Genomic DNA, 72089 nt, shown 5'->3' with positions numbered 1-72089 from the left:
ACTCATAGTGGGTGCCTCTCTTCTTTCCCTTTGTGTTGGTCATTTTGGCAAATTACTGGAAGTTGGAAGTTTCAGCCAAAAAAGAGAAAAATAGAACCCCTTAATAGCTTGAGCAAGCTTAGCTAAGTAGCAAACTGTGACATGAAGTCATAATAGGATAAGGAGTGAGAGGTTACATGGGCTAAGTGGCTCAAAAATCAGTGTCTATTGAGAAATTCCCTTTACAGGAAAACTGCATTTGCCTTCAGGGCAGGTGTAGAAGCTTGGAGGTGCCAAGCTGGGCTGTAGATGTGGCTGCCATGTCAAGTACTTGGAGGTGGGGACGACAACAATGTCCGAGGAGGAGGGGCGGTGTGCTGACCAGGGTATGGGTCAGCTGGAAGAGCGTCCTGATACTGCTCTGTCTCTGTTCTAGTGAAGCCTGTTTAGATGTAAGGAGCAGAAGCTCAATCCAGTTACTTTGAGAAAAGGGGGATTTAGGCAGAACGCCCCTGCAATCCGATAGTACAGCCTTAAGTGGGGTTGGAGGGTGTTACGGTCTCAAGGTGGCCTCGAGACCTAAGTTGTGTAATGGGGAAGACGGTATATCAGTTGTGTGCTGGTTAAAAAAAAAGCCCTGATTCATAGCATTTATCATTCTGTTGTGTAAATACTCCTGTCACGGCCAGTTTCAACCAATATGATGTCTTTGAGCTTGAAGCTGGGAAGAAATGCATGCAGTTCAATCTCTCGAATCAATATGAGTCTATTCCAGGGCACCAAATTTTAACTTTTTTTTTTTCTAAATTTTCCAAGTTTCCAACAAGGTGATTTATTTTTGTTTTATAGTCAGAAAAACACCTAAAAAAAGTTATTTTTAAGAAGGAAATAGAAATAAAGAAATGGGACTTAATTAAACTTAAAAGCTTTTGCACAGCAAATGAAACCATTGCCCAAACTAAAAGACAACCTACTGAGTGGGAGAAAGTATTTGCAAATGATATGACATATAAGAGGTTAATATCCAAAATATATAGGCAGCTCATAAAACTCAATGTCAGAAAAACAAAAAACCCAGTTAAAAAATGTGCAGAAGACCTAAATAGACATTTTTCCAAAGAAGATATACAGATGGCCAACAGACACATGCTCAACATCGCTAATCATCAGAAAAATGCAAATCAAAACCAAAATGAGATATTACCTCATACCTGTCAGAATGGCTGTCATCAAAAAGACCTCACCACCACGTTGGTGAGGACTTGGAGAAAAGGGAAACTTAGTACACTGTCGTGAGAATACAAATTGGTGCAGCCACTATGGAAAACAGTATTGAGGCTCCTCAAGAAACTAAGACGGGACCACTTTCACTTCCATCAAAGGAAAACACTACTATTTTCTCTCTTCCAACATTAATTGGGAAAATGTTATTGAATGCCTATAATAGGCAAGGTGTTTGGCATGCTGGAGGGGGAATAGAAATAGGATGACCAAATTGAGTTTTGGTTTTTTTGTTTGTTTTTTCGCTACGCGGGCCTCTCACTGTTGTGGCCTCTCCCGTTGCGGAGCACAGGCTCTGGACCTGCAGGCTCAGCAGCCATGGCTCACAGGCCCAGCCGCTCCGTGGCATGTGGGATCCTCCCAGACCGGGGCACGAACCCGCGTCCCCTGCATCGGCAGGCGGACTCTCAACCACTGCGCCACCAGGGAAGCCCTGTTTTGTTTTGTTTTTAATGTGGAGGCTTTGTTTTACTTTTTCTTTTTTTTGGTTGCATTGGGTCTTCGTTGCTGTGTGCAGGCTTTCTCTAGTTGTGGTGAGCAGAGGCTACTCTTCGTTGCGGTACGTGGGCTTCTCATTGTGGTGGCTTCTCTTGTTGCGGAGCACGGGCTCTAGGCACGTGGGCTTCAGTAGCTGTGGCACACGGACTCAGTAGCTGTGGCTCACGGGCTTAGTTGCTCTGCAGCATGTGGGATCTTGCCGGACCAGAGCTCGAACCCGTGTCCCCTGCATTGGCAAGAGATTCTTAACCACTGTGCCACCAGGGAAGTCCCCAAATTCAGTTTTCTCAGGACTGTCCCAGTTTTAGCCTAGAAAGTCCGGTATCCTGAGAAATCCCTCAGTCCAGGCAAACCAGGATAGTTGGTCACCCTACAAACAGAAGACACCTCCCAGCTCTCAAGGATTTTATAATCTAGAAAACGATCTCAGATCCACATCCTCAAGAAATATTTAATCATGTCTTAGGAGAAATAAAAATATAGGAAAATGAGAGAGAATATATAGCCGAACCTATCAGAGAAGGCTTCATGGAGATAGTTTCAATGAAGATGGCTATAATTTTTTTTTTTTTTAAAACCCAACATTGAGCTTCCCTGGTGGCGCAGTGGTTGGGGGTCCGCCTGCCGATGCAGGGGACATGGGTTCATGCCCTGGTCCGGGAAGATCCCACATGCCGTGGAGCGGCTGGGCCCGTGAGCCATGGCCACTGAGCCTGCGCGTCCGGAGCCTGTGCTCCGCAACTCGAGAGGCCGCAGCGGTGAGAGGCCCGCGTACCACAAACAAAAAAAAACCCAAAAAAAACCACCAAGGAGACTTCCGGGAAGATGGCGGAAGAGTAAGACGCGGAGATCACCTTCCTCCCCACAGATACACCAGAAATACATCTACACGTGGAACAACTCCTAGAGAACACCTACTGAACGCTGGCAGAAGACCTCAGACCTCCCAAAAGGCAAGAAACCCCTCACGTACCTGGGTAGAGAAAAAGAATAAAGAATAAACAGAGTCAAAAGGATAGGGACGGGACCTGCACCAGTGGGAGGGAGCTGTGAAGGAGGAAAGCCTTCCACACACTAGGAAGCCCCTTTGCGGGCAGAGACTGCGGGTGGCGGAGGGGGGGAGCTTCGAAGCCGCGGAGGAGAGCACAGCCACAGGGGTGCAGGGGGCAAAGCGGGGAGATTCCCACACAGAGGTTCGGTGCCGACCGGCACTCACCAGCCCGAGAGGCTTGTCTGCTTACCTGCCAGGGCGGGCGGGGCTGGGAGCTGAGGCTCGGGCTTCAGTAGGAGCGCAGGGAGCGGGGTTGGCGGGTGAACACAGCCTGCAGGGGGTTAGTGTGCCATAGCTGGCCCGGAGGGAGTCCGGGGAAAAGTCTGGACCTGCTGAAGAGGCAAGGGACTTTTTCTTCCCTCTTTGTTTCCTGGTGCGCAAGGAGAGGGGATTGAGAACGCTGCTTAAAGGAGCTCCAGAGACGGGCGCGAACCGCGGCTAAAAGCGCGGACCCCAGAGACAGGCATGAGACGCTAAGGCTGCTGCCGCCGCCACCAAGAAGCCTGTGTGCGAGCACAGGTCACTATCCACACACACACCCCTTCCGGGGAGCCTGTGCAGCCCGCCACTGCCAGGGTCCCGTGATCCAGGGACAACTCCCCCGGGAGAACGCACGGCGCGCCTCAGGCTGGTGCAACGTCACGCCGGCCTCTGCCGCCGCAGGCTCGCCCCGCAGTCCGTGCCCCTCCCTACCCCCGGCCTGAGAGAGCCAGAGCCCCCAAATCAGCGGCTCCTTTAACCCCGTCCTGTCTGAGCGAAGAACAGACGCCCTCAGGCGACCTACACGCAGAGGCGGGGCCAAATCCAAAACTGAGCCCCTGGGAGCTGTGAGAACAAAGAAGAGAAAGGGAAATCTCTCCCAGCAGCCTCAGAAGCAGCGGATTAAAGCTCCGCAATCAACTTGATGTACCCTGCATCTGTGGAATACATGAATAGACAATGAATCATCCCAAATTAAGGAGGTGGACTTTGAGAGCAAGGTTTATTATTTTTTCCCCTTTTCCTCTTTTTGTGAGTGTGTATGTGTATGCTTCTGTGCGAGATTTTGTATAGCTTTGCTTCCACCATTTGTCCCAGGGTTCTATCTGTCCGTTTTTTTCTCTTAATAATTATATTTTTATTTTAATAACTTTATTATATTTTATGTTAACTTTATTTTATTTTACTTTATCTTCTTTCTTTCTTGTTTTTCTTCCTTCTCTCCTTCCTTACTTCCTCCCACCCTTCTTTCTTTCTTTTCTTTCTTCTTCTACTAATTCTTTCTTTCTACTTTTTCTCCCTTTTCTTCTGAGCCGTGTGGATGAAAGGCTCTTGGTGCTCCAGCCAGGAGTTAGTGCTGTGCCTCTGAGGTGGGAGAGCCAACTTCAGGACACTGGTCCACAAGAGACCTCCCAGCTCCACATAATATCAAATGGCGAAAATCTCCCAGAGATCTCCATCTCAACACCAGCACCCAGCTTCACCCAATGACCAGCAAGCTACAGTGCTGGACATCCTATGCCAAACAACTAGCAAGACAGGAACACAACCCCACCCATTAGCAGAGAGGCTGCCCAAAATCATAATAAGTCCACAGACACCCCAAAACACACCACCAGACGTGGACCTTCCCACCAGAAAGACAAGATCCAGCCTCATCCACCAGAACACAGGAACTAGTCCCCTCCACCAAAAAGACTACACAACCCACTGAACCAACCTTAGCCACTGGGGACAGACACCAAAAACAATGGGAACGGGCTTCCCTGGTGGCGCAGCGGTTGAGAGTCTGCCTGCCAATGCAGGGGACACGGGTTCGAGCCCTGGTCTGGGAAGATCCCACGTGCCGCGGAGCAACTGGGCCCGTGAGCCACAAGTACTGAGCCTGCGCATCTGGAGCCTGTGCTCTGCAGAGAACAAGGGAGGCAGCGATAGTGAGAGGCCTGCGCACCGCGATTAAGAGTGGCCCCCACTTGCCACAACTAGAGAAAGCCCTCGCACAAAAGCAAAGACCCAACACAGCCATAAATAAATAAATAAATTTTTAAAAAAACAACGGGAACTACGAACCCGCAGCCTGCAAAAAGGAGACCCTAAACACAGTAAGATAAGCAAAATGAGAAGACAGAAAAACACACAGCAGATGAAGGAGCAAGATAAAAACCCACCAGACCTAACAAATGAAGAGGAAATAGGCAGTCTACCTGAAAAAGAATTCAGAATAATGATAGTAAAGATGATCCAAAATCATGGAAATAGAATAGACAAAATGCAAGAAACATTTAACAAGGACCTAGAAGAACTAAAGATGAAACAAACAATGATGAACAACACAATAAATGAAATTAAAAATACTCTAGATGGGATCAATAGCAGAATAACTGAGGCAGAAGAACGGATAAGTGACCTGGAAGATAAAATAGTGGAAATAACTACTGCAGAGCAGAATAAAGAAAAAAGAATGAAAAGAACTGAGGACAGTCTCAGAGACCTCTGGGACAACATTAAACACACCAACATTCGAATTATAGGGGTTCCAGAAGAAGAAGAGAAAAGGAAAGGGACTGAGAAAATATTTGAAGAGATTATAGTTGAAAACTTCCCTAATATGGGAAAGGAAATAGTTAATCAAGTCCAGGAAGCACAGAGAGTTCCATACAGGATAAATCCAAGGAGAAATAAGCCAAGACACATATTAATCAAACTGTCAAAAATTAAATACAAAGAAAACATATTAAAAGCAGCAAGGGAAAAACAACAAATAACACACAAGGGAATCCCCATAAGGTTAACAGCTGATCTTTGAGCAGAAACTCTGCAAGCCAGAAGGGACTGGCAGGACATATTTAAAGTGATGAAGGAGAAAAACCTGCAACCAAGATTACTCTACCCAGCAAGGATCTCATTCAGATTTGATGGAGAAATTAAAACCTTTACAGACAAGCAAAAGCTGAGAGAGTTCAGCACCACCAAACCAGCTCTACAACAACTGCTAAAGGAACTTCTCTAGGCAAGAAACACAAGAGAAGGAAAAGACCTACAATAACAAACCGAAAACAATTAAGAAAATGGGAATAGGAACATACATATCGATAATTACCTTAAATGTAAATGGACTAAATGCTCCCACCAAAAGACACAGATTGGCTGAATGGATACAAAAACAAAACCCATATATTTGCTGTCTACAAGAGACCCACTTCAGACCTAGAGACACATACAGACTGAAAGTAAGGGGATGGAAAAAGATATTTCATGCAAATGAAAACCGAAAGAAAGTTGGAGTAGCACTTCTCATATCAGACAAAATAGACTTTAAAATAAAGACTATTACAAGAGACAAAGAAGGACACTACATAATGATCAAGGGATCAATCCAAGAAGAAGATATAACAATTGTAAATATTTATGCACCCAACATAGGAGCACCTCAATACATAAGGCAAATACTAACAAACAGCCATAAAAGGGGAAATCGACAGTAACACATTCATAGTAGGGGACTTTAACACCCCACTTTCACCAATGGACAGATCATCCAAAATGAAAATAAATAAGGAAACACAAGCTTTAAATGATACGTTAAACAAAATGGACTTAATTGATATTTATAGGACATTCCATCCAAAAACAACAGAATACACATTTTTCTCTAGTGCTCATGGAACGTTCTCCAGGATAGATCATATCTTGCATCACAAATCAAGCCTTGGTAAATTTAAGAAAATTGAAATTGTATCAAGTATCTTTTCCGACCACAACGCTATGAGACTAGATATCAATTACAGGAAAAGATCTGTAAAAAATACAAACACATGGAGGCTAAACAATATAGTACTTAATAACTAAGTGATCACTGAAGAAATCAAACAGGAAATAAAAAAATACCTAGAAACAAATGACAATGGAGACACGACGACCCAAAATCTATGGAATGCAGCAAAAGCACTTCTAAGAGGGAAGTTTATAGCAATACAATCCTACCTTAAGAAACAAGAAAAATCTCGAATAAAGAACCTAACGTTGCACCTAAAGCAGTTAGAGAAAGAACAAAAAAAACCCCAAAGTTAGCAGAAGGAAAGAAATCATAAAAATCAGATCAGAAATAAATGAAAAAGAAATGAAGGAAACGATAGCAAAGATCAATAAAACTAAAAGCTGGTTCTTTGAGAAGATAAACAAAATTGATAAACCATTAGCCAGACTCATCAAGAAAAAAAGGGAGAAGACTCAAATCAATAGAATTAGAAATGAAAAAGGAGAAGTAACAACTGACACTGCAGAAATATCTCATGAGATATCTCATGAGAGATTACTACAAGCAACTCTATGCCAATAAAATGGACAACCTGGAAGAAATGGACAAATTCTTAGAAAGGCACAACCTGCCAAGACTGAATCAGGAAGAAATAGAAAATATGAACAGACCAATCACAAGCACTGAAATTGAAACTGTGATTAAAAATCTTCCAATAAACAAAAGCGCAGGACCAGATGGCTTCACAGGCGAATTCTATTAAACATTTAGAGAAGAGCTAACACCTATCCTTCTCAAACTCTTCCAAAACATAGCAGAGGGAGGAACACTCCCAAACTCATTCTATGAGGCCACCATCACCCTGATATCAAAACCAGACAAGGATGTCACAAAGAAAGAAAACTACAGGCCAATATCACTGAGGAACAAAGATGCAAAAATACTCAACAAAATACTACCAAACAGAATCCAACAACACATTAAAAGGATCATACACCATGATCAAGTGGGGTTTATTCCAGGAATGCAAGGATTCTTCAATATATGCAAATCAATCAACGTGATACACCATATTAACAAATTGAAGGAGAAAAACCATATGATCATCTCAATAGATGCAGAGAAAGCTTTCGACAATATTCAACACCCATTTATGATAAAAACCCTGCAGAACGTAGGCATAGAGGGAACTTTCCTCAACATAATAAAGGCCATATATGACAAACCCACAGCCAACATCGTCCTCAATGGTGAAAAACTGAAAGCATTTCCACTAAGATCAGGAACAAGACAAGGTTGCCCACTCTCACCACTCTTATTCAACATAGTTTTGGAAGTTTTAGCCACAGCAATCAGAGAAGAAAAGGAAATAAAAGGAATCCAAATTGGAAAAGAAGTAAAGCTGTCACTATTTGCAGATGACATGATACTATACATAGAGAATCCTAAAGATGCTACCAGAAAGATGCTACTAGAGCTAATCAATGAATTTGGTAAAGTAGCAGGATACAAAATTAATGCACAGAAATCTCTTGCGTTCCTATACACTAATGATGAAAAATCTGAAAGTGAAATCAAGAAAACACTCCCATTTACCATTGCAACAAAAAGAATAAAATATCTAGGAATAAACCTACCTAAGGAGACAAAAGACCTGTATGCAGAAAATTATAAGACACTGATGAAAGAAATTAAAGATGATACAAATAGATGGAGAGATATACCATGTTCTTGGATTGGAAGAATCAACATTGTGAAAATGACTCTACTACCCAAAGCAATCTACAGATTCAATGCAATCCCTATCAAACTACCACTGGCATTTTTCACAGAAGTAGAACAAAAAATTTCACAATTTGTATGGAGACACAAAAGACCCCGAATAGCCAAAGCAATCTTGAGAATGAAAAACGGAGCTGGAGGAATCAGGCTCGCTGACTTCAGACTATACTTCAAAGCTGCAGTAATCAAGACAGTATGGTACTGGTACAAAAACAGAAAGATAGATCAATGGAACAGGATAGAAAGCCCAGAGATAAACCCACGCACATATGGTCACCTTATCTTTGATAAAGGAGGCAGGAATGTACAGTGGAGAAAGGACAGCCTCTTCAATAAGTGGTGCTGGGAAAACTGGACAGGTACATGTAAAAGTATGAGCTTAGATCACTCCCTAACACCATATACAAAAATAAGCTCAAAATGGATTAAAGACCTAAATGTAAGGCCAGAAACTATCAAACTCTTAGAGGAAAACATAGGCAGAACACTCTATGACATAAATCACAGCAAGATCCTTTTTGACCCACCTCCTAGAGAAATGGAAATAAAAACAAAAATAAACAAATGGGACCTAATGAAACTTCAAAGCTTTTGCACAGCAAAGGGAACCATAAACAAGACCGAAAAACAACCCTCAGAATGGGAGAAAATATTTGCAAATGAAGCAACTGACAAAGGATTAATCTCCAAAATTTATAAGCAGCTCATGCAGCTTAATAACAAAAAAAAAACAACCCAATCCAAAAATGGGAAGAAAACCTAAATAGACGTTTCTCCAAACAAGATATACAGACTGCCAACAAACACATGAAAGAATGCTCGACATCACTAATCATTAGAGAAATGCAAATCAAAACTACAATGAGATATCATCTTACACCAGTCAGAATGGCCATCATCAAAAAATCTAGAAACAATAAATGCTGGAGAGGGTGTGAAGAAAAGGGAATCCTCTTGCACTTTTGGTGGGAATGTAAATTGATACAGCCACTGTGAAGAACAGTATGGAGGTTCCTTAAAAAACTGCAAATAGAACTACCATATGACCCAGCAATCCCACTACTGAGCATATACCCTGAGAAAACTATAATTCGAAAAGAGTCATGTACCAAAATGTTCGTTGCAACTCTATTTACAATAACCCGGAGATGGAAACAACCTAAGTGTCCATCATCGGATGAATGGATAAATAAGATGTGGCACATATATACAATGGAATATTACTCAGCCATAAAGAGAAACGAAATTGAGCTATTTGTAATGAGGTGGATAGACCTAGAGTCTGTCATACAGAGTGAAGTAAGTCAGAAAGAGAGAGACAAATACCGTATGCTAACACATATATATGGAATTTAAGAAAAAAGAAAATGTCATGAAGAACCTAGGGGCAAGACGGGAGTAAAGGCACAGACCTACTAGAGAATGGACTTGAGGATATGGGGAGGGGGAAGGGTAAGCTGTGACAAAGCGAGAGAGAGGCATGGACATATATACAGTACCAAACGTGAAATAGATAGCTAGTGGGAAGCAGCCACATAGCACAGGGAGATCAGCTCGGTGCTTTGTGACCACCTGGAGGGGTGGGATAGGGAGGGTGGGAGGGAGGGAGACGCAAGAGGGAAGAGATATGGGAACATATGTATAGATATAGCTGATTCATTTTGTTGTAAAGCAGAAACTAACACACCATTGTAAAGCAATTATACCCCAATAAAGATGTTAAAAAAAAAAACAAAAAACATTGTAGGTATTTCTGGGAAATGATATTCTGGACTCTTTGTAGCTCCTAAATCTTCGGTGAACCTCCTTACTTCTGTAATGAGAAAAAAAGAAAGTAACACTATCCCCCTCAACCAGAAACAATTTAAGTAGATTTCAAATATACACATAAAGCAAAAAGGATATAAGAAGCATTACCAATCTTACCACCAAGATATAACCTCATTTAAAATTCTTGATAGGTATATATCTAGGACAGTGGGTCTCAGCCAGGGTGATTTTGCCACTTGGGGGGACACTTGGCAGTGTATACAGACATTTTTTGACTTTCACCACTGAGGAAGGATGCTACTTGCATCGAGTGGATAGTGGCTAGGGATGCTGCTAAACATTCTACAAAGTACAGGACAGCTCCCTCTTCCCCAACAAAGAATTATCCAGTCCAAAATGTTAGTAGTGCCATGACTGGGGAACTCTGTCCTATGATGTACATATGGTTTTGGTTTGAATTTACAAAAGTGATGCTAAATCTATGTATAGTTTTCTAATCTGAATGTGTTGTATTTCCTCAGGCAGAGAAGGGGAAAGACAGTCTAGGCAAAGGGAATAAATACAATTAAAAGACAAGAAAACTCTAAGCATATTTAGAGACAAAATATGTAGTTATAAAATCATAGTGACAGAATACATCATAATGGTTAAGAACCCAGGCTTCGAAGTGAGCAAATGCAATTGGAGTCTTAACTTCATCTCTTTGGGTCAAGGGGCTGAGTGAGTGGGAAGGAAAGATGAGATAGGAGCTGTATGCTCTTTTTTTTTTTAAATAACTTTTTTAAACTTTATTAATTTATTTTTATTTTTGGCTGCCTTGGGTCTTTGTTTCTGTGTGTGGGCTTTTCTATAGTTGCGGCAAGCGGGGGCTACTCTTCGTTGCGGTTCACGGGCTTCTTATTGGGTGGCTTCTCTTGTTACAGAGCACAGGCTCTAGGTGCGCAGACTTCAGTAATTGTGGCACTCAGGCTCAGTAGTTGTGGCTCGTGGGCTCTAGAGCACAGGCTCAGTAGTTGTGGCACATGGGCTTAATTGCTCTGCGGCATATGGGATCTTCCCGGACCAGGGTTCGAACCCGTGTCCCCCGCACTGGCAGGCGGATTCTTAACCACTGCGCCACGAGGGAAGTCCCTGGAGCTGTATCCTCTTAACAAGCCATTAATCCTCTATTAGCCTCAGTTTTCACATGCTTAAGATGAGGAACAACAATACCTACTTCAGAGGACTACTGTAAGCATTAAAAGAGATAATGGTTGGCAAAGCCCTTGCTTCTGGTAGGTGTTCTATAAATGGTGACTATGTTACTATTATTATTGTTAACTTTTTTATTGTCAAACAAAGCATAGATATAGAAAGTGACACATAGGGCTTCCCTGGTTGCGCAGTGGTTAAGAATCTGCCTGCCGATGCGGGAGACATGGGTTTGAGCCCTTGGCCGGGAAGCTCTCACATGCCGCAGAGCAACTAAGCCCATGTGCCACAACTACTGTGTTCTAGAGCCGGCGATCCACAACTACTGAAGCCCATGTGCCACAACTACTGAAGCTTGCACACCTAGAGCCTGTGCTCCGCAACGAGAAGCCACTGTAATGAGAAGCCCGCGCACCACGAGGAAGAGTAGCCCTCGCTCGCCACAACTAGAGAAAGCCTGCATGCAACAAAGACCCAAAGCGGCCAAAAATAAAATTAATTAAATAAAAAAGTATTCTTCAAGACTTGTTTCTATCAGTATAATTTGTGTTAGGGAAGATTGTTGACTGGGGTCAGAAGGGGCAATCCCTGGCCTTAGGAATAGAGATCTTCCTTGAGTACAGCTACCCATTTGTATGGGGACAGAATCTGTTCCTTACAAACATCATAAAGCCAACTAGCTTAGTAAGATATAATTAGATAGTTTTCTCAGTAGTAAAGCTTTTGCCAGTGCTTTGTATATTTTTCTGCCTGGTAGGAAAATAAAGCTTCCACAGAACAGATTTATTTTGCTTGTATCTGTAGAGAATATTTACAAGTTCATGCTGAATCTCAGAACATACCCAGGTTGACATAGATGCACTGATTGTGTTTTTTAACGTTTCTGCTAAAATCTAATCATAGATCTTATCACACTCATGGTACAGTTCTGTGTGTGCTTGCTTACTAGGAAAATGGAGGGTTTGGGGGGAAGACAGCAGTTATCGGCTTATGTCAGGGGATGGGGTGGGTGGGCTTGCAAGGTAAATATATGGAGCACTATGAGGGAACTTGGTGAATAGGATCTACCATGAATGAAGAATTGAGTTATATTCTTAATTTTGGTGTTTTGGGGGTGGTTGGATGGAATTGGATTATGGCCAATGTTGTTTATAATCTGAGAGGTTCTAGAGGACAAAATGCCATGAGAGGCATCGGGTCATGTGTTGTCCTCAGCTGTACTAGAGAGCATAGTTAGAGTCACGGAGGTGCAGTTCTGAGCTCTTCCCTGCCCAGGCCTGCAGGAGGAGTTTGGGTTGTGCGTGTCCTTGTGGCAAGCACAGGGGGATAACTGTACACCAGCCCACCACCCTCTTCTGTGTTAACAGGTCCTGATTGTGTTCAGCTATCAGATGGCTATTCCTTGATCTTGGGGGAGGTGGACTAGTCCCAGTGCATGAATCGTGTTTGGTGCAAGGCAATTGTGGTACTCAATTTATATTTCCTGGTGTTTGGTCTGAGGTGGCCAAGTGACCTAGGAAAAGTGTGATGGGGATTTTAGGAAATAATTTTCTCTCTGATAAAAAGAGAGAGATGGAGGAGAAGAGGCCTGCCCCTTTTCATCCTGATTTTGGACCAGGGTTCTGTAAAGACATGATGTTTGGTACTATGCCAGCTATTATGTGACCATGAGGGTACATCTTTATCACACCAAGGGTGACAGAGTGAAAGATGGGAAAATCTTCTGTCCTTGATGACATCACTGAGCTTCTGGATCAACCTGGGACTCCACACCGCTAGCTTCTTATAATATGAGACTCTTATTGTTTAAACCACTTTTGATGGGATATTCTGTCATTGAAGCCAAACGCATCTTTGTTTTGGATGCACGCGCAGCTTGTGAGATCTTAGTTCCCCAACCAAGGATTGAACTTGTGCCCCCAGCAGTGGAAGTGCAGAGTCCTAAGCACTGGACCACCAGGGAATTCCCAGAAGCCAAAAGCATCTTGATTGACAGAGCTCTGAATGAAGAACAAGTGTTGGGAGAATATCAAAGGCCCCAATTTTAGGAGTAAGTATCCATGCGTAGAAGAGAAGAAGAGCTGAGGCAGAACTGGGACTCTGGGAGAGGCTTCGGTCACCACTGGCAAGGACAGACAGTTGGGCTCCTGCTGATCAGTTTCCTTAGCTATAAAATGAGGAAAGTTATGTTAGTGCCACTGGGTTGTTATAAGCTTAAAAATACCTTAACTCCTATACATTTCCTAGGATATAGCAGGAGTTTAATAAAAGACAGTTATTTCTATTTAATGGAGACCTACAGAGGCAATGAAAATACTTCATGATCCACGACTAGATGCATGACCAATAGATGCTGGGTGAGGTCAGGCCAATTTGAGGCTTCCTAGGGCCATCTGGTGTCGACCTACCCTGATTGGTCTTCTAAGAGAGAAGACCCTGGGGGTGGAGTTTCTGGAGACCATTTCTTCTCTGCCCCCAGAGGCATATCTAAAACAATAGACATTTTGGGGGGAAGGGGAACATTAATATTTGCCATGACATTGTTTTCCCCTGAGCAGGGAGGAAGACAAAGACAGATGACATGCAGAGCTGATAGAAATGAGAATGCCAAAGGTAAGTGGGTTTTCCAAGGTTCCCAAGGGACTGGTCTGGGGCACATCATGGGGTCTCAGACTCCTAGGAGGAAGGAGGAGGAGGGTTTGGAATGTCCCCTGCCCATCCCATCATTGACACCTTGGGACACAGAAGCACCAGAAGTATGAATGTAATAACCAGAACCAGAGGCTTCCTGCTCACGGATGTGAGGGGGGTGGGGGAGGTGGACTGAAATAGCCACACAGCACTAATAGCAGACTCTGAGAAGCCACTCCTTTTCACTGGAGTGGCTTCCTACACAGCCTTCTAAGTAATTTCTAAGCTTGTGATGATTACAGAAAGAAGAAGAATAGAAGTTACTGGCATTTGTAGTAACAGGATGAGAAAGTGCAAGACTTCCTGTTATGTGTGTGTGACAGCTGGTGATAAGTGGAGGGCCCTGCACAGGAAATCCGCTCAGCTTCTGCAATGTGACCTGCCTGAAACTTGGGCACTTCTTCAGTCTGGATGTTGATGGCAGGACAAAGGGGCACCTGGACCATGGACAACGTGGTAGAGAAGAGTTTGGAAGGGCACCTGGCACCTTCTACAGATGAGCCCTCCCAGAAAAGGGGAGACCTGGTAGAAATCTTAAATGGGGATAAGGTAAAATTTGACGACACTGGACTCTCCTTAATTCTGCAGAATGGCCTGGAGACCCTCCGAGTGGAAAACGCTCTGACAGACGTCATCTTGTGTGTGGACATTCAGGAATTCTCCTGCCACCGCGTGGTGCTTGCCGCGGCCAGCAACTATTTCAGGTCAGCACGCCTAGACCAGAGTCAGATTGGGTGCAGGTCATCAGGGAAATGTGTATTGATGTGAGAGACCAGTGTAACTAGTTGGCTGTTGCATTTACGGTTTGTATATTTATTTCTGTTTGTGTGTCTATTCAAGATTCCAAAAAGGAAGCTATTAAACTTTAAAGTTTAGAATTTAAGTCATATTAAGAGAGCTTGCATCATTTAAGGGTAATGTTTATACATTATGGTGAACATTAATGTGTATATGTCTTTGTTCCAGAGGGTGGAAAATTACCAAAGTTATGGGGATTTTCCCCCCACCATCTGACTAGTGTGTTGGAAACATAATGCTGTCTTTGTTCACCAATAGATGTAGAGAAAACAACGTGACCACTCAAAGTTATCCAATGATCTGCTGAAAATTAGGGGCTTCTGTTTAAGTGCAGTGAATGGGTAGGAAGGGAAAGCAGTTACAAAGGTGCTTTCGAAGTGAGAGGCCACTAGTTACAACAAATTCAAGGGATCTGGGTTCCATCCCACTCTGCCCCTTCCTGAGCCTGTGACTTGAGGCAAATCACTTAATGCTCTGAGTTTCTGTTTTGTCATCTGTAAGATGGGGACAATAATGCTTACCTCTCAGGATTATTGTGATAATTAAATATGAGAGGGAAGAGGGTCTCACATAGTGCCTAGCATCTCGTAGATGCTCAATATATCTCTGTTGAAATTCTTCGCCTCATTCTTCTTAGTTCAGCTAAGAGCTGTGTATTGGGCAAAAGCTTGGGGGTAGGAATGTGGGAGAATCAGGAACCCAGTGAATTCCGCTGGATCCAGAGTTCTCCAGATCGATGTAGACATGGTGGGAACCAGTCCCCAAGGCAAATGTGGAAGCAAAAGGTACTTGGAAAACTTGAAAAAGAAATACTCTTGTAATTCTTCTTAATAAGATTCTTCTTAATTCTTTGTTCTGGCTGAGGAAATTAAAAACTATTTACCTATGTAAATATCATGGAAGGCATTTTATTTTTTCATTTTTTGATATGCTTAGGAGAAAATCTTTGGAATTCAAAAAGCAAGGTTGACAGATTGTTGTGGGACTGATTAGGTACCGTATGTACACGAGGCAAGAGGATATACGGGTTTGTAGGAAGCAGGGCCTGCTATATGCCAGACAGACAGTTATCTGATTTTATTTTTGCAGTAGCATAATGAAGGTGGCTGATATGCCCTTTTACAGATGAGGAAATGTAAACCCAACATTACATATCTAGTCATTGCTGGAGCAAGGATTGGGCACATTCTAGAAATTTTTGTTTTTATTGCAATACAAACTGCCCCTAGATTGGAGGCTTTATTCCACAAGAAGTATATAAAAGGTAAAGTGTAGGCACGGCCATAACACTGGGTTCACACAGATAAACACATTATTCACTCTACCAATATTGATCATATGATTTCACATTGATCACAACCCCTTTCAGAAATGAATGAGAGTCAACTTAGCTGATGTGTTGAGCACTCACTTTCAGGTTTAATCTTTTTGTTTTGGGTCACTAGAAAACTGCTATTATAAAATATATACCCGATTAGTGATTTCATTAGCTGCTTGACCTGGCTATGAAACAGGACCGCTGGCTCTGTGCTCTTAAGTACATCAGTGCTGTCTCCAGTCCTGGGGTTTCTCAGTCTAAACAGAAGGTGTTTGGGCCCAGGTCCTTCCAACCCTGCTGATGTAGGGTGCTTAGGGAAAGTGTGTGCCAGCCCCAGAGGCAGCAACGGGCAACGAGAAGTTGGAGGCGGCCATGCAGTGCACGTGTCTGCCTGTGGATGAAGAGTCTCTTCCCAAATTGCGTGGTTATGAAGGGAAATTCCTTCCATTCTCTTTTGATTCTCATTTTGGTATTTCCAAGGTGACTGTCCTCTTATAATGACCACAGTCCTGGAGACAGGATTCATTTTTCCGGTACTACTATTAAAAATAACTTCTGTTGCTGAACACTTATTGTGGGCCAGTCGCTGTGCCGCCTGTGTCACATACACTGTCCCACTTAATCCTCATGACAACCCCCCTGAGGTGGGGAGTTGTCTCCCCATTTCCAGATGAGGAACCAAAACTTGGAGTGTCTCAGTTAACGCAGTGCCCAAGTGGGATTTGGACCTAGGACTGACATTAAGTCTGACATTGCCTCACCGCCTGTCTTGCTTTGTTTCTAAGGTTTTGAAAAGGGTTGGTAGCCAAGTTCCTCTTATGCTCAGACTTTGAAAGGGCAGAGAGTCTGCTCTGTCTGAGAAGCTTCTGACATAGCCCTCTGTGCTCTGGAGGGCCTGAAGCTGTTTGTAAAATTATGTAGGTTTTTTTTTCTTTATTCATTGAGAACATAAATATTTTCCACTAAGTGAACCATAGTTTATTTAACCAATCCTCTATTGATAGACATTTGGATTGTTTTGAATTTTTTGCTATTATAAACAATGTTATAATAAATAATCTTATACATCATTTCATATGCATTCAGGAGTGTCTGGGGGTGCGTTTCTAGAAGAGGGTTTGCTGTGTCAAAGAGAAATGTATCTGCTGTTTTAATGGATATTGCCAGATTCTTCTTAATAGGGGTTAAATAATTTTGCAATCCCCATGGCTTTGCCAAAAGAGGATGGCATCTAATTTTGGGGTTTTTCCCAATCTGATAGATGAGAAACAGTATCTCAGGTTAGTTTTAATTTGTATTTCTCTTATTTTTTATAAGGTCAAACATCTTTTCATATGTTTAAGGGTCATCTGCAGTTCTATTTCTATGAACTCTCATTTCATAGCCTTTCAAACTTTTATTTATATCTTTTTTTTTTTTGCGGTACGCGGGCCTCTCACTGTTGTGGCCTCTCCCGTTGCGGAGCACAGGCTCCGGACGCGCAGGCTCAGCAGCCATGGCTCACGGGCCCAGCTGCTCCGCGGCGCGTGGGATCTTCCCGGACCGGGGCACGAACCCGCGTCCCCTGCATCGGCAGGCGGACTCTCAACCACTGCGCCCTAGGGAAGCCCCCTCATTTATATCTTTTTAAATCAAAATTAATTTTTATCAAAGTACTATGTACAAGTAGTTAACAAAGAGTCAAATAGTATTTAAAGGCTTATAATGAAAACCAAAAATTCCTCTTCACTTCCTCCACCCTTCAGTCTTGGTCACTAGAGCCCACCATTTTCAAAATTTAGCTGTTTCTGTTTCTGTTTCTTCTGGTATTATATTTATATTTCTACAAAATACTCTTATACTGCTCTTTCTTCATTTCTCAGGGTTAGACATCATTTATTAATTTTCTAGCAGGTCTGATAAGGATTTAGCACTTATACCTAACTCCCTTCCCTTCCCTATCCTCTCTCAATGTAATGTTATCACATTTTTCATACATTTGGATTAAGAGTTTACATTATATCTATGAAAACATTGTTTCCTGTTGAGCCAAACTGTGTTTTATGATTACATTTTCTTTCTTGTAAACCTTCTTGTCTTTCCTGAAGTTAATAACTCACTCTTTTTTCCATTTGCTTAGTTTTCGAGGTATCTTTTGTTCACAGCCTCTCCACAGTGATCTTTCATGTAGTCCAAATGCATCAGAGGATCTACCACTTCTTTATCTTATCACTTCCATTACCCTATACAGCTTCTCTGAACCTGCTGCCCAGCTGTTGTCTAGCTGCATGTGTAACCACGGTGGCTGTAAATAGGAACTATATTAGTAACTCAGACAATGTAGTTCCCTTTGGGGGCCTATTTAAAAGCCTGCAATGGAATGAGGAATCTGGGAAAACACGTAGAGTTGAGGCTGAGAAAAGGGTGAGGGGGAATAAAGCTTAGAAAAATCGAGGGAAGCACAGATTTAACACTTATAATAATATTTTTTTTAAGTGTATAAGATTACTAGTGTCTTTTATAAGATTGCTCCAAAGCTGCCATTTGTGTTTTGTCTCTGGACAGGTCCCCAGATCAAAGTCATTAGAAGGGCTTGTGCATCCTGCATACAGGGCCCCACTTCCCAAATGATCTCCATTTAAGCCAGTGGTTCTGTCCATTTGCAGGGGAGCAACTCACTGCAGAATATGGCAAATTCTGATGTTGACCCATGAGGGCAACCATGCTGTGATTCCCAGGGTTGGCAGAGGGAGGAGGGTAGTGCTGATGTAGGGAGGGGTCACTGGGCTACTCAGTCCTGCGTGATGACTGGCTCTTCCTCCATGAATATATAAGCTTCCAGGCTGAGGCTGTCAACAGCAAGCTCCTTTGTTGCTGCTCCTTGGCCCCTGCCTTGCACCTCAGTACCTCAGTCTCTGGGTCTGGTTCCCTGAAGCTATGATAAGGGGACTTTAACCACTAGCTACAAAAATCAAGCACAAGGCCAGGAATGGGAAGGGTATTGTGGGCACAACCTATGAATAATTATTCTGTATTAATCAATTACTGGATGACAGAAAGGGGGGCAAGAGGCTACTCATAATTTCTGTTTATATGTAATCCTTTGCATTTTCTCCATAACGACGTAAGATATCTAGAAAGGAGCCAGTAAGTGCAGGTGATAGAATAAACAAGGATGAGTTACAGCCATCTGGGTCTGGATTGAAAATCTGGCTAATGGCAAAAACATTGAGGATTGCTACTGCCACAGTGGGTACTGCTGATGAACTCAAATGGACTGATGATCGTACTTGGCATTGATTGGCACTGGGTTCTGTATTTTACACTTCGATATTGTCCTTTTGGCAGAACCAATATGGTGGTTAATATTTAAGTACTATATATAGGTCTATAATCTCTTATCTGCAGTTTCAAAATCCCCAAAGTGCTGAAAACGGAAAAGTTTTTCGTAATTTATTAGATGGCCAAATCCAACTGGAACCCCACTCATCTCCTCTTCTGAACCGAGAGGAGGCTACTTCGAGTCTTTATTATTTCACTTAGGACAACTATTCATATATTCACTGCTGAGTTGCTAATGTGTTCGATTGAGGAGTGCTGGAGGTACTATGTGGTATTCATGATATGGTAATAGCCAAACAATTCTGAATGCCAGAGCACATCCAGCTGCAAGATTTTAGGGTAAGGGATTATGGAACTTTCTGATAGAGTTAATTTTCATTTTGGTGTTGTTCTACCTTTTTTCATCTGCATATTTTAATATACTTGTAAACATAGTTTATGTATAATTTACATCTTGCTTTGCACCCTTTTTTCTTATAACCTTTCCCCCATAGTGCTTCATAGTTTTCATAACTACTATTTATTTATTTATATAGCTACCATTTTTAATAGAAGCATAATAAGAAAATCTTTCATCGTGAATATAGGTTGCTTCCAAAATTTTGTTTTTATGAAGTATGTAGTAACAAACACCTTGTATTAAGTACTTTTCACAGCTTGGAAAGTGGAAAGGCTAACATTTTTTTTTAGCATTCATTGCATGCCAGGAACTTTGTTGGATTCTTTTTCACTTCATTTAATCTTCACAATGTTGGCAATTAATAACGACAAGTAGGTAGCATTGTCTCCATTTCACCCTTCAGAGAATTCACTTTGCTAGGAAGAACGGTTTCCCCACTGGGATCCAAACTGAAAACAGACCTCTCCACTGGGCAGAAATATGGCTGTTAGGACATTTCCTGTGCAAGACCATTAACTCCCCTTCCCTGCCGTGCACTAGTGTGGTCTACATAAGCTGAAAATGAGGACAAGATGTAAAAATTATTGCCTCTGTGTGCCTGCACACACATGCACAGGCAGGATATAGTAGGAACACTCACCCAGTTTGTGTCTGGGGGCTGAGCTGACAGATGCTGGTAGCAAAGACCCAGCATGCCTTAGGGTACTGGCCTGGGTCAAAGGGCTAAGTGAGAAATCAGGAGGCAGGTCAGAGTGTGAGGTGAAGAGACAGTATGCTTTCAAAGTATAGGATCTCAAAAACCTGTGGGACATCATTGGGGCTGGAACCAATAGCTGTTGATATAGTGGAAAGAACACTATCTTAAAGTTCTGTCACTGGAATTTGAGTCCAGACCCTGCCCTTTCTTGGCTGTGCAAATGTTGGAGGAATTGTTTGGCTCCTCTGAGGCTCAGCACCATTATCAACAATACAGTGAGGCTGGGCTTCCTTGGTGGTGCAGTGGTTAAGAATCCACCTGCCAAGGCAGGGGACACGGGTTCGAGCCCTGGTCTGGGAAGATCCCACATGCTGCATTGCAGCTAAGCCCATGCGCCACAACTACTGAGCCCGCACACCTAGAACCCGAGCTCCGTAACAACCGCAACAAAGAGTAGCCCCCGCTTGCTGCAACTAGAGAGAGCCTGCGTGCACCAATGAAGACCCAACAGAGGCAAAAATAAGTAAATAAATAAAGAAATTTATATAAAAAACAAACAAACAAACAGAAAAACAATACAGTGAGGCTAATGATTTGTGTCTACCTATCCTGGTGAGTTATTGTGAAATACACATAATAAAACAGATTCACTCATAAATTTATTCACCTAAACATTTTATGCATGGTAATAAGTCATATTTCTTAGTTCCAAGGAATAGAAATCAATTGGCTGTTTTGAGAAGGGGATGTAGGTAGGTAACTCACAGAATCCTCCAGAAGGCTGGAGTACCAAACTCAGAAAACAGACAGGAGCAAGGGAGGCCAGGCAGTGGCCAAGACCACAACCTAAAGCCACCTAGAACCCTTGTGGGGAGGATTCCCTTGCTGCTGCAGGACCTTGGAGGCCAATGCTAGCACGGCTGTGGCTCCTGGCACTGCTGCCACTGCAGTCTCGGGCAACTGGAGGCTGCTGCTGCTTCTGTTGCCTCTACCAGAACAGGTTTTCCTCTGCTCCTGCCTTTGCACCACCAGCTCCCAGTTCATAGCCTGGTGTTGGTTTAGCTGATTGGTCAAGTCTGAGTTACACATGTTAGGGTATTAACTGTGACAAGCTGGAAAGTGAGCATCGGACTTTGCAGCTTCTAGATAGGGAAGTGGCTTCTGCCACAAACTACATCTCATTCAGAGGGAGATTTGCCACACCTCAGGAGGGTTTCAGATGCTGGGCAACCAAAAATTGCCAAGGGTCCATTATATGCAGCGACTATGTGACAGGCCTGCATCAGAGGCAGAATAGGGCTTAAAGTAATATGAGATAAACAAGTATTAGGGAATTCCACTGCTCTTGTCACGTATGCATCAGAGATAAGGATTCTGAGATCCTAGAAGACAAGAGGACAATTACTTGCACTTTCCTTCCTCCTCTCCCTCCAAATTGTGGGTAGCCCTGGGCATACCTGTGAGAGTATATGGCATCATCCATCATATATGGACTAGAATCAGGCTGAAAGTGTGAGCTACCACTGCAGTAGCTGGCATTCAGCACACCCTGTAAATGTTTGACATGAATAAAAACTTGATCTTCCTCCTGCAGGTTCTGTCACTAAGTGGCATCCTGGTCAGAGCAGGAAGTCCTCAAAGAGTTGGGAGGCCATTGCACAACTTTAGAAAAGGGAAGGATGATAAAGTGTGGTCACCATAGGAAAAATTAGAAGGAGCAGTGAGAACATCCAAATGCTTCAGAATGTTGCGGATTCAATAGGTCACTCATGTGACCATCTGGACACAGATGTGCTATGCCTACAAAGTGACTCCTGCAGACCTTTCTTAGGATTGGAAGATGCGGGGCAGAGGGTGCTGCCTTAGGGCAGAAGTACAATCAGGTCCTTTGAATTTGCAATAAAATGTAAGCTCTGTCATCTCCACCCTGGTGTCTAGAGCATATGGATCTTCTTTCAATCAAGAACAGAAAAAAATATTCTTCTCCAGTTTTTTTTTTTTACATCTTTATTGGAGTATAATTGCTTTACAATGGTGTGTTAGTTTCTGCTTTATAACAAAGTGAATCAGTTATACATATACATATGTTCCCATATCTCTCTTCTCCAGTTTTGAATAATGTTCCGTGTAGCATTCAACTAAAACACAACAGAGAAATACTTTCCTCATTTACATCTTAAGTTCTGAGCTTTATCCCTGCATCAAGTACATGGATATGTAACAGTCTCTTTATGAAAATGCCTTTACAGAACTCAATTCTACTATAGTAAATGCCAAACAGTCCCTGAGAAGAGATGGCCAGATGCAGAACATCTGTGTTTTTGGTAAAACCTCCTTGGACCTCACCATCCATCTCATTGCTCAATGTTCCCGTATTAGTCAGCATTCTCTTGGTGGCAAGGGATAGGAACTCAAAGTCAAACCAGCTTAGGCAAAAGAGGAAGGTATTTGGCCACATAACCAAAGCATAGGAAGGGCCGGAATGTAGCAGAGCCCAGGAGGAAGAGGAACAAAGTCCCTGAATGCAGTCAGGGAGATTTCTTCCCATCCATTTGGCTTCTCTCTCAGGTAGGATTACTCAGGTGCACTTCTGCCTCATGATGGGGAACTTGCCTGTTGGCAGCTCTGAGACTCAATTCTCCCAGCTTTTGTTCTAGGGATAAACTGAGAGGCTAGCTTCAGTTTGAAAGTCCCCAGGAAAGACTGATTGGCTCAGCTCCATTCAATTACCCAGTCCTAGACCAATCACTGTCAGGAACATGGGACACAATGGTCAGCCCAACTTAGCTCAGGAGTCTACTGTTGGACAAAGAGGTGAGTGTGTGTGTGTGTGTGTGTGTGTGTGTGTGTGTGTGTGTGTGTGTGTGAGACACAGAGAGAAAGAGAGATGTCTATAAAAAGGTGAGAGCTCCTACTTGAACCACATAGTTTGAGTGGGACCTGGGTGGGGAGAAGAGCATTTTCCAGAAAGAGGAGGAGGGGTACTGGACAAAAGGAAAAATAAATTTCCATTAAAGACGGATAACAGATCCTGGCTTACTTTTTAATTAGCCAACTTGTTATACTTCTGTATTCGCTTTGGCTGTCAGGAAGCTCAGTGCATCAGCTTTCCTTAGCCTAGGTTTCCGTGATATATTCTCCTCCTACTTTAATTCCTTAGTTCTTATCTTCTTTCTGTTGTTACTGTTTTATTTTATAATACCTCTGCTGCTTTAGTATAAGCTGTCTCAAGTTCTTTTGGAGAAGCCATTTCTGTATAAAGATAAATCCCCATTGCTATGAAAGAATATCATCTAGCCAACCTATATGTCCTCTGCCAGCTGTAAGGATTCTTTTATTCTTTTAGTACGTGTAACTTTTATGGAAAGCTTCAAGGCCACAATAATTGCAGGAGCGCTGACACTGTTATGACTTTAAAACACAGTCAGGGACTTCCCTGGCGGTCCAGTGGTTAAGACTCCTTGCTTCCACTGCAGGGGTACGGGTTCCATCCTTGTTGGGGAGCTAAGATCCCGCATGCCATGCGGCCAAAAAAAAAAAAAAAAACCACACAGTCAAACCAAAAGTTGCATCATAGCTTTTTCTGAGGAGACACTCAGGGATCTATAAAAATTAATGATCAGCAGCTTTGCATATAATGGTCCAGGTCTTGGGTCAAGTAAGAACTGACTGGCATTCAAGAGATCACATCATGAAGAGCGAGCTCAGGCTTGCAGGGGGCTGGTGTTGGGGGAATTAGGGGAGGAGCAGATGCCTGGTGAATAATTCCAGGAAGGTGAGGTTGGTGGACACAGCACACAAAAGAAACAGGACAAAGAGAATGGAGGGGCTTCCCTGGTGGCGCAGTGGATGAGAGTCCGCCTGCCGATGGAGGGGACGCGGGTTCGTGCCCCGGTCCGGGAAGATCCCACGTGCCGCGGAGCGGCTGGGCCCATGAGCCATGGCCGCTGAGCCTGCGCATCCGGAGCCTGTGCTCCGCAAGGGGAGAGGCCACAACAGTGAGAGGCCCGCGTACCGCAAAAAAAAAAAAAAAAAGAATGGAGATCAGGAAATTTAGGAAAGTTCTCAAATGACTGGCAGTATCCTTAAAGCTTAGGATAGCAGGTTGGCTTGGCAGACGATGTCTGTTTTACAGATGACCCCGAAGAAGGAGCGAGGGCGAATTCTTAGTAATTGCTGTGAAAAGCTGCACTCCTCCTGCACTTCTTCGTGTACCACTAGTGATCTGTAGGCCTTTAACTGAGGAACACCGGATCATATAACCTCTCTTAAGGTGCAAATATCTGGGGGTTGGGGGCACAAAATATTAAGCTTTCAGTACTATGGTGTTGAGTGGGTTTAGTGAAATTCCACCCACTTACCCATTCATGTATTCATTCAACTGGCACAAATTTATCAAGGCCGGGCACTGAGTGTACAAAGATGAATGAGTTATGGTTCTTGCTTGACTTCAAAATCACAATAAGTTGGAAGAGAGAGACAGGTAAATCAGTGTTTCAGTACTGGGAAATAAGGGATATGATAGAGCTCTGCTTATGGAAGGGGCATGAAATTGTTACGGACCCTTTAGAGTCGTGCCCCAACAAGGGTCCTCCTGCCTGATGTCGCTCGTGCCCATAGAACGAGACCGAGTTTGGTTCTGAAGCAAAGGAAAGGTTTATTCTTTGATCAGAGAATGGAGAAGTGCCAGCTGGCACTCTAGAGCACACACTCTCCCGAGAGGCCGTGGGTGGGGCTGCTTTTATAAGGCTCTCCTCGGAGGGGAAGGTACCGAGTTCTCACTGGGCTGGCGCAGGTGCGCTGCCCACACTCCGAACTGCAGTGCAGGGCACAGCATCTCTGCACACGGCCCACCGCCCTCTTGAATGGCGGTGTTGAGCGCAGCGCTTCTGCTCACAGTCTGGGAGCTGAGGTGTCCAGCGCGGTACTTCTGCCCAGGGAACTCTAATCCGATGAGTTAGGTGCAAGGCCTCTGCACACGACCCCCTACAGGCAAACTAAGCACAAAAGAAGACGTTAGACCTTATCTTATCAGCTAGATTCCATCTTATTTTTCCCTGGGGACCCCAGTGGGCTTTGCCAGTGACAGAGTCAGACTGGAGAAAAAGCAGTCAGCGAAGACTTCCTGGAGGAGGTGATATCTGAGCAGAGTTTTAAATGATGAGTAGGCATTGGGCCAAGGGGACCAAGAAAAGGGGAGAAAAGGAGCAGTGTTCCAGGCCAAAAAAAGCCACATCTGGGAAAGTATCATGCAGCGTAAGGACAGGGACCACAGGTAGAAGATTAAAGTTGGAGTAAAGAATATGTGTGGACCAAGAAGGCCAAGAGAGATGGGCAGGGTAGGATAGCATGAAAAATTTGTTGGGTTAGAATGGAGAGTGTGAAATGTACCTTATAGGAAGTGGGAAGACGGGGAAGAGTTTTTAATGAGGAGAGGGATCCAACCTCTCTGTTAACCCTTTGGGCGGTGATGTGGAGGCCCTGATAATCTAGGGAGACCCTCAGGTGGTTGCAGAAATTACAGGTAGAGGAAATGAGGTCGGAATTAAGGCTGAGGCCGTGGGGATGGGGAGACAGTCTCAAGTGACATTCTGAGTCCTCTCTAAGGGCCCTCAAGGCAGCCAGACAACAGAGAGCCAGACAGAAAGGAGCGGGGCAGCACTGGCTGGTGAGAAGGGGAGGAAGAAAGCAGGGCTGGGGGACTGGAAGACAAACTAAACTGGAAGACAAACCATACTTCTCTGAGCTTCAAGACTGGAAAGAGAGAGAGAAGGTAGTGTAATTTTATCAGTCCTCCACCCACCCGTGCCACCCCACTGTAGAGCCAAACCTGGAAACAGAACAAGTAATTTCTTTCTTTCTTTTTTAAAGACTTGTTTATTATTTATTTATTTATTTGCTTTATTTTTTTGGCTGCAGCGGGTCTTAGTTGCGGCACGCGGGATCTTCGTTGAGGCATGCTGATCTTTCGTTGTGGCACATGGGCTCTTTGTTGTGGTGCATGGGCTTCTCTCTAGTTGCAGTGTGCGGGTTTTCTCTCTCTAGTTGTGGTGCGCGGGCTCCAGAGCATGTGGGCTCTGTAGTTTGCGGCACTTGGGCTCTAGTTGAGGCACGCGAGTTCAGTAGTTGTGGTGTGCGGGCTTCTCTCTAGTTGTGGCGTGCGGGTTTCTTCTCTCTCTAGTTGTGGCGTGGGCTCCAGAGCACGTGGGCTCTCTAGTTGAGGAGCATGGGCTCAGCAGTTGTGGCACACAGGCTTAGTTGCCCCGAGGCATGTGGGACCTTAGTTCCCCCGAGGCATGTGGGACCTTAGTTCCCCAACCAGGGATCAAACCCACGTCCCCTGCATTATAAGGCAGATTCTTTACCACTGGACCACCAGGGAAGTCCCAGAACAAGTAATTTCAAAGTAACTCAAGCTCTGAACTTTTGTGTGTGTGTTTTTAACACTTTGAGGGAGAACACACCACAGCTATTAAAATCTGTTCCCCTCTCTTATCCACATCTCTGATCGCTGCTGGCTTTTAGGATATCTTTGTATGAATTTTAAAAAGTTCTGTCTGGGTGGACCAGTTAGAAATATGTGCTTCTTTCCCTGGGGACTGTTGCTGTCCACATCAGGGCTCAGGACTTGGTGAGTGCAGACTGGATGTCAGCCCCAACTCTGGCCCCATCTGGGCAGCTCTGAGGGTAGCCCAGCCTGAGGTAACTCCTCCTTTGCCTCTTGCTTCAAAACTCCTCTCCATCCCCAGCTAGAAGATCTCCTTTCGCCCTCCCACTTTCCTCTGGATTCTGTATCATAAAAGCCCAAAGAACAGGCCTGGCAGTCCGGATTCCTCTGTGGCAGCTGGTGGTGGGAGAAGTCTGGAACACATTTATGATCATCTTTGCCCTGTCACAGTAGGGATAACTTTTAGGACTGGGGAAGCCTCAACATTTGAATACCTTGGAGTGAGGATTGGGACCAGTTCGCATGTTTTTAAGTGGTCAGAGCCAGGGAACGCTCAGAAAAATCTCTAAGCAGAGGCTGATCCTTGATTTCTGGATAATGACATGGAGGCCATAAGGAAACCAACGTGGGGTACTTGATGGGGGGGGGGGTGTTGAGATGGAAAATGTTTGGAAAAAGAGAGTGACAAGGAACCTCCGGGGCAACAGCCTAGTCAGGGTGTGACAGTGGATTGTAGGCACAAATGTTGACTCCCAGACTAAGGGAAGTGAGAATCAGAGCAGACCTCATTGAAGGGGGTTGTGAGGGAAGCGGTGTTTCGTTAGCAGAAGCCAGGTTTCACCTTTGGGCAAGGAAGTGGAAGATGTGCAAAAGCAAATTAAAGTGAAGAACAACCACCATGTTTTGTAATGTAAAATCTCAGGTAGGAAGGCTTAGGATAAACACCGTGGGCTTGGGGTTCTGATTTAGAAAATCACTGGAGAATATAGTTCTTCACACACATACTTTGCTCCAGTCAATTGGTCTTGGAGGTCCTTGTTATTTATTCTCATGGCAGTTAGAGGAGAAATGTGGGTTTGGAGACAAGGGGAGTCCACTTGGCCTACAGGAGCAAGTATAGGACTGAGCTGCACGTGTAGCTTCCTTTTCATCCATCCATCCATCCAACAAATATTGAGTGCCTACTGTGGGCCAGTAAATAAGAAGTGAGAGAGAAATAAAATCCAACCCTTGCCATTAAGATCCTCATGAATCTAATAGAGGGAAAAGACACATTAAAAATAGGCCCTATAGAGTGTACATAGAGAGTCCTGTCTGCAGCCCAAAGGTGTTGATGTAAACAGAGGCACATGTTGGAAACTGCTAGCTATTGATACATCATGGGATGGGGAAGTGGGTGCACAGATCAGACTGTGAAGAGCCTTGTATAGCAATGTTGAGAGTACTTTAACGTTTCTTTTTCTGGGCACTTTTTATTTAGTCTTCTTTAGCATTTGGTCCCAGTTTTTATTCAGGATTTCTCTTGTCCAGTTGTGTCGGTCAGGACTGTGCATTGCAAATGGCAGATATTCAGTTCCAATTGGTTCAAGCATATAAAAAAAGAATTTATTTGCTCACATGATTTAAAAGTCCAGTGGTATTGGTTTCAGGGTTAGTTGGACCATTGTGCTCATATAATGTCATCAGGGCTCAGTTTCACAGTCTGTCTCTTGTCTCTCCTTTGTGTTGGTCTCTCTCTCAGGGGGCTCTTTACACATGGAAGCAAGAAGGTCTCTAGCAGCTCTGAACTTTTATTTCTCTCAGCTCAGCAACTGCAGTAGGAAGAGAGCTTCTCTTTCCCAATAATTCCAGAGAAAGTTCTGGAATTGGCTTCAATTTGACTGGCTTCTTCCTGGGCCCATCTGTGACCCAATCACTGTGGCTTGGGAGACATCCTACCAGACTGGTATTGCAGGAGGGGTCGTTCCCCAAAGAAAAATCTGGTTCCTCCTCCTAAAGTGATTAGGAATGATGTTGGGCAGCCAAAGCAAGAACTTTCCGTTATGTCTTTGTGGCTGAATCATTGCTGAATTCTGGCCACAAGCATTTGCTGTGACTGATGTTGAGCCTGTCTGACCCTGCAGGTCAGTACAAGCCCTTCTTTCTGTCACAAATTTGGATGGGCTGAGGCCATCCACGGCATGCAGAGACCTCAGCAATGGTCCAGTAGGGCTGAGAGGGACTCTGATTCTATAGAAACATGGCTGGCATTCTGGTTCCCTAGGGGTACATGTTCAGCATCCTTGAGGAACGGTGAACTTGGGCAAGGAGCTTAGTAGAGGCAGTTCTTTTGAGGTCTGATGATGTTTAGAGTCAGGCGGGGGCAGCTCTGGGGTTCCAGCTCGTCTGTCAGCTTGGAGCAAATACTGAGCCAGCAGCTGTGAATTCAGGGAGCTGACTCCAGGCCCCAGAGAGAGACAACAAAGTGCTGTTACTCATGTCTCTGGAGTGGAAAGAGAGGTGCCCATGAACCTCCCAATCCTCTGAAGGCATCCCTCCAGGTGTGTGAGATTCGCATGTGCACAGCAGATTAAGAACAGGGAATTGTGCACTGTTTGTGACTATAGGGTTTTGCCACCACATCCTGTTTCAGAACTACTAGATCTAATGAAATGGGTTACTTGAATATAAGCTGCAGGGGCTCTGTATAAACAGCTAAGTTAGAGAAAGACTTAAGAGGCCAGGACAAGACCTGCTTCCATCTAAAACCTCACCAGGTTGGGAAGTGGAAGAGGAGTACTACCCCCATCCCCACTTCCAATTTGGGGGCCAGCCCTAGGCCTCATGGAATTCTAGGAGGGCTGGATCTCAGAAGATGAGCATCTACAGGGAGGGAAGACTTTCAAGGACATGTCTGTCCCAGAACCACAGCCAGTTTCCTCGACCTGGACCTTTGTCCAATCTCCTCATTCTCAGGGTGAGCCAAGGGGAGCTGGGTTGGAAAGTGAGGTGACCTCCCTCTAGGGCATTGGTTCTTAAACTTTGGTTTGCAAAACAATTATGGGCGGGGGCCGGGTGAGCCAGATAACGTTCATATTCCCACTGCCAGAGATTTTGATTCAGTAGGTCTAGGGTGGGTGAGGTTCAGAATTCTGCATTCTTAGCAAACACCCCAGGAATTCTTATGCAAGCTACCCATGGAATATACTTTGAGACCCACTGTCCTTGAGGTTGGAGTGTCTGCAGGCCAAGGATGTGGGCAGGACTCATGTGTTGGGACAGGGTCTACATGGTAGGGCTTAGGGAACAGCTTGAGGTCAGAAACTTGGCTGAGCCAAATGCCTACATACATCCTTTGTTTAGGAAATGGCAGGTGGAAGGTTTGGTGTCTTCAGCTTAGAGGTGCTGGGGGACTATAGTGATGTCATCCCTTGCTAGGTCACCCTTGCATCTGCTGACTCCCTGCTTCCTTTGGAGTGGAAACCCCTTTGATTGGCCATATTGGGTTTATATCCAATAATCCTTTCTTAACAGTATAATGTTCATTGAGCAGCACATGATTACTAATTTAAAAATATTTTTAGCCAATGTATACATATAGACATATAACCTTAAGTAGAATTTAACTCAGTTTGCAACCAGTGTTAGAGCTATTTCCAACCCTGAATACCTCACTGATGCAGAAGAGTTAGCTCCTGGTATGAACGGGATGGCGAAGGGATTAGAAGATGAACAGAGCAGGGGTCAGCATGGGTGGAGCTGGTCTAAGAATGAGAGAGTGGGGGTGGTGGAGGTGAATATTTGTTTATAGGACTGTGATTGGGGTTAGAGGTTCAGGAAGCAGGAAGTTCAGTGGCAGGTGTGCAGGCCTGGGGAGGGGGTGGGCCATAGCGAAGCTGGGCTGTTGAAAAATCCTGAGTGGACGACATTTAGAAACTGTTGCAGCATCAAGAACTCATTGAATTTGTGAGTGGAAAGTTCTCGTGTGGGTGTGTCCTCTTTAAGCTCCAGGCCCTAGACTCGATTCTCTATGGGCAGCCTCTTCAGCCTCATCCTTCAGAGAGTGTTTGATAATTCTTGGAGGTGCAGATTCCTGTCAAAAGCAAACATACGAGGGCTAGAAGCACAAGCTCATTCATTCATTTATTCTCTCTCCAGATATTTACTGAGTCTCTACTAGGTTCCAGGCACTATTCTAGCCTCAGGGATATAGCATTGAACATGGCACAACCCCTGCCCTCACTCAGCTCACGTTCTAGCAGGGAGACAATTATTAAACTTGCTAACAATAGATGTGTAATATAATTTCAGGTTGTTACAGGGTTATGAAGAAAAATAAAAGAGACGATGTTAGAGAGTGACTGTCTTAGACTGAGCGTCAGGGATGGTCACCCTGAGGAGAGGACATCTGAGTAGAGACCTGAATGAAGTCGGGAGTGAGGTTGGCAGAGCTTGGTGGGGAGCGAAGCCCAGGCAGAGTGATGGGGCCATGGCCTGACTTCATTCCAGGAGACTATTGGGCCCATGGCTGTCTTCATGGCTGTTGTGGAAGATGAGCTCTATTTCGGGACTGGCACTGACTCACTGCTGAAGTATTGGGCAACTGACTCCCTACTCTGAGATTATTTCTAACTGTAAAAAGAGGATCTTCATAGCCACCTCTGTTTTACAAGAATCTCATGAGACTTGGTCAGTGTCTGTCTAGAAAATATTGTTATTACACAAAAATTTTATTTACCTCCTGTAAAAGCTAAGGGGGAAATGGTTAGTAACTAACCCACCTGTGCTCTTGGGGAGCAAAATGTGGTCTGGTTCACTCAGTGCTGACACTTAGTTTGACTCCCTAAAAATGGCTTTGAATTACTGCTGATTTTCTTGATTTTAGTGCACTGGTGAGCTCCAGATTAAGAGCCCAAAGTCCTAGGTTCTTGTCCCCATTCTATTGCCGACAACCTGTAGGGTCCTAGGCAATTCACTTAACTTTTACCTCAGTCTATCACCTATAAAATGGGTATAATAATCAAAAGAGATGATGCTGTTTGCCCTACAAAGGCTATACCCATAAATGTGAGAGATTACTGTTATTAAAGTGGAAACCTAGGGATGGCCCATTTTGCCCAGGGGCTCCCAACTTTGCTAAAGTGTATCCATGGATCTCCTAGAGAGCAGCAGGAGGCCTAGGAGTTTGGTCTATGAGAAATATGTAGTTTTCTCCTTAGTTTCATGCTATCTGTGTTCAGCATGGTGTCTGGGGCCCAGGAGAGTTTATTTAGGTGGCAGAAAATCAGTGAAAAAGTCTCAGAGGAAAGCAGAGAAATGCTGGGACTTTGGGACCCAAACCAAGCCAGAAAAGCCCCAGAGGAAGGACAGTCTTTGGAGCACTTCCTTTCCTCTCTCTCCCATGAACATTTATTGAGCTCCTACTGTGTGCCCACACCATGCTAATGTCTCTAAGTCAGTTTGTGAGCGGCCCTAGCCCTAACTCTATGCTGGATGGGTGGTGCACAGCCGTGCAGGGACCTGACTGGACCAAGCCCAATGCTGGCAGGTCCCGGCTTGTGAGTCAGAGTGCGGTCGGCTGCCTGCTCCGAGTTTATCTCCCACAGCCTGCCGAGATTCCTCTGACCTGGTCTGAGACGCCTTCCCTTAGTGAGTGCTGGGTATTGTTCCAGCCACTTGGTGAGTGGTAATTATCTTATTCTTCCCAGCAGCTCACTGGGGTCAGGACCATTGTTATATCATTCCACAGAAGAGGAAACTGAGGTTTGCTCCCTTGTACAAAGTCACGTGGTGAGTTAGCGTCAGAGCCTAGACAGCCCAGCCCCTCCACCTTCCAAAAGCCAGCACTGCAGCGCTTCTTCCCACCCTCCTCTAGGCTCCTGGAATCACGCTGCTTGTGCACATGCACACCCACACACATCAAAACCCAGAAGGTGGGCTTCCCTGGTGGCGCAGTGGTTGGGAGTCCGACTGCCGTTGCAGGGGATGCGGGTTCGTGCCCCAGTCTGGGAGGATCCTGCATGCCGCGGAGCGGCTGGGCCCGTGAGCCATGGCCACTGAACCTGCGCGTCTGGAGCCTGTGCTCCACAACGGGAGAGGCCACAACAGTGAGAGGCCCGCGTATCGCCAAAAAAAAAAAGAAAAACCAGAAGGGCGTGAGAATTTACCTACTTCTGGGGTGGCCTGTAACTAAGACTGTCACAAGGTGCTGGAGTATCACAGCCCAGCTTCTTTGCCTCTTTTGGGGACAATTCTGGAATGTATTCTCCAGAGGTCCCTTGCAGGACTAGGCCAAAGTGACTTTCTGTATGACTTCTGTTTTGCTTGGCCTCCTCCCCTCCCTCATCTTGCTCCCCCATTCCCCTATAACACATCACTAGCTATTGAGGGTTGGCTTCAGGGGATTCCAGACACCCAGTTAAGTATTGGCTGAGCTGGGCCAGGATGTTATTCAGTGATTGATTCCAAGAGAATTCAGAAGCTGTGTCTAGCAGTGACAGCCTGATCAAGAGTCCAGATGATCCCAGAGATCCCAATAATCATGTCACATGGGACCCCCAAAATACATAGGCTTCAGAAGAGCCCCTTGAAGTGCAAGGCATTGAATGAGACAATTTATATACCTATCTCATTTAATATTAAAACATCTCTACTGTAGACTTTTTCAGTTTTCATTAGAATGTTTGAGATCATGCAGATCCAACAAAATTCAGCTTTTACTAATTTTAAAATCACATTTTAGGTGAAGGGGTACTTCTAAATTTCACTTTGGTAGGATTCCACTGATATGTTGCCTCAGGTACATGAAGCTTCATTTCACCCCATCATCACTGCCCACCCTCTCCTGCTAAATGTCCTGTTACTCATATAGTCATGTACACGACATTCATGTGGGTAACATCCACTTTACCCCCTGAGATGATTGCAGATCTGGGTGACCAAACAGCAGAGTTGATGTTCTGGAGCATGCCGCGGAGCGGCTGGGCCCGTGAGCCATGGCCGCTGAGCCTGCGCGTCCGGAGCCTGTGCTCCGCAACGGGAGAGGCCACAGCAGTGAGAGGCCCGCGTACCGCAAAAAAACAAAAAAGACAGGAAGAAGGGCAGAGGGAGACCCAGGGGAGAAGACCTCATGGACTAAAACAACAGGTTCAAACATCAGCTTGTCGGGGCTTCCCTGGTGGCGCAGTGGTTAAGAATCCGCCTGCCAATGCAGGGGACACAGGTTTGAGCCCTGGTCTGGGAAGATCCCACATGCCGCAGAGCAACGAAGCCCATGCACCACAACTACTGAGCCCACGAGCCACAGCTACTGAAGCCCGCACGCCTAGAGCCCGTGCTCTGCAACAAGAGAAGCCACCGCAATGAGAAGCCTGCGCACCGCAACAAAGAGTAGCCCCCGCTCGCCGCAACTAGAGAAAGCCTGCGCACAGCAACAGACCCAACAGAGACAAAAATAATAAATTAAACAAACAAAAAAATCAGCTTGTCAAGTGATTTCTTCCTCTCTCTTTTTTCTCAGTGATTTCTTCTTCTCTTTCTCTCTCTCTTTTCTTAATGTCTTTCTTCCTGCCTGGGACTGCCTTGGGGACGACACTTGGGCCCAGCAGAGCAGGACACATTAGTTCAGTAAGCACTCATGGAATGTCTGGTGGGTCCTGGGTGCTGAGGGATGGAGAGCAATCACCCCAGGTTCCAACCTTGGGAACCTCACTGTCCCATGGGGGCAGACAGGTCTGAAGGGGGTCTGTTTAGATGTGGAACCAACGGTCACGGTTGGACTCACATTCACATCTCTCTCTCCCAGGGCCATGTTCTGCAATGATTTAAAGGAAAAGTATGAGGAGAGGATCATCATCAAAGGGGTCGACGCGGAGACCATGCACACTCTTCTGAACTACACGTACACCAGCAAGGCGCTGATCACCAAGCAGAACGTCCAGCGGGTCCTGGAAGCTGCTAACCTTTTCCAGGTGTGTGAACAAACAGGCCCAGTGCTCTCCTCTGGAGAGAAAAAAGCAGCAGTTCTCTGGAGACCTGCCTGGCCTGGCTCCCAGGCCTGTACCTGGGACACACATACACACTTAGCTGGGCTTGTGCTTACTTGAAATTTCCCGGGGAGTGGAGAGCTGAGTCATTGACCCCTTAATGCGATGAAGCCAGGGGAGCTTGGTGCCTAGAACCTACACTTGGTTCCTGACTCCAGGAACAATGACTACAATGTATAGAAGGCTAATTGGAGTGGGGACTGCAGTCACCAATTCATATATGTACCTTCTACTCCTTAGCACAACCCAGGGAGATAGTCACTTTCCCCTACTTTGTGGGTGGGGAAAGCAAGGCACATAGAGAATAAGACACAAGGCTGTGATTTGAACCCTGGGCTTTCTGAGCCCAGGGGCCACATGGATGCCACTATACTGGGCAGCCTCTCAGGGAGCAGTGTCTAGATTCCAGGGGAAGCAGGAACTTTGCTGCTCAGCAATTTGTGGTGGGTGTGAAAGAAGAGCACTTTTCATGAGGGGTGTCATGGAAGATGAATAGAGAACCCTCAGAATTAAGTTTTATTGTTTGCATTTAACTGTGTTTCAGTCTGATTATAATAATTATAGTTAGCTTCATAAAATAATTAGACCCACAGATTACATCAATTGCATCCACAATTATCACAGGAGATCCAGCTTGAGTTACCATCTTTGCCTAGGTCTAAGATTGCACCTTGAGCTCGGTTCCATTGGGTTATGACAGAGATTATCCCACTGAGGATGTCGAGATTTATGATAAACAGAGTCCAAGGACAGGCCAGGTCATTCCCAGGGACTGAAGACAAGCATCAAGTCTTGTCCATGGTTTGGGAGTTTGGGAGTTGGCATCCTCTTGGATCATCAGTAGGTCAGCAGTTGAAAAGAACAGAAAACAAAGTCTGGGAAGGTGGGGAAAGAGGAGTCTAGGGTCAAGATCATGGACAATTGGATTATCTTTGTGAGGCTGGAGTCTAGGCAGGATTTAGGAAGCCCAGCAAGGAAGGGAAAGTGTAAAGAGGGAGAAAAATCAACCATGGAAGAGCACTGATGATTCTGAGTAATGGGTTTCTGCAGTGTTAGCCAATTTTGTCTCAGTTTCCTCAGGGCATTTTAAAGATACAGAACAAGTTACTTCCCAAAGGACTGGTCACGCCTTACCTGGCAATGTGGCCAAGTCAGTTACCACCTGTTCACCCAGCCCCTTGTCCTTTCTCTCTCCTTATCTGCTTAAACCCTCAGCCTTATTCACTGGCAGGGAAACTTCCTTTGTTATGTAGAGGGAGGGGCTCAGCAACCTCAGGCTCAACATCCCCAACTCATCCCCTCTACCCACTATTCCACCAGTCTAACTTCAGGGAAATCCTTCTTGTGTTATGGAAGGGACTCTCTCTAGTTCAGCTTTTATGCTTTTTGGGAAATTTCTCTTACAAGGCAAGTATCGCTTCTTCACTGCTTCCCCCCAAAGGACCAATAAGCTTGAGCAGAATCACCCCATTCACCATAATTCAATCAAACCACAGTTGTCATTGTTACCTTCATGCTAATATCCTTTCCTGGGGTCCAGAAAGTGTTGTTGACTTGTCTAAAGATGGACAGGTAACACTGACAATAATAATAGCAATAGCATTTATTAAGCTTCAAGTACAGTGTCTGACACCAGAGTAGATGCTTAATGAATACAAATTGTATTGAGCACTTACTGTGTGCCTTGAGTGACAGTGTTGGATCTAGTAACAAGGTCTCCTGTTTTTCCCACTAACTGAAAGTAGGTCTTATATGATAGGCTGAGGAGATAATGTTGTTTTTAAAATGCAGGTTTTAATATTTATAAATTGTAATAACATTACAAACTCATTTCAGAAAATTAGAAATCCATACAAGCAAAAAGAACATAAAAATTACCTACAACCTCTTTCTATTCAGAGGCAATATGGCAGCTTCCTTAGTATATACACTTCCGGGTCCTTTTCTGTGCATTGATTATACAGAGGCAGCTAGCAGGGTGGTAATAGCACAGCTTGGAGCCAGACTGCTGGATTTAAATGCCAGCTCCACCACTTATTGGCTGTGTGACTTTGGGTGTATTTCATAATTTTGCTGTGCTCCAGTTTCCTTGTCAGTAAAACAACCAAACCAGGGAATACCAAGGAGAGAGAAGATAGGAGACAGACATGGAAAGGAATCTCCTTCAGAGCCTGCAGAGAGAGCCAACTCTACTGACAACTTGATTTCAGACCTCTGACTACCAAAACTGTGAGAGAATAAATTTCTGGTTGGTTAAATTGCCAAGTTTGTGGTAATTTGTTGTGACGGCTGTACGAAACTAATACAAGCTTAAAAAGTAAACTATAGCTAAAAGTCTTAAAATGAAGAAGTAATCTCCTATTCCCACCCCCTCCTTCAGCTCACTCTTCTGGAACAATTACTTTCACATGTTTTTAAATGTTTCTTCTTTTATCTACTTCCAGATTTCTAAATGATTTGTGTGCACTGTTATCTCTTGAGGCATCAATTTTAGATAACTTCTTTTCCCTCTCTCCTCCTGCTCTAATTTTAACTGGTCACTCTCTAGGCCTGTTGCACAGTTGTTATCCTGGGAGTTCCCTTTGCTGTCATACTGGGAGTTCCTTTTACCTCATTTCTAAGTTGGATTTTCTCTTCCTGGATCCCATATCTTCTTTCTTGTATACTCCCACATTTTTATGGATCACAATCTTTAATATCTTACAATGAAAGAGTATTTAAGAGAGAAATTTTATGAGACTTAAATGTCTAAAAATATTTTTGTTTTCCCTTCATATTTGATTGATATTTTGCCTGGGTATAAAATTCAAGGTTGAAAATAATTTTCTTTGACATTTTGAAGGCAGTGCTCTATATTGTTATCTATTATGTACATATTTTGTAAGAATAGGTTACCACTGGACACGTGTTTTTTCATCTATTTCATCCATATTGTATATCATCTTTTTTTTTTATGTCAATAGATTCATGTCTGCAACAGCACTTACAATTGCTGTGGGTCTTTTTTCACTTATTATATTCGTTTCTTCTATTGGGAGATTCATGTCTTACAATTCTGGGAACTTTTCTTGTATTTTCTCTTTGATACTTTTCTTCCAACTCTTTTATCTATTCTGTGCTCTGGAGCTATTATTAGTTAAGTGTCGCACCTTCTGAATTTAATTTTTTTCTTATCTTTTCTTTCCTAATGACCTTTCTGTTCTACTTTCTAGGAGATTTCCTCAACTGTATATTTCAACTCTTCTGTGAGTTTTTAATTTCTGCCACCATAGCCTTGCTATTTATTTTAATAGATTCCTATTCTTATTTCTTGGAGACTATTATAATATGTTTGACGTTTTCTTCTGCCTTCTCTTTCTTTTGAGTTCCTTTACTCTGTGTGTTTGCTTAGGTCTCCAACTTTCATCTTAGAGGGCGTATCAGTTTCCTAGGACTGCTACCATAACAAATTACCACAAACTGGGTGGCTTAAAGCAACAGAAATTTATTCTGTCACAGTTCTGGAGGACGGAAGTCCAAAATCAAAGTATCAGCAGGGCCATATTCCCTGTGGAGACTCTAACGGAGAACCTGTTCTTTGCCCTCTTCCAGTTTCTGGTGGCTTTTTGACATCTCTTCACTCCACTCCAATCTCTGCAGTCATGTCACCTTGTCTCCTCCTCTTCTGTGTGTCTGTGTTTTATAAAGATATATGTGATTGCATGTAGGGCCCACCAGGTAAGCTTCTCCTCTCATGCTACTTGACCTAGTCATGCCTCGTGCCATGTAAAGTAACATTCACTCTTTTGCCATATAAGGTAACGGTCACAGATTCTTGGGATTAAGACGTTGACATATATTTTGGGGAGCCACCATTCAACTACTACAGAGGGTTTCTTCAAATACCCTTGCTATCCAGTCATATTTTATATTGAGGCCGTAATATACTAGGTTCAACTCAGTGCACATGGAGTAGAATGGGAAGCGAGCAGACTAGAGAGTTTTACTAGGGTTATCAGGTGACCTGCCAGTTTTTTTATTTGGGCTCCTTAAATGTCAGTAGTTGCTGAACTTTTCCTAGGGCCGTTCAGTTTCTCCAGATAAAGATCATTCAGTCTTTTGCCGGGGATTATAAGTCAACTGCATGTATTCTGGACCGGTTACGTAGGTGTAGGTGTGTGTGCAAATCTTTGCTTAACCCCTGTATTTTAAGTAAGATGTCCTCATGTGTCTTCTTCAGTTTCTGGTGTCCCTGAGTCCAGAACCTTTCTGGTCTGGTTTCTCCACAGGATAAATCGTCTTTTCCAGTGGAAGTGGGAGTTGTTAGACTGCAAGAAGTAAGGAGGAGAACCAAGAGGCTTAACTTCTTAAACCAACTCCCTGCTGTCAGCTCCCACCTACCCTGGTCTTCCTGGTTTGGGGGGACTTTAATATTCCTACTTTTTTGGATTCTGAGGGAAAAACTTAGTGTGACCTCTGTCCTCTCAGCAAAGTTACTTACCAGTCTTTATATTGTGTGGTTTGGGGTTACTGATGTCTCTTGGTTTCATTGTGGATGGAGTTTGTGTTTCTGTTTCTTGTTCTCCTTTCAGTTTTGGGTGATTTTTCAAGAGACCTATAAAAACCGTTTAGATAGTAAAGACTCTAATCTTTTGTAATACTGTTGCAAATATTTTCCATTGGTAATATGACTCATAATTGTTAGTTACAGTTTTTTAATGTACAAAGCTTAAAACTAGTATTTAGTCAGGTTTATTGATCATTTCCTTGATGGTTTTTGCCTTTGGTTTGTCTTTTTAGAAAGACCTTCCCCATTGCTTGATTATGTACTTACTCACTTATAAGTTCATTTAATCTTTTTACATCTACAGATTTGATACCTAAATCTTTAATATACCTGGAGATTATTTTGGCATAAAGTTTTGTCTTCTCCGTCTTCTTCTTTTCATTTTCTCCAAGTGGTGAACTTCAGTGGAGAGTTTAATGAGCTTTAATGAGAGGGATTGAAGAGGAAGATGGAGACAGGATAGAACTACAGCAAGCTTTGTTTATTGTTGATTCTCCTATTCTGGTAATCCCTCACCTCAAAATTTTCCAAATCTTATTTACTTTCTTGGAAAAAAATAGTTTCTCTCTGAAGCTATTTTATTCATTTTCCTGTGAGTGTTAATTCTTATGAAAATAAGAGAAGAGTACTGTGAGCTTTTGGACATCTGTTTAACTCGCTTTCTGACTGATATTTTTTCTGGACTACTTGCTTTGAAGTCTCAGACATAGAAAACTGGGAATATTTTCATGCCTGAAGGCACCATAAGGGACAGATGTTTATAGGTTGTTGAAATCACTCTGTGGTTTTAAAATATTATTTACTCTTTTGGATGGATAAGACATATGCCCGTTCTAAATTCAGAAATATAAGGAGATACAGTGAAACATTTGCCATCTTCACTCTTACCTTCCTTTTTCCTGTCTTGCTGTCCTTCCTGTTCTATGCACGTACAGTGTATATGTGCATCTATCACTCACTCATTGCCTCCATTTTTTAAACACAAATGTTGGCACAGTAAACACTCTATTTTGATGTCTTGCTTTACTTAGCTTCACGATAAGTTTTGGAGGTTGTTACAGGTCAGCATGTGTAGAGCCGTCCTGTTCTTTTCTTTTCTTTTCTTTTCTTTTTTTTGCGGTATGTGGGCCTCTCACTGTTGTGGCCTCTCCCGTTGTGGAGCACAGGCTCCGGACGCACAGGCTCAGCGGCCATGGCTTATGGGCCCAGCCGCTCCGCAGCATGTAGGATCCTCCCGGACAGGGGCACGAACCTGTGTCCCCTGCATCGGCAGGCAGACTCTCAACCACTGCGCCACCAGGGAAGCCCTGTCTTGTTCTTTTCAATGCTGGATAATATCGTTGGGGTCTCTCTAGATGTCAAACATATACAGTTATCTGTAATGGTCTCTTATAAGGCAGGGTGGTGGAACAGAAAGAACATGGGCTTTGGAGTCAGGCAGAACCTGGGTTTATATCCCCGTTCAGTCACTTATTTGCTGTGTAGCTGTGGACAAGTTACTTAAATTTTCTGAAACTCAGCTTTCTCATTTGTAAAATTAGGATGACAATAATACCTGCCTTTCAGGGAAAGTGTGCCAGAGTTGGCATTTTATTTTGTCATTTTAGAACCTCCACAGAAGCCAATACCTCCTTTGTGGAACCGAAATCAGCGGGAATCAGATTATCTTGGTTTCCCTGTGACATCCAGTAGTAAAGGTTTCTTAATTTTCACACCTTTGTTGTGGCTCAGCTGCTCTCTCATTTTCTGCTTCTCTTCTCAGGCCTCCTCTTAATCTCTTCCTGTTAAACACTGATTGCTTCTCTCTCAGGATTTCCCAGTCCAGAAAGGCAGAAGGGAGAATTCAGTTGACCAAGCCAATCACCACTATGGCTCTTTGAAAAGAGTTTTCACGTGAGGCCACTTCACGCGTGGCTAGCCTGTTAACACTGATTGCCCTTGGGTCAAGGGCCCATTGGTCCAGTGAGGTATGGCATAGGGCCAGACAGTTTCTTTGGAGGGAACTTTGGGTGTGTTAGGTACTGCATGATCTGCCCTCTTGAGGAGATTTGCAGTAACCTGGCTATAATTTAGTAGCCAGTTTTGGTGAGGAACATATTTTCTCTAAGTAGTTTTGGGGGAAGGTAAAAGTAAGAGACGCACCTAAGAGAAAAGGCCCAAGTAACCTGTTCACATGTGAGGCAGGGATTTTAAGATGCTTGTCACCCAGTGGAGGCTCCAGAGAAGCAAATGTCCCTCCCTTGCCTTAACTGGACTTCTAGGCTTCTGAGCTCTACATAAGCCAGGTGGTCAGAAACTACAGATCAGGGACCATGACTATAAAAACTTGGGCAATTTTTTAATCTTGGAGGACTTTGCCATGTTTCTTTGGGGAAGTTTGCCTTATCTGTTAGTTTCATTTTTATTATTAAAACCTCATGAAAGAATAAGGGCTTGTGAGCTTATCTTCAGGGCAGCAAGAAGATGTGAGGTCAGGGAGACCATACTCATCCTGCATTTAGTCTTAGATGGAAGGATCCCCGAGATACAGAGCAGCTGGTTAGAAGGGGCTTGGATGAAAAAGGAGGTCAGGCTGAGTCCCTACGGCTGAAGTGAGGAAAGACAGAGGGATGTCGGAGTGGCAGCCTGATCACCTGGGCCGAGCCTGAGAAGACCCATGTGGTGTCTTCACAGCACCCCATGGGGAGGTGATGTAACTTTCATCATGGTGGCAGTCTGAGGGGACTTTGGTGAAAGTCCTGGCATTGCTTATTTTCCTGTTGTATCTTTTGCTAATGACAGGATGGATGCTGGTGAGACCTGTATGATGAGGGAGTCATGTGGTCAGTGGCTGACTTGATAGCTGGGTTGGCGTCTTGGCTTCCCAGTACTTGGAACATGGTACATAAATGTACCATGTTGAGCCAGTGAATATGTGGTGCTCTGGTTCATCACTAGCTGAACATGAGCACCTGCTCAAGATACCATCAAAATTTGCCTGACCTCCTACAACAGGACACTAAGAAGCCCAATTCTGGCTCTTGGAAATGCCATGAGCTAGTAGAGGAGGAAGTATTCCACAGGCTAATACTGATACTTGTTCATTTTTAAGCCCCTACTAAGAGCCAGGCACCTAGGTAAAAGTAGGTCCCGTTACTGTAAAGTACAGATGAATTTCTGTTCTTATTGACAGGGACCCACAGATGATGTCTACTCAACATCAGAATAGCCGGTTGATCTAGGCAAGAAAACCAACCCAACGCTTTCTTTACCACCATCCAGATAAAATCAGCCTGTTTACTGTCTGATGCGCCCTCTCCCACACATTCCCCTTGTCAATCAGTGATACTGTGTGGCTACTGTGAGTGTTAAGAAATCAGGGTTGATTTCCTGGGTCTACAGGACAGTAACAGTTGCCATTTTCAGAGTATTTCAGAACAACTATTTTGCCTGTATTATCTCATTTAAAATGAGGTAGGTATTTTTACCCCCAATTTATAGACGAGGGAAATAAGATTCCACAATGCTAAGGAAATGCTCCGGGTTTCACGGCTAATGAGAAGGAGGAGCCTGAGTTAACTCCTGTGCATAGCCTGTGTGTTCTTCACCACACACACTGTATCCACCCCTCAGAGCGAGGCCTGAAACAAGCCATGATCCTGAAGGCAGCTGGGGCCTTTAGTATGGTGCTCTGTGACCAGCACAGCTGCAAACCCTTTCACCCAACTCCCTCTGGGGAATCTTGGACACTTGGGGTTACCAGGTGTCTCCCCAGTGAGCCTACTGCTGCCCACAGAGCATCTCTCTTAACTTTGCATTTCTGTGTTTGATCTCAATGTTTGCTCTTTTAAATTTTTAGGCATAACTTATGTTCAGTAAAATGTGCATATCTTAAGTGTACAGCTTGATGATTTTTCTTATTTAGGTATAGAACCTTGTAACTACCACCCAGATCAAGCTCTAGAGCATTCCTGGCATCTCAAAATGCTCCCTCATGCCCTCCCCAGGAAGTACCTCCCCAGGGGTAACTACTACTCTAGCCATGCCACCATGGATTAATTTTGCCTGTTTTTAAATTTTGTATTGTTCTTGAATTCCAATTAGTATAGGGGTCTAAATCTTAGGCTACAAACTCAGGTATGCCAAAAAAAAAAGTGTGAATTAACCTATTCTTTTTCTTTTTTTGTGTTTTTTAATTTATTATTGAAATACAGTTAATTTATAGTGTGTTAGTTTCAAGTGTACAGCAAAGTGATTCAGTTATACATATATATGTGTATATATATATATATATTCTTTTTCAGATTCTTTTCCATTATAGGTTATTCCAAGATATTGAGTATAGTTCCCTGTGCTAGACAGTAGGTCCTTGTTGATTACCTATTTTATATATAGAAGTGTGTATATGTTAATCCCAAACTCCTAACTTATCTCTCCCCACACCCCCCATCCCCTTTGGTAACCATAAGTTTGTTTTCTATGTCTATGAATCTATTTTTGTTTTGTAAATAAGGTCATTTGTATCATTTTTTTAGATCCCACATGTAAGTGATATCATATGGTATTTGTCTTTCTAAACCTATCATTTTTCTAACATCGAACTTAATCTCTATTCTGAGCTTCCCATTCTACCAGTGGCAGAAGCTGTAGGCAACTTAATGACAACCCACTTCAGGAGAGCCTTATCAGTTCAGGATTTGGGCTGCTTATATAGTTGCAGGGTGCATTTACACAGTGCCAGAACATTGTAGAAAGGGGCATCTGGCTCAGGCTCACCGTGGTCATTCGCATCATGGGTCCATGCTGGCACCTCCTGGAGCGTCTACATTCCCATCGGTCTGTCTCTTGATCATCAGCCCCTTCCCCACTGGCATCAACTGAAAGTCGCCAGTCCCACCTGGTTCTGGCCATCAGTCCTTGCTGGTCATTTTGCATTTTCTCTGTCCTGTTTTCAAGGCCTCTTCAGGCCTGCCAATCCTTTCAGTATTTCCATGTCCCTCTCAGGGGCAACACAAGAAGCATCCATTTCCTCTCCTGTGCCGATCAGGAGCTGTAGAGAGCTCGGAGCAACTGCCCTAGGCCCGCTTTGTCTAGAAACAACACACTGCAGTTTCTCTTCTGCTGCTGCTCTACTGGCCTTCTGCTTTTCTGATTTCATCTCGGCAGTCAGGGTACATGTTCTTTTGTTCTCATATCCACAGCCTCTAAGGGCTTCCAGCATCCCCCTTACTCTGGAGTTCTGGCCTGCATTGAGACAGAGGGATCCTCCCAGGGACCCACACCTGCTTCTCACTCCATTACTAGACTCCCCGTTTCTCCTCTCTCTTTCAGGCCTGAGAATTGTTATTTCCTCCAGTGTGGGAAAAGCTGACTCTTATATTATCATCCATTCTCCTATTTCTACTGTTTTGGCATAAACTTTTGCACACACTCTTTAGGATTCTAGATTTTGAAGGTCAAAGGGCCCAGTTATTACCACTAATCGGTATTTCAAAACTATTTTTCTAGTGTAAGTTCTAAAAGTGTATTTAGAAACACAAAAGCCAAAATTGTCTTCTTTCATCTACCCTTTCATCCTTCCCTGAGTAAGTAAGCCTGGAATGCCCTAGTTGCTGTTTATAGATCGTGGAATAAGGAAGTGGGATGTGGGGTTTTAGCTGTAATACAATCCACGTTGCTACCAGATTCTGACTTTTTCTGCTACCTAACTACCACAAAGTACTGAGTATCTGCTACGTTCAAGGCACTTTGTGAGATGCTATCAGGGGGAAATAAAGATAAAAATTGTAAATATAGATCACATTTAAGTAGCAATTTATCATGTTCTTTCCCCTACATGATCCCATTTGATATTGACAGTATTTCTGAGAGTGAGCAAGCCAGGTAATACCCTCCTAATGAGCCTGTAAGGTGGGTTTATTATTCCCAACACTTTCCAGATGAGGAGACTGTGGCTCAGAGAGAGTCCAGCTCATCAAGTGGTGGAGCTTTGATCTGGGATCTAAGCCCAGAACTTCTGGCTCCTGTACCTGCCTCCATTTACTACCCTTGAAGCCTCAAAAACGAGGATTCCCAATGAGCTTCCAGACCTCAAGGCAGAATGTAGAAATTGAGAAATTTCTGGCTCTGAAGGAGGTGGACTTCATAGAATGGGTAGGATTTCAACAAGTGGCAGTTGAGTTTGGAGAAGCGTATTCCAGGCAGAAGGAACTTGTAAGCAAAGACTTAAGGTTTCACCTTCTCTACCTGCTACCCCACCTATTGCAGCTGTCTGCATTCATAGACCTGCTTCTCAGGACTTGGCTCCTGCTTAGGTACTTTCTTCTGTGCCCTACACACGTGTCCACACACACGCACACACACACATGCACACATACTCAACTCCCCGACATCCTGAGCCTCAACCACGTCCCAGACACAATCATTCTATTTAGTCCTTACAATGATGTCCCTCCCTGGCCTTCACCCTCTCCCTGGGCTGAGTCACTAAGCCGCAGCTGTGACTTGCCCCTTGAATCTTAGTGTGACCCACATGTATCCCCTTGAATCTTAGTGTAGCCCACATATATCCCCTGTTGCACCCTGCTAGCCTGTTGGGGCCCCCGCTGTGTCCTCCGGGAACTCAGGGGCTGTCTGTTGCCTGAGTCTCTACCAAACTTGCCACACCCTTGGGCACTGCCCCTCCCCTTTCCCTCTGATTCCACTTCTGAGGTAGGTGCACCTCTAAGTGCCCCAGTCCCCCAGCACCTGCCCCCCTTAGTGAGTGGGCCTTTTGCAGGTCTTAGCTCCTTCCTTTCCTGCCCACCCTGTATAGCTTCCAGGAACTAGCAGACCTTTCAGTCAAGTCTAGAGGAAGGACTGAAAGTCTGGAGGGAGCAGAGGCCATCCGAGGGGTGGGAGAGTGTATTCCCACAGAGTCAGAGGCAGGTGTCTGGCTTGAGAGGGAGGGAGAGGCAAAGGTGGAAGATTAGGATCAGTGGTAATTTACAATTTGTATGAAGACCCCTCTTTAATACCAATACAGACCTCACAAAAGAATGGCTTTACGTTTAGTATCTATTGTCTGGGAAGACAAAAATAGTGACAAAAGTTCACAATGAATTCAGAAACACTCTCAGATAAATTTGAATTTTATTCATCTCATCAACAGCTAACACACTCTTCACATATACTGATTTGTTGGGACTTGAAGGTAAGAATATCAATGTCTTTATAGACCCTTTGCAAGAACTCCAAGGCCACGTAGGGACTATGGTCAATGGAATTCCTGATTTGGACCAAAATAGTACTTCAGTTATTCTGGAGTGGAAGGAACCTCTAGTGAGTTGTGGAATTACAGTGGTGAAGTTCTTTAGGACGCCTGGTTTTGGAGAGCATAAAGGGAAGCAGAAGAGGGGCAGTAGAGATGGGGAGGGAGGGGTGCACTCTCTTTGAGGCAGACATTTCTCATGGGAACTGCAGCCATGTTTCAAGTGGTTTCTTTCATTGTATTTTTAGTCTCCCTGTTAGAGTCAGGTGCCTGGGTGTAAATTTTTACTCACATGTTCTCCCAAATAGGAAGTTGACTGTTGCCATTATCTATCATCACTCAGCTTTAATAAACAAGTTCATGTGTCATTGGAACAGGCTGAGACAGAAAACTTATCCTAAAGTCCTAAATAATCTTAAATATGAAGAAGCAAAACCAGGTTTTTTTTTTTTGTTTTTTTTTTTTGCGATACGCGGGCCTCTCACTGCTGTGGTCTCTCCCGTTGCGGAGCACAGGCTCCGGACGCGCAGGCTCAGCGGCCATGGCTCACGGGCGCAGCCGCTCTGTGGCATGTGGGATCTTCCCGTAACGGAGCACGAACCCGCGTCCCCTGCACCGGCAGGCGGACTCTCAACCACTGCGCCACCAGGGAAGCCCAAAACCAGATATTTTTAAAGAGAACAAGTTCTTGTCCCCATGACTGCCCTGCACATCAGCAGTTTCCCAGCCATTGGTTGGTATCCCATGATGCTGCCCTACACAACCCTCGCACTCAAAAATGTTTTTGAAGCATATTTTGGAGGGAATGTAGGCAACTTGGAGAACTCCCACTCACCCTTCTCCTTATAAGGCCTCTTCAGACTCTCCTGGAATTTTGTTAGCTCAACAATGCAACAGTCACAAAGGCAAGGTGATGCTCAGTGAGAAAAATTAGCCAGGTGATCTCCAGTATCACTTCTACCACCTACCAGCTGTGTGACCTTGGGCAACACACTCAACTCTGAATTCTCTATTTCCTCCTCTGTACAAATGGCAATATTAATACCTACTTAAAATATATTCATTAAAAAATAAAATTTATTCATTAAACAAAATAATGGACGGGAAATTGTCTAGTACAGATCTTGGTACCTACTGGGTATCTGAAAAATATTTTCTTTCTCTCTCTCTCCTTCCCTTCTTTCTCTCCTTTTGCCAGAGTTTGTGCTAGGTGCTCCTGGAAATAAAAACACACGGATGACCTAGAACCTGCCCTTGAGATACTTGACCATAGTACAAGGCAGTACAGTGTTCTGCTAGAGGGGCAAGTGAGTTGCCTAGTAGAGCCCAGAGGAGGGAGGAATTGATTCCATATTGGGCAATTGAAGAAACCATGAAGGAGGAAATGGATTTTCAGAAAGAACTTCATGAATAGGTAGGATTTCTCCACTTCTTTTCCCTTCCCTTCTCTTCCATTCTCCTTCTTCCTTCTTAACCAAGTATCGACCCAGAATTTTAAATGTCCAGAGGCAGGGAAGGCTCAAAGCACAGTCTGATTAAGACTCTGGCTCTGTGTCTTTCTGGTCCTTCAGGTTGGCTCTCCCTCTTGTATTGGCTTTGTCCTCTGGGTGGATGGATACCAGAGAGCCACCCAGTGTCTCCTGCAAACACAATTCCCAGAAAAATGTCACATGTGCAAACAAATGTTTGCATACAATGTAGGGGTTCATAAACTCTCTGGAGCATCCGTTGGTCCCAGATCTAACAACTCTGAATGAAGGAAACAGCCCTGTAGATAAAGTGATGGCCATGGTACTCAACTCTTCCTTCCTTTTGAGGTATACTTAAAAGGGGAGTTCTCAGTTGCAATTAGGATAAGCTATCCTGAGTCCTTTCTTTAAAAGTGGGGCCCCAGAGTCAGACTTGCTTGGGTGAGGAAAGCAGGATTTTAGCAGGTAGTAATGAGGGACAAAGGTAGTCCTGGCTGAGGAAATGGTGTGAGCATAGAAAGGCACTGTGACAGGTGAGCTTAGGGCTATTTGGAGAAGGTGAGTAGACAGGTGTGACTCCATCAGGGAGAGTCCCAGTGCTGACTTAGAGCCACACTGGGCACAGCTTGAGGGGTAGGAGTGGACTTTCTCAGTCCAGGCAGTGGAATCACTGAACTGTTACATAGTGTTTATCCTAGCTGTAACTCTACACATTCCATGTGATTATTTGATTCCTGCTTGCCTCCTGCACCGGTCTACCTTCTCAGATGAGCACAGGCACTGTGTCTCTTTCTGCTCCCCTCTGTACCCCCAGCCCTGGTTGAGGGCCTATGATCTAGTAATGTTCAATACATATTAGGGAAAAGAACAGGTGGACGAATGGTTTCTGAGTGGGGAGAGACACGTCTGGGTCACTGTTGTTCACACGTGGGAGCTTTGGTACTTGATTCTATTCTCCTTCCTTGTTCCCTTCTTTGCTCATTGGTGTTTATCACACAGGGGTAGCAACTGGCATCTTATCAGCCAGGCCTTCCTCGGTCTGGACAGATCAGACCATCTGAGTTTTCCAGTGAAGTGTTGAAATGACCCTGGGCATCTGCCGAGCCCTTGTCCTGTGCACACACTATTTGACCGGAGGCAACTTGAAATAATGTAAAAATGTGCATTTTTGGACTGAGAAAGATTATTTCAAATTTTAGCTCTGCCTCTCATTGTACGTCTCTGAGGAAATTACCTCACTTCTCTGAATCTGTTCCTCATCTATAAAACAGCAGTGATAATAAATACCTACTTTATAGTGCTGTTGTGTTAAATGAGCTGGTTAGGCTGGCTCCTAGTATGTGCACTTTTTTTTTTTTTTACATTTTATTTTATTTTCTCATTGTGTACTTGAAAATCACAAGAAAGTATTTATTTTATTTTTTCCTGATTTTAAAAGCAACTTCATGCTCAGTGTAGAAAACTTGGTCTGTACAGCAAGGTCTAAAAGACAAATTACTGTAATAACTTTATCTACAAAACTCTATTGAAATAACCACTATTAGCATTTTGATGTATTCCTTTCTAGTATTTTCTCTACTTGTGAAAAATGTCATTTATTTTAAATAGATAATTCCTCCACATGGCACCCAATTGGGGTACAAAAAGGTAAACAGTGAGAAGTAATTCTCCCTGTCTACCCTCACTCCGCCCACCAGTTCCACTTCCCAGAGGCAACCTTGTTACCAGGTTCTTAGGGGGCCTCCCAGGGCCAGTCTACATATTTAGAAAATCTCTTTGATTTTCATATCATCTTTTTCTCAGGCAAATGCTGGCAAGGCGTACCTGCCATTCTGCTCTGGAGGCTGCCGTCTAAGTGAGTTCCCTTTCAGCCCTCATGATGTCTCTGTGGGCAGAGCCGCAGAGGGCTCTGGTTACAGCTTCTGAGGGCTCAGCGAGCCTTGGTCTCGGTTTTATATTTTTACTCTTTGAACTGAAAATCTGCAAACAACTAAACAGGTGTTAGATTTCTCAGTCTCAACTGTTTCCTCAGTTGCTCATGCGAGGAGCAGATCTGCAGGCCGTTGGGGCCAGCTCACAGGGTGGTCTGAAGCAGAATTTAGGCGTTCTGCAACATTGACCATCAGGTCAGTGTTTTCTGAATTGACAATTGAAAAGTGTGGTCTGACAGGGTAAGATAATATTTTGCAATTGGGATTGATCCCCCCATATTAGGGACGTGTGCCCCCTAGAATGCTCTGGAGTGAAGAACAAAGCCTAAGTCAATATGGTCCACCCTCAGACCAGTCCTGTCCCCTCCCTTCAGGACCCATAACCCTACCACCCCCAGCTCCTGTCATTAGAGTTTCTCCTCTGCAGGCTGCACCCTCCCACTTGGTCAGGCCGGCCCATCTGTACTCTCAGTAGGCCCTGTCTTCAGACCACCCCTCCCCAACAGGCCCTGTCCCCTCAGCCTCCCTCTTTCCATCCTTCTTCTAACTGATCGAACCAAGAACACTGACAACTTGACCCTCTAAAGGGCCCAGTGGACAAGGAGGGAAGGTAGGAAGTTAAATTCTTTCAAAGCTGAGCTCCAGAGAGCAGCAAATAGAATGGACAGGTGCATTTGAGACATCTCATCTGTAAAATGAGTATTAAATAATATGATGAATACAAAAGGGCTTTGTAAGCTGTAAAGTGCTATATACGCATATGGGACTCATTCTTATGAAGATGATGATAATTTAAAAATGTCATGGAAGCCAATTTTACAAATTAATTTTTTATTACAAAAGTGTTACTTATTCATTTTAGAAGATTTAAAAAGTATATAAATAAACAAAATAAGAAAAAAAAATCTCGGAACTTCCCTGACAGTCCAGTGGTTAAGACTCCATGCTTCCAATGAAGGGGGCACAGGTTCAATCCCTGGTCGGGGAACTGAGATCCCACATGCTGCACTGCTCGGCCAAATAAATAAATAAAAGAAAAAAGGGAAAAAAAGAAAAAAAAAATCTCATAGTGTTATTACAGAGTGTGGTGCCTTGTATTATTTATACAGTATATTCCATCTATTCCTATGGCACCTGTTTCTGTGGGAGGATTATTGTTGCCTTGACAACAAATTTGCCCTGTGACTTACTCTGGCCAGTTAAGTGTGAGTGGAAATGGCATGTGCCACCTCTCAGCAAAAGTTTTAAGAGCCTTTGTGTAGTTTGCCATCTTTTTTCTCCTTCTGTCACAAAACTGGCATGTCAAGAGCTTTTCCATCGTCCTTGGTCTTGGACTGAAGCCCTGTGAGCCCTGTAATGTGAGTGAGAAATAACATTTATTGTTGTGAGCCCGTGAGATTTGAGGGTTGTTTGTTACTGCAGCATAATTTGTCCCAAGATACCTGATACACAGAGATTAACAACTGTTAATATTTGGGTTTATATCCTTCAGTCTTTTTTTATGCCTATATTCAATATATATTTTTCTTTATAAAAAGAGGATCATAATGTATGTATGATTTTGTGAAGTGCCTTCTCATTTCACCTGAAAATATTTCAGTATATAGCTCCAAAAGATGAGTTTTCTTTAAGCATAACCACAACATGGTTACCACACTTACAATTAATAATAATTGCTTCCTATCACCAAATATTGGTCACTGTAAACATTTCTCTTCTAAAATTTTGTTTAAGTCAGGGATCCAAGTAAGCTGCATACTTTGTAGTAGGTTGATATATCTTTTAAATCTCTTTTTGTGCTCCGGCTCTCCCTCCCTGCCCCACCCCCCTTTTCCTCTTTCCCCTTTTGATGTATTTGTTGAAGAAACTGAACTGGTTGCTCTGTAGAGTTTCCCACAGTCTGGGTTTTGCTAATTGTATTCACGTGGTGTCATTTAACATGTTCCTCTTTCCCCTATGTTTCCTGTAAGTTGCTGATTAAATCTAGACGCTTGATCAAGATTCAGTGAATGGATTTTTCAACTCAATACATTCTGAACATTTTCCATGTCATTTACTATTCTTCTGCAACGTGCTTTCTTAATGACCATACAGCTGTCAAAAATATGAATGTATTTTCATTTATTTAGCTAGTCCTCTACTTTGGGTCACTAAGGTTGTTTCTAAATTTTTGCTACTACACACGACTCACTGGTAAACCTCCTTGTGGACTAGTCATTTTCTGGCCTGATTTGCTGCCCTTCTGTTCTCTTAGTTCCTGCGGATGGTGGACGCCTGTGCGAGCTTCCTCACAGAAGCCTTGAACCCAGAAAACTGTGTTGGAATACTGAGGCTGGCAGACACACATTCCTTGGACAGTCTAAAGAAGCAGGTTCAAAGTTACATCATCCAGAACTTTGTGCAGATCCTGAACTCCGAAGAGTTCCTTGAACTTCCTGTGGATACCCTGTACCACATCTTGAAGAGCGATGACCTCTATGTGACAGAAGAGTCTCAGGTGTTTGAGACTGTGATGAGCTGGGTCAGGCACAAACAGTCAGAACGACTCTGCTTGCTCCCCTATGTCCTGGAGAACGTGCGCTTGCCGCTTCTGGACCCATGGTACTTTGTGGAGATGGTGGAAGCGGATCCTCTCATCAGACAATGCCCAGAGGTCTTCCCGCTGCTACAGGAAGCCAGGATGTACCACCTTTCTGGCAATGAGGTGAGTTGATGATGAGAGATGCCGTATATAACCAGCGAAGTGAAGGAATTAGCAGACCTCCCAGAGATACAGGTGAGACTGGCTCACAAATCATTAGGGCATCAAGAAGTAGATGCTGTAGATGTTTATAGTTTGAGTCAGGCAGTTCCAGAAGCCCTGGATCTCTGATCTGTAAAATGCCGATAATACTACATGGTAGACAGCTACTGAGAGAATTAGGTGAGATCTGGAAATCACCCAGCACCATGCCTGGCACATCCTTCCCCTTTCCGGTTGTGTAAGGGTGGGAGTTTGGTGGGGGAGACACACACATGAAGGGAGTGTGCCCTGTCCAGTCGCCATTCCACAGGGCTGCTGCTTTCCCAGTTTGTCCACTCTGGGGAAACCTTGAGACTCTTATATCTCCCCTGACATTACCTAGGTTCAGACTCTCATTATTTCCTTCCTGAACCTCTGAGAATTCCTCAAAACTCAGCTTTCTGCCCCCAATCTGGCCGCCCTGCAATTCATTCATCAGCTGGGTGATCTAAAACTCAAGCCTAATCATTTCACTCCTGGGCTTAGCCTCTTCACTGGCTCCCCACCACTTTCAGGATAAAGCCCACACTTCTGCCTAAACTCTCTGAGCCTGGTCTCTTGCTCGCTGCTCTAGTGTCATCTGCAACCTCTCTCTCCTGCTACAGTCTGAGTGTACTGCTTGTAATTCCCCAAAGCGGACACGCTTTTTCAGCCTTCAGGCTAATGCAGGTGCGGCTCAAATGACTTTTTCCTCTTCTTCATCTAGTTAACTTCTGCTCCAGCTTCAAAACTCAGTTTAGGCATCACCTTCTCCAGAGGCCTCTGTCAGTCTCATAGCACTGGAGCATTGCTCTGTCATAGCACCAACCACTGCATGTTAACCGTTGAATTCCTCATCTGTAAATATCTCTAGACAGGGAGGTTGTTACGGTAGGAAATATGTCTTATTGGACTTTTCATCCAGACCTTAGGAGAGTCCTTGGTATATAGCAAGGGATTGGTTAATGTTTGTTGAATGAATAAATGGGTACCAAGATAGTGAATAAACATATCACTTGTATCTACCTGGTTCTCCTTAACAATTCCTGAAGAAAGGTTGTATTCAGAACTTTATAAAGACAAGAATAGGCTTAGTGGAGAGGAACAAAATAATCATTAAGTAATGATAGAGGGGCAGTTTGTTACGTTTGTACACATGAACAGCCATACGTGTATACCACTATACAATGGTTCTGAGGTTGGCTACCAAGCCTTCTTCATTAGGCCATTGGTAGAAATATTAGCCAAAATAGTTTAGGAATTGTCTTTCAGAGGCCCCTTGGGAGCCCCTTCTTTTCTGTCTGTCCTTTTCTAATTCTGTGTTGTCCTCAGATCCATTGTCACTTATTCACTCTGCAAACACATCCTTAAATATTTGGTAGAATTTATCAGTGATGCTATCAGAACCAGGAGGAATTTTTTGTGTATGTGAGAAGGTTTTAAACTTCAAACTACAAATTGTATTTCTTTAATAGCTATATAGATACAAGAGGCTATTCACATTATCTATTTCTTCTAGAATGAGCTTTGGTAGTTTGTATATTTCAAAGAATTTTCCATTTCATAGAAGTTGCTGAATTTATTGGCATAAAGTTGTTCACAGTAGTCCCTTATTATCCTTTTTAATATCTGTAGAATCTGTAGTGATGTTATAGCTCTCATTCCAGATATTGGTAATTTGTGTCTCCTTTTTTCTCCTGATCAGTCTGGTTAGAGGTTTATCAATTTTATTGATTTTCTCAAAGAACCAGCTTCTGGTTTTACTTGACTTTCTCTACAGTCTTTACATTTTCTATTCCATTTATTTCTACCTTAATCTTGACTACTTTCTTTTGCTTACTTCAGGTTGAATTTTCTCTTCCTTTTCTAGTTTTTTAGGGTAGAAATAAAGGTCACTAATTTGAGATTTTTTTTCTAATATTGCCATTAGTGCTATAATTTCATATGCTATACTTTCATTCTTCACAAATAAATCCTGAACACCAACTATATGCCAGACATGGCACCAAGCACCATAAAACAGTCTCTACCTTACTAAACTTATGATCTTTCAGAGAAGACAGGACACTAAGCAAATGAAGGGTGATAAGCACACTGATAGAGAAAGACCAGATAACCACAAGGGTCCTATGCTGGATATGTGGGTCACTGGCAGTTGGCTCAGCACTGGGAAAGCCCTCATATTCCTGAAGACAAGATCAATCTCTGCAACTGCTCTCAGTTCAGCATTTAAAGTACAGTCTTGGGGCTTCTCTGGTGGCGCAGTGGTTAAGAATCCACCTGCCAATGCAGGGGACATGGGTTCGAGCCCTGGTCCGGGAAGATCCCACATGCCGTGGAGCAACTAAGCCCATGCGCCGCATCTACTGAGCCCGTGAGCCACAACAACTGAAGCCCGCGCATCTAGAGCTTGTGCTCCGCAACAAGAGAAGCCACCGCAATGAGAAGCCTGCGCACCACAACAAAGAGTAGCCTCTGCTCGACGCAACTAGAGAAAGCCCACGCACAGCAACAAAGACCCAACACAGCCAAAAGTAAATAAAATAAAATAAATAAATTTTTTTAAAAACTAAAAAAAAAAACCAAAGTATAGGGTCTTGATCAACTGTACTTTCAACATTCTTGCTATTTTCGTTTCTGCTTCCCATTTCCTAACTCCCTGAAATGCAGGTGATAAAGGCTTTCCTCTTATATAAAATGTCCCTACTATGTCTTCTGCAAAACTGCTGCTATGAAATATCTGCTCTGCCTTTTGTATTTGCAATGGGGTGGGGATGGGGGAGTGGGATTATAAGCTTTGGATATAGGAGGAGAGAGAATTCTGATAACTAGAAAATGTCAGGAACTTGAGCTCCCAGTCAGGCAGATCTGGGCTTTAATCTTGACTGCACAGTTTACCTACAGTGTGACCTTGGGCAAGCTACTTAGCTGCTGTAAGGCTCAGTCCTTGTAACATGGGGAAAACAATATCTACCAACTGATAGAATTGTTTTGAGAATGAAATAAGATAATGAATGAGATGTGCTAGCACAGTGTCCGGCATATGTTAAGTGCCCCAGAAATAAAGACTGTTCCTATTCTCACTCAGTTCTTTATGGTACTCTATCTCCCACAATCAAGCATTTTCTTTCTCTGAGGCTAAAATCTCTCTTTTCATTGTGTCCTAGTTTTTTTCTGCCTTATTGCCCCAAATCCTGCTCAGGGCATTTTCTCATCCTCATTTTATAGTCTAGGTAACTGAACCAACCAAACATTGTGATCTCTGAGTTGTGTCTCATTGCTAGTTGATTCCCTGAAACTCCCAGCCTTCTCGCTGCTTGTGTGATCTTGGCTTTATTCCTAATGACACTAGTGTAAGCCTGGAGGATACTCTGTGAACACATTTCTCCTCCTAACCTTCCTTTCCCAAACTTTAACCCTGCTTGTCCTATCATTATCTCTCCATTTTAACCTTGTCCCTCCTCTGAGCTCATGGAGGTGGTAACAGAAGGAAGTTTTAGAACCCTAAAAGCAAATGTCAACTTACATTTGATTTAGGAGTAGTAGCTGGTACCTTCATTGGGAGAGGTCTTTTGGGGCAGAGAAAGTTACCCCTTCATTTCATTGCCTCCTAAGTCTCCAGGGACCAACTTGATCTATACCAAAGGCTGCTCTGATATGTGTGCTGTCAGGAGGACCTACTCCTGAGGGCAGCGGGGCAGAAGCTCACCCTGAGGAGCTTTATCCAAGCAGTTTGGTCACTTCTGTTTGGTGCTCTCACATAGGTTCTTTGGACAATGAGTAGTCAGTAAGGGGAAACTTTTTTGCTCTACTTCTAACAATCTGAAAATAAACTGTGTAGGCCCTGATGGTTGCATGTGATTCTTTGGCAAACACTTACTTCCGTGTGTCTGCAACAAACTTGCCCATCTCTGACTTCAGATTGGCGTTTGTCATGCCTTTGGGGTTAATATTTTGCAAAACGTAGCTGAACTTACAATTTGGTAATGGTGCCACCATCTGGCAGTCCTGTGGTTCCGAGTTACAAGGCAGGTCTCAATACCCAGCCAGTCCCATCAACTAGATGATTGTATTAGTTATCTATTGCTGTGCAACAAATTATCCCCAAACAGCTGTTTAAAACAACAAACATTTATTATCTCACAGTTTGCAGGAATCTGGGAGTGATGCAGCTGGGTGATTCTGGCGCAGGGTCTCTTCTGAAGTTGCAGTCAGTCTGTTGGCCGGGGCTGCAGTTAGTCATCTCAAAGCTCAAACGGGGCTGGAGGATCCACTTGCAAGTTCCCTCGCAGGATTGTTGACAGAAGTCACTTCCTTGCTGGCTGTTGGCTGGAAGCCTCATCTTCTTGCTACTTGGGCTTCTCCATTGCAGCTGTCTTTCTTTAGAGCAAATGACCCAAGAAGGACTGAGAGAGCTGTCAAGATGGAAGCTGTAGTGCCTTCATAACCTAATTTCAGAAGTGGTATACCAACACTATTGTATTCTATTGGCATAGAGATCAACCCAGGAACAATGTGGAGGGAACAACATAGGATGTAAATGCCAGGAGGTGGGGATTGCTGGGGGCCATTGTGGAAGCTGGTTACCACAATGATCTAGACTGGAAAAAAAAGTCTTTATCAGGTCCTGGGTTAACTAACTTGCCCATTCATTCATTCATTCATTCAGCCAACATTTATGGAAACCCACAAGCTCCAGGCACTGTTCTTGGTGCTGAGGATCCATTGGAGAAAAGGGCTATCCCTGCCATCAGGGACATTAGAATAAATTACATGAGGGTGAAAAGCGCTGTGATAGGGAAATTCAGGACTGTGGGAACAGGTGTGGAAAGGCAAGAATGGCTTCCTGGAGGAAAGAACAAAATGACATTGAAAATAATGTCAAGTGGCTTACAGGGTAAGTGGTTGGGAAGGTAGTGTGGGCAATCGAGGACAGATAGTATGGGGAGATGCAGACAGCAGGCAGGAATGCAGGCTTCAGTCAGTGGGAGCAGAGTCTTCCACAGGCCAGGACTCAGGACCGGGATGCCAGCCCTGGGAGTCAGGAGTAAGATCATGGCTGGTTTGGTCCCCTGCTAGTCAGCAGGCTGTTGATGCAGGAGAGCAGACACTATGAATAAGATGGGGGGGGGGGCTTCAGAGAGGAGGCTGAGGCTTGGCTCTCAGAACCAGAGTAAGGGTCACAGGGAACCAGTTCTGAGAAGCTAGTGCTGTCCTCTAAGCATTGCCCTATAATCCCTAAATCCTCCCTGCAAGAGGACCAGATGGGTGCTAGAGGTTGTCCCTCAGCTGTGGGAAGGAAGGTTTAGAGGCTGGAGGGAGAAATCTCAGATCGGCCAAGTTTGTCTTTGGTGCCAACTCATTGCTCATTCCTCTCCTACCAGCTTGGTTTTCTCATAGTGCCTCCAAGTTCTCGGGACCACCCCTTCCACCCTTATCCCAGCTGGCCTTTCCACTGTCAGTGGCCTCGGTCTCAGCCCATTGCCCAGGATTTAAACTGCCACACACCTCCTCTCCTTTCTGCTGACGCATAAAGGAGAGTCCTGCCACATACTTGATGGCCATGGTCTGGCCTCAATAACTGAGGATGCAGCATTTACTGTATCTGACTATTGGCACAGAAAAATAAAGTCTCTTCTGGGAAAGTAGAGGTTGGGTGTTGGCTGATCTGATTACATGTGACTATTGATTGGATTCACCACTTGTGGACTCAGGTAAACTGTTTGTCACCATCTGTGGGCAAGATTGAAGTTCCATAATCCATATTAGTTCAGCTTAACCTTGTAGGAAAGAGTAGCTGCTTTGGCCATGTGGGAAATAGGTGCTGCTGCCTCTCTGTCTCCCATCAGTTCCCCTGTAGAACCTTCCCCATCAAGCCCAGGGATGGCTGGAACCAGGAGGAGGGCAGCTCTCCCTTTTCATTAATTACAACAATATGACATCTCCCACCACTCCTACTGCCATGACTAGCTGTGGAGGGCCATGCGTGTGCCAGGTGCTCTGCTCAGCTCTCTACATCACAACCTCATGAATGCTCACAGTGGCATGGTAGCATAGGAATGATCACAGGAATTTACAGAGATTGTGTTGCTTCTCCAAGGTCACATGGCCATCGGTGGTGGAACCAGGATGGAACTCTGGTGTATTTGACTCTAAACCTCTGCTCTTTCAGCTGGGTTCAGATATCTGTGGTATGGATTTCTTTGCTTGTTCAAGGCTCTGAAGGGTCATATGCTTGATGTTGGGACCCAGTCCCCCAACCTCCTTGGACACATCCTTGCTCCCTTTTGGTTCTTTTCTCCTAAGTCTCTGGATGCTCTTATGTGCCCTCAGGACTTCTCTTCCAGAAAAGGCCTGGTAGCGAGCAAAGTCTGGGATATCATCAAGAAACTGAAACCAGGGGGGAGTGGAAGGTGGCCAGAAATGAAATTCCAGGATTCAGTGCTTCTGACCAAGCAAGAGGGAAGAGGCAGGAAAGTGCATTTGATGGTAGACAGACCTGAACTTCTTAAAAAGTAGCAAAATCTACAACCGATAACCTTTATTGAGTACCTACTATACATCAGGCCCTGGGCCAAGCACACTAAATATATTATCTCATTTAATCCTCATGACAAACCTATGAGGTTGTTACCACTAAAATTTCCATTATACAGAAGAAAAACCTGAGGCCCAAGGAGGTGAAGTCACATGGTCCTACGGTGGCAGAGTTGGGAATTGGGCTCTGCTCCTCTGGCTCCACAGCCTGAGCTCTGAACCACTGTACCATTCTGCCTTTTTGTACTCCCATTGATTTTCCAGATCATTTCGGAGCGCACCAAGCCCAGGATGCATGAGTTCCAGTCTGAGGTGTTCATGATCATCGGTGGCTGCACGAAGGATGAACGGTTTGTGGCAGAGGTAACCTGCCTGGATCCCCTGAGGCGCAGCCGCCTGGAGGTGGCCAAGCTCCCCATGACAGAGCACGAGCTGGACAGTGAGAATAAGAAGTGGGTGGAGTTTGCATGCGTGACATTAAAAAATGAGGTCTACATCTCAGGTAAGCAGAAGCCATGTGATGCCAAAGCCAGCCCCCAAGGCACTACATGTTTTCCTGAGTGAGAGACAGGCAACCATCCCAGAAGAATTACTGTGGATGGCACTGATCTAGCACTAACTGGGTCAGGATATGGAAACCAGGCACTCAGATGGTCTTATCATGGAGAGTGAACCCTAATCCTTGAGCAGTATTGTAGTAGGAACTGGGGGAGCAGGCAGATAGGACTTCCTTCATGGAAAAGGAAGAAGGGAAGTGGTACTAGAGTTTATTCGGTGTCTGCTATAGGCATAGGACACTGAGCTAGCCACTGGGAATACAGTAATGGATAAAAATGTCTGCTCTTCCCCCCAAATCTGACCTCTCCCCTCAAGTTTATTAGGTCTTACTTTTAGATGCTCCAATAGCATCCAGTACTTTTTCATTTCTTACTTCTAAGTTGTTTGCTTAATTGTTTTTAACTGCTCTATGCCTGTTTCCCATTAGTCCTTAAATTCCATGAATCAACACTGTATTCCCAATACCTAGCGCTGTGTCTGGCCATAGTAAATGCTCAATAAATATTTATTAAATGATGTAATCTCTACCATCTTTACAGCATAGTAGATGAATTTACTCTTTGGTAGCAATTAATTATTGCCTCTCACATCAACTCTATAAGGTAGGTGATTTTAATCTCCGGATTACAAATGGAGAAAACCGAGGCTCAGAAAGGTATGGAACTTACCTAAAGTCACACACTGGTAAGTGTCAGGCAGGATTCCAATCCGTGTTCTCTGAGTCTCATGCTCTCCCATGACATTAAAAGCCACCTAGCTCTTCTTGCAGCACCAAGGGAAAAGACAAACATCCCTTCCCTTCTCTTGGAGGTTTTCTTTAATCTGAACTTGTTTTGGAAAGAGCTTATTCCTAGAGCTGGTCTCCTCCAAGATAAAGGGCAGGTCAGTTCTTCTTTGAGTCTATTAATACAGACTAGGGTTTAGCTTTCTTTTGTCTTACAGAAACATTTTTTAATTGTTGTAGAAGATTTAAGCAATACGGGGAGTGTAAAGTAAAATATGGCAGTTTCTCTGTGCCATCACAATCCTACATGTTTTAATTTTTTTTTTTTTTTTACAAAAATGGTTTTATATTGTCTTAGAGTAAGTAATGCCAGCTGCTGTAACAAACCCTGAATCTCAATGAATCACCAGAGAAGTATGTGTGGGTTGGGGGAGAGCACCTGCTCCACTCAGTCATTCAGGGACCTAGGCTCCTTCCATCTCATGATGAGGCTGTTTCCAGACGTGACCTTCAAGCTTGATGCATTTCGGGAAGAGAGAGAAACCCAACAAGTTGAAAAGACACACCTGCTCACAACAGCCTCGGCCTGGACATGAGGCATCAGTTCTGCTCACATTCTATTGGCAAGAACCAGCCGCATGCCCTCCCTGCACCCCCGCCCCCCATGGAGTGGGGCTGGGAAATGTAGTTTAGCCGTGTGCCCAGGAGGAAAAGACAGGTTTGGTAATCATGGTCAGTCTTTGCCACATACACTACACATAGTGTTTTATTCTACAACTTGTCTTTTGTCCGTCTTCAATTTGTTGTTGTCTTTTAAAAAATGATACAGGCTGCTAACACATATATATGGAATCTAAAAAAAAAAAAAAAATGGTCATGAAGAACCTAGGGGCAAGATGGGAATAAAGACACAGACCTACTAAAGAATGGACTTGAGGATATGGGGAGGGGGAAGGGTAAGCTGGGACAAAGTGAGGGAGTGGCATGGACATATATACACTACCAAATGTAAAATAGATAGCTAGTGGGAAGCAGCCACGTAGCACAGGGAGATCAGCTCGGTGCTTTGTGCCCACGTAGAGGAGTGGGATAGGGAGGGAGGGAGGGAGGGAGACGCAAGAGGGAAGAGATATGGGGATATATGTATATGTATAACTGATTCACTTTGTTATAGAGCAGAAACTAACACACCATTGTAAAGCAATTATACTCCAATAAAGATTTTAAAAAAATAAAAATGATACAGGCAATACATGAAAGCATGCTTGTTGTACTAAATCAACAGAAATGTGTACTCAACTAACAATCTGTTCTGGACATCATTACATGTTGGTATAATTGATCTACTGTATGTGTTAAGCAATGTAATACATGTAAAGAACAGCACAATCCCAAGCACGTGGTGAGAGCTCAGCAGTGTTAGTCGTCATTATCATTACTGCGAGGGTTGTTACTACTGTTCATTTCACCAGCTTCAGGGCTATCTATTGAATGAATGAACCATAATTTTTTCAGCTTTTATTTTCCCACTGAAAAAAATACCGCAATAGGCATTTTCATACATATATATTTATGAACTTGCGCTGATATATGGAGAGATTCCAGGAAGTGGTCATAAGATGTGTAAATTTAGAGTTTTTGTAGATATTGCTAAATTGTCCTCCAGAAAGTTTGTACCAATTTACAGTTCAACCAATGATGAATGTCAGTGCCCATTTTCTACATCCTTGTTAACATTTTTTGTTATCAATTACATTTTTAACAGACTTGATTGTGTAAATTTACACTCTTAGATCGTTAATGAGGTTGAATATATTTTCATATATTTATTAGGTAAACGTATCTGTTTTTTAAAAATGATCTGTTCCTACCCTTTGTTTTTCTATTGGTTGTCTTTTCCTTATTAATTTTTTGGAGTTCTTATATCTCCTTTGCTATTTGTATTACAAATACTTTCTCCCAGACAGTGGGGTTGTCTTTTAACTTTGATTTATATTTTATATAGTAACTTTCTTTTCTATATGTTCTAGGTTTCTTGTCATGCTTAGAAAGCCCCCCCACCCCAAGATCATTAACATCTTCTCCTATATACTCTCCAGTTACTTCTATAGCATTTACATTTAAATTTTAAGTATAATGTGAAATAGGGATCTAAATTTTTCTCTAAACAGGTAGCCAGTTGTTCTAATGCCATTTATTTAATAATCTCTATATCTTTTAGTCTGTTTCTGTACCTTGTTTTTATTTTTTATTTTTTTTTAACATCTTTATTGGGGTATAATTACTTTACAATGGTGTGTTAGTTTCTGCTTTATAACAAAGTGAATCAGTTATACATATACATATGTTCCCATATCTCTTCCCTCTTGCGTCTCCCTCCCTCCCACCCTCCCTATCCCACCCCTCCAGGCTGTCACAAAGCACCGAGCCAATATCCCTGTGCCATGCGGCTGCTTCCCACTAGCTATCTACCTTACTACGTTTGTTAGTGTGTATATGTCCATGACTCTCTCTCGCCCCGTCACAGCTCGCCCTTCCCCCTCCCCATAACCTCAAGTCCGTTCTCTAGGAGGTCTGTGTCTTTATTCCTGCCTTACCCCTAGGTTCTTCATGACACATTTTTTTTTTCTTAAATTCCATATATATGTGTTAGCATACTGTATTTGTCTTTTTCTTTCTGACTTACTTCACTGTGTATGACAGACTCTAGGTCTATCCACCTCATTACAAATAGCTCAATTTCGTTTCTTTTTATGGCTGAGTAATATTCCATTGTATATATGTGCCACATCTTCTTTATCCATTCATCCGATGATGGACACTTAGGTTGTTTCCATCTCCGGGCTATTGTAAATAGAGCTGCGATGAACATTTTGGTACATGACTCTTTTTGAATTTCGGTTTTCTCAGGGTATATGCCCAGTAGTGGGATTGCTGGGTCATATGGTAGTTCTATTTGTAGTTTTTTAAGGAACCTCCATACTGTTCTCCATAGTGGCTGAACCAATTCACATTCCCACCAGCAGTGCAAGAGGGTTCCCTTTTCTCCACACCCTCTCCAGCATTTATTGTTTCTAGATTTTTTGATGATGGCCATTCTGACTGGTGTGAGATGATATCTCATTGTAGTTTTGATTTGCATTTCTCTAATGATTAATGATGTTGAGCATTCTTTCATGTGTTTGTTGGCAGTCTGTATATCTTCTTTGGAGAAATGTCTATTTAGGTCTTCTGCCCATTTTTGGATTGGGTTGTTTGTTTTTTTGTTGTTGAGCTGCATGAGCTGCTTGTAAATTTTGGAGATAAATCCTTTGTCAGTTGCTTCATTTGCAAATATTTTCTCCCATTCTGAGGGTTGTCTTTTGGTCTTGTTTATGGTTTCCTTTGCTGTGCAAAAGCTTTGAAGTTTCATTAGGTCCCATTTGTTTATTTTTGTTTTTATTTCCATTACTCTAGGGGGTGGGTCAGAAAGAATCTTGCTCTGATTTATGTCATAGAGTGTTCTGCCTATGTTTTCCTCTAAGAGTTTGATAGTTTATGGCCTTATATTTAGGTCTTTAATCCATTTTGAGCTTATTTTTGTGTATGGTGTTAGGGAGTGTTCTAATTTCATTCTTTTACATGTACCTGTCCAGTTTTCCCAGCACCACTTATTGAAGAGGCTGTCCTTTTTCCACTGTACATTCCTGCCACCTTTATCAAAGATAAGGTGTCCATATGTGCATGGGTTTATCTCTGGGCTTTCTATCCTGTTCCATTGATCTATCTTTCTGTTTTTGTGCCAGTACCATACTGTCTTGATAACTGTAGCTTTGTAGTATAGTCTGAAGTCAGGGAGCCTGATTCCTCCAGTTCCTTTTTTTGTTCTCAAGATTGCTTTGGCTATTCGGGGTCTTTTGTGTTTCCATACAAATTGTGAAATTTTTTGTTCTAGTTCTGTGAAAAATGCCAGTGGTAGTTTGATAGGGATTGCATTGAATCTATAGATTGCTTTGGGTAGTAGAGTCATTTTCACAATGTTGATTCTTCCAATCCAAGAACATGGTATATCTCTCCATCTATTTGTATCATCTTTAATTTCTTTCATCAGTGTCTTATAGTTTTCTGCATACAGGTCTTTTGTCTCCTTAGGTAGGTTTATTCCTAGATATTTTATTCTTTTTGTTGCAATGGTAAATGGGAGTGTTTTCTTGATTTCACTTTCAGATTTTTCATCATTAGTATATAGGAATGCCAGAGATTTCTGTGCATTAATTTTGTATCCTGCTACTTTACCAAATTCATTGATTAGCTCTAGTAGTTTTCTGGTAGCATCTTTAGGATTCTCTATGTATAGGATCATGTCAGCTGCAAATAGTGACAGCTTTACTTCTTCTTTTCCGATTTGGATTCCTTTTATTTCCTTTTCTTCTCTGATTGCTGTGGCTAAAACTTCCAAAACTATGTTGAATAAGAGTGGTGAGAGTGGGCACCCTTGTCTTGTTCCTGATCTTAGTGGAAATGCTTTCAGTTTTTCACCATTGAGGATGATGTTTGCTGTGGGCTTGTCATATATGGCCTTTATTATGTTGAGGAAAGTTCCCTCTATGCCTACTTTCTGCAGGGTTTTTATCATAAATGGGTGTTGAATTTTGTCAAAAGCTTTCTCTGCATCTATTGAGATGATCATATGGTTTTTCTCCTTCAATTTGTTAATATGGTTTGTCACATTGATAGATTTGCGTATATTGAAGAATCCTTGCATTCCTGGAATAAACCCCACTTGATCATGGTGTATGATCCTTTTAATGTGCTGTTGGATTCTGTTTGCTAGTATTTTGTTGAGGATTTTTGCATCTATGTTCATCAGTGATATTGGTCTGTAGTTTTCTTTCTTTGTGACATCCTTGCCTGGTTTTGGTATCAAGGTGATGGTGGCCTCGTAGAATGTACCTTGTTTTTAATTGATCAGTTTGTCTTATACTAGTAGCACATTATTTTTATTATCACAGCTTTTTAGTATATTTTGATATTTGCTAGGGAGAGCTCTCTCATTCCTTCTTCTTTTTCAAAAGTTTCTTAGAAATGTTCCCAAATCTACTCTTCCAGATGAAGCTTAGAATGGTCACTTCATGTCCTCCAATCCATGAAAAGCCCTGAAGGCACCTAATATATAGGTTAACTTGGGGAGGGTTGACATCTTTGCAATAACCTGTCTTATCATCTGTGCACATGATAGGCCTGCCCAGTTAATCAGGTCTTCTTTTACATCCTGAAGTAAAAAAAATTGTCATTTTTTTCCCTTTTTAATAAAGTTTGCATACATTTCTTGGAAAGTGTATAGTTATTTTATAATTTTGGACACTACCTGAATGGGATCAATATCACAGTGTTTTGAATAGAGACCTCTAAGAGGTATACAACACCCCTCCCCCAGAATGGTTAAACCATATGAACAAAAAGAAAACAGGAGAGGATGAAGCTCAGTCTCCCTAGCAGCCAGGGGAAACCAAACTATGGCATCATTTTTCTCCCTCAGGCTGTAAAACAAAACAAACCAACCAAAAAAACCTTCCTACTATCCGCTGTGGGTGGGGTATGGGGAAAAGTCAACCAGGACAGCTTTGGAAGGTTCTTTGGTAGCACCTGTAAAAATTCAAGGTGGGCACACCATTGACCTAGGAATCCCACTTCTGGGCTCCACCCTTGAGAAACACTTACCCGTGACACAGAGCGTCATTAATGATATTCATTTCCACACTGGTGCACATTTTAGTCTGAAAGGTACATCCTTTGTTTTAGGTAGTTGGTAGTACTCTGTGCTGATGGGGAAATGGAAACACAAAGTCATTAAAATATTTTATTAAAGTCACCAGAAAAGTCAGCTCTCCTTTGTCTTGGTCTCTCTCCCTAACTGAATTACCTATTTTCTATCTATTGAGTTGTCTTGAAAAAATGTTTTAGCAGCTCACTCTCAGATGATCTGGGGTGAGCATCTCATTCTGTTCCAATAGAAATTGTTTCAAAGTAGGACAAACCTCACTTATGTTTTTATAGAGATCAGAGTTATGAACCAAGAGAATTTTGTAAGATTTCATGGTGATTTTCCCGGGTTTGTATTTGTTTGAATAAATAAGCAAACAGAGAACTTAAGCTGGTTTCTCATTTGCCCGCTGGTCAAGGCCCTACTATCCCCACCTGCAATCGTCCAACTTTACCTGTCCTGCCTGACCTCCTGCCCCTGAGCCTCACAAACACGGGAGTCCAGGCTCCTGTTGGTCCCCACTCACCTAGGCAGACTTGGGTGCTACTCCCCTGAAGCCTTCTCTGGACCTAGCTCACGGAGCCTCCTCTTCTCTGAATTCTCACAGCACGGAGGTGACACAGGGCACAGCCCAGCGCGTGATCCACCCCAGGCTTGCGCTCTGTCTCCCTGTCACCCTGTGCAGGCTCTGTCCTGGCAACCACACTGCGTGCACCTTCATGATTTCTTTTGTCTGGGGGGATGGGGCAGGGGTTGGTGCTCGTCTGGGGATTTAACACTCTGGGCCAGTGGGGAATTATGGGAGAAGCTGCATTTCTGACGTATCAGTGGTTTCTTAAATGCTCTCTATGTCTCCTAGGTGGCAAAGAAACACAGCATGATGTTTGGAAATATAATTCTTCAATCAACAAGTGGATTCAAATTGAGTATTTGAACATAGGCCGCTGGAGGCATAAGATGGTGGTGCTCGGGGGCAAGGTCTATGTGATCGGAGGTTTCGATGGCTTGCAGAGGATCAACAATGTGGAGACCTATGACCCCTTCCACAACTGCTGGTCAGAGGTATAGATTATTTCTATGAGTAACTCTGTGTTATTGCTTCAAAGCTTAAAAAAAAAAATTGGTATCTGCCAATGTAGGTATACGGCTTTCTGATCTCCCTGCTCCCACTGAGAACATTTTCAGTGGCTCTGAGCTTCCCTCCTCATAGGAGCCATCATTGCTGATCAGGTCACGGAAATGATTTCCTTCCAGGTGGGGGAGCTCTGTGTGGGTACCTGTCCTATCCTGGCCAGAACCCCAGATGTAGACGGGAGGCTTGATCCTGTCTTGGTCTGCATGTCTTGGCCTAGAGTCTCTTGTCTCCTCCGATGCCATCTGCCCTTGTCTTCTCCACACTGGGCATACCAGGATCTCTTGACTACACTGTTTGTTGAATCCAGAGTCATTTGGTAGTATTTAGAAATCAGCCCTTATTTATTTACCTATTAGTGATGAACCATTTGCGTGCCTTCAAACAAGACTTTAGCAATGCAATCTCAGGTATATATCATACTCAAGAAAAGGCAAAGCATTGCTCATCAATGGGCATAAAGTTTCCGTTATGCAAGATGAACCAGCTCTGGAGATCTGCCATACAACATTGTGCCTATAGATAACAATACTGTATTTTACACTTTAAAATGTGTTAAGAGGGTAGATCTCATGTTAAGTATCCTTACCCCCACCCAACACACACACAAAGGTAAGGTGACCTCACTTCCTGTACTTCCAGATTATTCCCAATTTCAAATTTTCTTTCTCCTTATCAGATTATATGTCAGAGCATGTTCCAGCTTTGGGGTGTGTGAAACGTGGTCATCACAGGCACAAGCAAAGGTAGACAGGTCATGATGGCATCCAGCCAAGATCTGTTAACCTGAAAAGAACTTTATGGGGAGCCCTTAACATTTATAAGGCTGTGCCCAAGAACTTCTCAGTTTAAGTCCCATCACAAAGTTGCTCCATGACCCAAGAGGGTTATGTTAATGGGTAAGAAACCCTTAAAAGTCCCCTTTAGTGCCCTGGAGTTCACAGGATGGAAACACAAGCCTGGCTTAACCCTCAGATCTGTATGTTGCCCCAGAGTGGGAGAATATGCTTACCTGTGGCCACCTGAAACCCTTATACCAGCTTTTCTTCCTAGCTATAAGCACCAACGACAATGCCTGGCACATAGTAGCACTCAGTAAATATTTTTTGAATGAAGGAGCACATGAATAAATATGAATATGCATGTCTGAGAAAGCATTCTCCTCCAACATTGGCTGGCTTCATCTGTATAAACACTTATTCCTGTATACCCCTCCTGCCCTGAGATCTGAACTCTGGGAGAAACAGGCTAGAAACATCTGGAGCCTGGCGGGAGGGTGGGAAATGTACGCTTTGATCCTCTCTGTGTCTCAGGGGAGTCAGGCCCACAGGCCTTGTGACTTCAGGCAAAGGATTCCCGGGTTTGTGTCCCCTGGCTCCTGGCCTGTGTCCTGTGAGCCATGGCAGCAATCTGGGCAGTGTCACTGACAGCTTCTCCCGGTGCCCTGTGTCTCTGCAGGCTGCACCCCTCCTTATCCATGTCAGTTCCTTCGCAGCCACCAGCCATAAGAAGAAGCTCTATGTGATTGGGGGAGGGCCCAATGGGAAACTGGCCACGGACAAGACTCAGTGTTACGACCCTTCAACCAATAAGTGGAATTTAAAGTCGACCATGCCAGTAGAGGCCAAATGCATCAATGCAGTGAGTTTCCGGGACCGTATCTATGTGGTTGGTAAGTGAGCAAATGGCTTCTTATTTAAGAGTAGGGTCCCCTACACCTGCAGCCCTGCAGGTAGAGCACATGAGACCCTCCTGGGAATTCTTGAGTTCCTGGGTGATGTGGGTGGGGTTGAAAAGAAGAGAAGATGGGATTGGTCCAGGCCTTGGTGGAATTTACCTTGCAGTTCTGGAGACAGAAACAGCCCCCACTTAGGAGACATACAAGACAGATGGACAGTGGTGCCCAGGGGAGGAGCAAGAAATTGCTTTGGGAGCAAAGTGTGTTGTAAGCATTAGCAATGCACAGAAATTGAAATATGCACCGTATAAGTGCCCAATAAATAGTAGCTATCTTTATTTCTTATTCTGTGTTCATGGGAATTTTATTCTTCCGAATTGCTTTGGGGGCTCTGAACAGTTGCATTTAGCTGGAAGGAAAGCCTGACTAGCCAGACCACAGTTGACATGTAATTGTTAAGGGTGATGGATCTCAACCCTGACTACTCATTAGAGTCATCTATGGAGCTTTTTCCAAAAATATGGGTAGCTGGGGCTCGTGCAGACCAATAATATCAGAAGGAGAAGGAGGACGCTGGCCACAGTGTCAGGTGTTTTTAATGTGCAGGTGATTTTAATGTACAGCCAGGATTGAGAACGACTGATCAAGGAAATACCAAAAATAAATAACTCCAGCAAATGAGAGCTAATCAGAGAAGGCTTCCTGAATTCAAAATATGGGAACAGATTAAGGCAAAACCCCTTCTCTCCCTTGCTTCAGGTTTCCTGTGTCTTTATGGTCAGACTCGTGACTCTGCCCCAAAGGTCTAATCTCAAGATGGGTAACTTGGGCTGGTGTCCCAGGTCATGCTCAGTCTAGAGATGCCACCACCTCCAGTCACTGCCATGTAGATCAATACAATGCAAGACTCCTATGCACCAGGCCTTCTACCAGGTGCTTTATGTGCATGGTCCTTCTGATTTCTTATCACCGCCGTGGTCTTGGTGCTCATGGTTACAGATCCAAAAGTGGCAGAGCTGGGATTATGAGCCGGGCCTATCTGATGCACCAGGTGGTATTTCTGCCAGGAAGCAGTCTTTATGGTACATTTTGGCAGCCATGTGAAGACAGGCGTCCTTCAGAACCTGATTAGCACCGGGCTGCAGAGTTTAAAGGGCTATGAAGTGTTTCCATCATGAGACTTGCTGCCCCTAGTTATCCATTCTGGCTTTCTGGAGAGCAGAGCCGTGAATTTGCTCTTTCTATTGGCAAGATGGTAGACTTGACCTAACCAGGAGTAGGAGTTTAGTGGTTAATGGGGAAGAAAACCAGAAAACAGTGAGATGCCCACGGTGTTTTCTTTCCTCTTCAGGAGGGGCCATGAGAGCGCTGTACGCCTACAGCCCTCTGGAGGACAGCTGGTGCCTGGTGACCCAGCTCAGCCACGAGAGGGCCAGCTGCGGCATCGCGCCCTGCAACAACCGGCTCTACATCACTGGGGGGCGGGACGAGAAGAACGAGGTCATCGCCACGGTGCTGTGCTGGGACCCCGAGGCCCAGAAACTGACGGAGGAGTGCGTCCTGCCCCGGGGGGTGTCGCACCACGGCAGTGTCACCATCAGGAAGTCGTACACCCACATTCGGAGGATCGTGCCTGGAGCTGTGTCGGTCTGACTGCGGGAGCGCGGAGGGCGGAGCCGCGCGGGGAGCCCTCCTCCCTCTCCCCCGCATCGGTCGCTCTAAAGCAGCTAGCGGAGCTTGAGTTACAGGCTGTGCATACATCAGGGGCTCACCGCAGCTCCCCATGGCGGCTCCTTGGAAGTCACAGCTTTGGGACTTGAGACCAGCCAGGACTGTATGTGAGACCTACCTCAGGAGGAAAGAAGAATAATACTTGACATTCAAGACACACCTGTCCCATGCCAGGTTTGATACCGGGCACTTTTGTATACCAATTCCTTTAACCGTCAAATGACCTGGTGACTGGATTTTATTACTCCCATTCTACAGGTGAGAAAACCGAGTTTAAGAGAGGCTAAGTGATTTGCCCCAGGTCAGTCAGATTACAAGTTAGCTAAACCAGGAATCTAAACCCAGGTCTTCCAATTTCAAAGTTAGTGTAGGTTCTGTCATGTTGTCTATCTCAGAACATGGTAAACACAAAACAGCTAATTTTTGTTCTGACAAGTTTGCTAAAGGATTCACTCAGCAAGGCAGGGAAATAAAGGTGCTTCTTTTTTTCTTTTCTTCTTTCCCTTATATTTAAACTGTTTGGGATCTTTGGTGTGGAAACCTTGGGCCCCTTGTCAAGAGCATCTCATAGGTTGTTCCATCTGACAGTTCTGGGGAGACGGGTCCTGTTTGCTATGGGAAGACCTGTTTGCTATGAAAAATGTAAAAGACTTCTGTCCTCCCCTCTATTTTTTATGATCACAGGAGGCCCATTGTGGACTGGAACTGTCATGGCTGGACAGAACTGTACCTTCAGCACAGGCCAGTGCCCTAGCCTCTCAATGTCCAACAGTTGTATTGCAATGTAGAAAAGGTTTTTGCAGAGACTCAGAATACCGTTTTTGTTTTTCCGGGGCGGGGGGAGGGTTGTCTTTGGTTTTGTTTCTTCAGTGTAAACATCCTTACATTGCTGGCCACTGCTGAATGACTGGCTCTTCTTGACAGCACACTTTCTACTTTTTAGACAGTGATTTGGGTCCATGTCCCTGTGACCCCACCCTCCTGGAACCTTCGTTTTCAGGATCCTTTTATTCCCTTCTATGTGGTTTTTGGATCAGCTTGGCATAGTTTTGACTCAAAGAACAGC

General features: G+C 43.8%; 1 protein-coding gene across 4 annotated transcripts; it reads left to right on the top strand.

The window, feature by feature from the left end:
• Positions 1-14390: 14390 nt before the first annotated feature.
• On the top strand, positions 14391-70945 carry KLHL6 (kelch like family member 6; the record flags this gene model as incomplete). 4 transcript variants are annotated; one of them, XM_082655039.1, is made up of 7 exons in its annotated part: positions 14391-14683; positions 34745-34910; positions 52414-52863; positions 59722-59959; positions 67342-67544; positions 69073-69286; positions 70644-70945. In XM_082655039.1, the coding sequence occupies 7 exons, from the start codon at positions 14391-14393 to the stop codon at positions 70943-70945; spliced, it is 1866 nt and encodes a 621-aa protein (XP_082511165.1). The 4 variants fall into 4 exon arrangements, with proteins under 4 accessions (XP_082511165.1, XP_082511166.1, XP_082511167.1 ...); XM_082655040.1 differs by having other exon boundaries at positions 14397-14683; positions 52423-52863; XM_082655041.1 differs by having other exon boundaries at positions 14397-14683; positions 67423-67544.
• Positions 70946-72089: the final 1144 nt, after the last annotated feature.

Source organism: Grampus griseus, assembly GCF_964374135.1.
Source record: "Grampus griseus genome assembly, chromosome: 5".
Taxonomy (NCBI): Eukaryota; Metazoa; Chordata; class Mammalia; order Artiodactyla; family Delphinidae; genus Grampus; species Grampus griseus.
This window is presented reverse-complemented; position numbering and strand designations above follow the sequence as displayed.